Source organism: Spermophilus citellus (genome assembly GCF_964194105.1).
Source record: "Spermophilus citellus genome assembly, chromosome: 1".
NCBI classification, from domain to species: Eukaryota; Metazoa; Chordata; class Mammalia; order Rodentia; family Sciuridae; genus Spermophilus; species Spermophilus citellus.
Genome location: NC_138182.1, coordinates 64070610 through 64142698, shown reverse-complemented (window position 1 = coordinate 64142698; position 72089 = coordinate 64070610). Strand labels below are relative to the sequence as shown.

Below are 72089 nucleotides of genomic sequence, written 5' to 3'. Positions count from 1 at the left end.
CACAAAATTAATAGGAGCCCAGTTAAATATATTTTGAATGTTTACTGCTAAATCTGAACAGGTATTTCAACTGCTTTGTCTAAATTTTCTGCTAACATGGCCAGTTCAGCAGGCTCCAAATTCCATTCCCAATGCATTCAGTTCCTTGACTTTACTATATCTACAAAAAGAACCAATACTTAAGACAAATTGGCTATGTTATTTGGATAGAGTTTGGTATTTTATGAGGTTTTCCTTCTCTAATTATTTTTTAAGTGAGAGCAGCATCTACCTCAACTACATCACTCACATATAACTCCTCCTTACCATTCTAAGTGTTTCTCTTACAGGGACTATTGCAAAGATCTTATTAATAAGTTTAAAATTTCCCATCTCATCCTGTACAATGCAGCAGTTTTTAAAACATTACTAGTATTGTCACTTACTTGGTCACAAACTTTCCAACCTCCTTTCATTCAAATTTCCCCTTCTTTCCTTAGGTCCTGCCCATGGTCTCATTTTAAACTTTTCTTTCATCTAATATCCTTTATAATCATCAAAGAAAACCTCTGCTGTAGTTTTCTGACATCAGATCTTTCCTAATGTATTACTCTCCACCAACCAAGAATCCCAGCCAGCCTGGCCACATCCTATCTTTTCTCCATGAATCTCCTTTGAATTTCAAAATTCCATGATACCTAGAATTTTGAATATCCAGTGGGTTTCTTTAATGACATGTATCAAATTTGCCTGAAATAGAACTTTGTTGTGTTTACATACACCTTACATTCTTCTACTAAATTCTGTTTTCTTTTATAAAAACATGTTACGTCTCTTTACACGTGGCCCTCAGCACATTACCTTCTTTCCAGAATATGTTGAAAACACATTTACCTATTTAATTTGAAGAAATAACGAGGAAGAAAAAACTGCTAAATGTATACAATAACAATAAATAATGCATTCACATTCATCTTTAAAACGTCCTATTTTTTCCTCAATGGATGTCATAAGCCACGTATCCATTTACAGCATTCCATAAAAATTTCAGAACAATGGCAAGTGAAGTGACATAACTATTGATGTGTCTTGACTTCCTGCAAAGCAGAGCAGTAAACGCTTTATTATTCTGTCAATTATTTTCAAATAATGACTATTCTTTTCTTGAACTGGTTTATGTGCACTCTAGCAATTCTAATACAACCTGACACTAAATGGAACTAAATGACAGAATAAACTAATATTAGGAAAGGACACCATGTTTCTGTTGACTTATACAGTGAAACTGGCTCATAAATAAAATGCAAGAGCTGGAATTCATTTTCTACAATGTGATATTTACTGTCATTGCCACTTTACCATGTTAGGGGGAAATTTTTCCATCATATAAAAGTGTATAATGTAAGAGAAATAGTGTGTGTATGTGTGGGTTTCAAAAACACTTGAAAAAACAAAATAACATAACCACTAAAATCTCTTTTTTAAGTATTGCTTACTGGTTATCTTTATTTCTTACATATTAAAATTGTTTGTTTTCTTTCCATTTTTAAGGTGTATATTATGCAGAGTTTCTCAGAATTGTGTATTACCTAAGTTTGAGGCTCTAGTGTAATATATCTGGGATAGAGTCTGGCATTTGATGTTGTTTATATGCTACTTTAATCCACTACAGTAAAATGACAGTTAATGCTAGTGCTACTAACATGAGAACTAAGATAATTAAGAAAGTGAACAGCTAAGAGAAATAAAAAGTTAACCAGATTACAAATTAAACAAACTCAGAAAACCCTAAAACTCTCTCTTGGGATAATATGAAATCTGACAAAATTTGCAGAGAGCCAGAAACTTAATCTACCTCTTCTCATATTTTAGGATAATATCAATATTTCTATTTTTTAAATTAAGTATTCTCTCATTTGTAGGGTGATTATTAACTCTATTTATTATAACTAGGTGGTGAACTTCAAACATAATAATAAGGACGTTTGTTCTGACCATAATGAAGTAGCTGGGACTAGTCATAACCTTTCATCCTAAACAATTAAGAAATTAGACAAAACACATACAACAATAGTTTTCAGTCATGTTCTGCATAATCAGAGTACAGCTAAGTATGTAAAGTGAACTGGATGGATTTGGTGACTTAAAGACAGAGAGACACTGGTTTTTAAAAAGTATATTAACAAAAGTTGCAAGAGTTTCTGGTACAGAAGAGGTGTATACAAAAGAAATTCCAGAAGTCTCCATGGGGAGATGAGCCTTTGTTTAAAAATGACATGTGCATGTATAGAAGATTATTTCATGTACTAACGAAAAGCTGATGGGGAACCTAAAGCTAAAAGTTTCCAGAACTCACCACCTAGAGTCAAAGACTTGAGACATGTCACAGAAGCCACAGAAGGGCCACATCTAGTACTTGTGTTAAATTCTCCTGGATTTAAAGTTATTATAATGCACATACTCTTAAACCAGAAAACGCAACCCTATGAAATAAAATCACTAAATATTAATAAAATACATCATAGAAATGACAAAACTAGCAGATGAATAATTTAGCAATAAAAAGAAAAAACATGGCAATAGAAGAAAAGGTGATATAAAAAGGATAAAATATAAAGAAAATGGATATAATATTTGAAATGAAAAATAATAAATTTGGTTAGCAGCAGGTGCAGTTTAGTGAAGTTCAAGAGATAGTAATAGGCAGAAATAAAAATGAAACAACATCAGAAAAACAGACAAAAAGTAATTAATAGATTTTCAAAACTGTACATGACAGTGTCAGATAATCTAAACAATATGCATCTGATGTTCTAGTTGGAGAGAGATGAAAGAAGACCATTGAAAAAAAAATTAAAATAAATAATGATAAGATAATGTCTAACTGTGATGAAATTAAATCCAGTGATCTAAGACACTCAACCAGTCCCAAAAGAATAAACAAACAAACATAAATCTCACTAATATCCACAATCATGAAGTTGCTGGGAGCCACTGATAATGAGAAGCTCTAAAGAGCAATCATAGAACAATATTGTATTAGGCACAAAGAAATTAATACAAAATAATTGTAGACTTTTCCTTAGAAACCAACCCATAAGGCAATGGAACAATACTTTCAAGTAATGAGAGAATCTAAATGGAGAACAGTGGCATAGACCTGTAATCCCAAAATCCCAGCTCCTGGAGATGCTGGGGAAGTTGATCCGAGTTTGAGGCCCCCTGTGCAACTTGGTGAGACCCTGTATCAAAAATAACCCAAAAACCTTCTGGAGATGTAGCTCAGTGGCATAGTATCCCTGGGTTCAGTCCATAGTACTGAAGAAAAGAAGAACAGAAGGAAAAAAAAAAGAAAGAAAAAGAGAAGAAACAAATAAATCTAAACTGTCAACCTAGATATGTATACTTGGTGAAATTTATTTTAGAATAAAGGGAAAATAAGATATTAGAGTAAATAAAGGCTGAAAAAACTTTTCTGAGCAGAAATTCATTTTAAGAAATGCGTACAGATATTTCTTCCAGAAGAAGAAAAATTATACGAATGACAAAACGTGGACAAATACAACAATTGTTTTTCCTGTTTCTACCTCACTTTAGAATATTTGACTACTTAAAGTATAGATAAAAACAAAACAAAGAAGCAAACGAATTCCCCCCAAAGAGCATTTTGGAGTTAATTACATGTATGCAGAAGTGATGAATAAAAATAACATCGCACAATTGAAAAAGAACATGGAATACCATCACTATTCTCTCTTTTTTATTTTTATTTTTGAAATTGGATTAATTTTTTATTTATGTATGACAGCAGAATACATTACAATTCTTATTACACATATAGAGCACACAATTCCTCATATCTCTGGTTGTATACAAAGTACATTCACACCAACTCGTATCTTCATACATGTACTTTGGTTGACAATGTCCATCACATTCCACCATCATTTCTAACCTCATGTTCCTTCCCTTCCCCTCTCACCACTCTGTCCTATATAGAGTTCATGGATTCCTCCCATGCTCCCTCTCCCTACCCCACTACGAATCAGCCTCCGTATAGCAGACAAAATATTCAGCGTTTGTTTTTTTTGGGATTGGCTAACTTCACTTAGCATTGTCTTCTCTAACTCCATCCATTTACATGCAAATGCCATGATTTTATTCTCTTTAATTGCTGATAATATTCCATTGTGTATATATGCCACATTTTTTTAATTCACTCATTACTGAAGAACATCTAGGTTGATTTCACAGTTTAGCTATTGTGAAGTGTGCTGCTATAAACATTGATGTGGCTGTGTCCCTGTAGTATGTTGTTTTTAGTCCTTTGGGTATAGACCAAGGAGAGGGATAGCTGGGTCAAATGTTGGTTCCATTCCCAATTTTCCAAGAAATCTCCATACTGCTTTCCATATTGGCTGCACTAATTTGCAGTCCCACCAGCAGTGTGTGAGTGAGTGTACTTTTTTCCCCACATCTTCACCAACACTTACTGTTGTTTGTCTTCATAATAGCTGCCATTCTGACTGGAGTGAGATGATATCTTAGAGTAGTTTTGATTTGCATTTCTCTAATTGCTAGAGATAATGAACATTTTCATTCTGACTGGAGTGAGATGATATCTTAGAGTAGTTTTGATTTGCATTTCTCTAATTGCTAGAGATAATGAACATTTTTTTCATATATTTGTTGGTTGATTCTATATCATCTTCTGAGAAGTGTCTGTTCAGGTCCTTGGCCCAATTACTGATTGGGTTATTTGGTTTTTGTTCTTGTTTTTGTTTTTGTTTTGGCACTTAGCTTTTTGAGTTTTTTATATACCCTAGAGGTTAGTGTCTATTTGATGTGTGAGGGGTAAAGATTTGCTCCCAAGATGTAGGCTCACTATTCATCTCACAGATTGCTTATTTTCTGAGAAGAAACTTTATAGTATGAATACATCCCATTTATTGATTCTTGATTTTAATTCTTGTGCCACAGGAGTCTTATTAAGGAAGTTGGAGACTAATCCCACATGATGGACATTAGGGCCTTCTTTTTCTTTTATTAGACACAGGGTCTTTGGTTTTATTTTTAGCTCCTTGATACCATTTGAGTTGAGTTTTGTGCATAATGAGAGACAATGTTTTAATTTCATTTTGTTACAAATGTATTTCCAGCACCATTTGTTAAAGAGGCTATCTTTTCTCCAATGCATGTTTTTGGCACCTTTGTCTAATATATGATAATTGTAATTTTGTGGGTTAGTCTCTGTGTCCTCTATTGTCTCTGTGTCCTCTATTGTCTCTGTGTCCTCTATTCTGTACTATTGGTCTACCAGTCTGTTTTGGTGCTAATCATGCTCTTTTTGTTACTATTGCTCTGTAATATAGTTTAAAGTCTGGTATAGTGATGTCATTTGCTTCACTCTTCTTGCTAAGGATTGATTTAGCAATTCTGGGTCTCTTATTTTTCACATAAATTTCATGACTGCTTTTTTATTTCTATGAAGAATATTATTGGGATATTGATCAGAATTGCATTAAATTGTATGGTTCTTTTTGTAGTATGGTCATTTTGATAATATTAATTCTACGTATCCAAGATCAAGGTAGATATTTTCATCTTCTAAGGTCTTCATTGATTTCTTTCTTTAGGGTTCTATAATTTTCATTATATAGATCTTTCATCTCTTTTGTTGATTACCAAGTTTTTTTAAGGCTATTGTAAATGGGGTAGTTTTCCCTGTTTCCCTTTGTGAGGATTTGTCAATGATATACAGAAATGAATTTGATTTATGGGTGTTGATTTTATATTCTGTTACTTTGCTGAATTCATTTACTAGTTCTAAAAGTTTTCGGGTGGAACTTATAGGGTCTTCTAGGTATAGAATCATATCATCAGCGAATAGTGCCAATTTTGAGTTCTTCTTTTCCTATCTGTATCCCTTTAATTTCTTTCTTCTAAGAGCTCTGGCCAGTGTTTCAAGAACTATGCTAAATAGAAGTGGTGAAAGAGGGCATCCCTGTCTTGTTCCAGTTCTTAGAGGGAATGCCTTCCATTTTTCTCCATTTAGAATGATGTTGGCCTGGGGCTTAGCATAGGTAGCCTCTATGTTCCTGTTATCCCTAATTTTTTAACGTGAAGGCATGCTATATTTTGTCAATGCTTTTTCTGCATCTAGTGAGATAATCATATGATTCTTATCTTTAAGTCTATTGATGTGATGAATTACAATTATTGATTTCTATATGTTGAACCAACCTTGCATCCCTGGGATGAATACCACTTGATCGTGGTGCACGTTCTTTTTGATATGTTTTCGTATTTGATTTGCCAGAATTTTATTGATAATTCTTGCATCAATGTTCATCAGAGATATTGGTCTGAAGTTTTCTTTTTTTGATGTGTCTTTGCCTGGTTGTGGAATCAGAATGATATTGGCCTCATAGAATGAGTTTGGAAGTGCTGCCTCTTTTTCTATTTCCTGAAATAAATTAGAGTATTAGTTCTTCTTTAAAGGTCTTGTAGAACTAGGCTGTGTATTTGTCCAGGCCTGGGCTTTTCTTAGTTAGAGACTTCTGATGGAATCTTCTATTTCATCACTTGACACTGATCTGTTTAAATTGTGTATATCATCCTGATTCAATTTGGGAAAATTATATGATTCTAGAAATTTGTCGATGCCTTTGATATTTTATATTTCATTGGAGTACAAGTTTTCAAAATAATTTCTAATTATCTTCTGTATTTCTGTAGTGTCTGTTGTGATATTTACTTTTTCATCAATTATGTTAGTGATTTGAGTTTTCTCTCTCCTTCTCTTTATTTACATGGCTAAGGGTCCTCAATTTTATTTATTTTTTCGAAGAACCAACTTTTTGTTCTGTCAACTTTTTCAATTATTCCTTTTGTTTCAATTTCATTGATTTTAGTTCTGATTTTAATTTTTTCCCCTGTCTTCTGCTGCTTTTTGTATTGATTTGTTCTTTTTTCTCTAGGGCTTTGAGATGTAATGTTAACTCATTTATATTTTGACTTTTTCTTCTTTTAATGAATGAACTTCATATAATGAACCTTTTTCTTAGAACTGTGTTCATAGTGTCCCAGAGATTTGGATATGTTGTATCTGTGTTCTTATTCACCTCTAAACATGTTTTAATCTCTTCCTTGATGTCTTCTGCAACCCATTGTTCATTCAGTAGCATATATTTAGTCTCCATATTTGGAGTGGATTTTATTTCTTATTTTATCATTGATTTCTAATCTCATTCCATTATGACCAGATAGAATGTAGTATGTCTACTTTTTCATATTTCCTAAGAGTTGCTTCATTGCATAGTATATGGTCTACTTTAGAGAAGGATCCATGTGCTTCTGAGAAGAAAGTGTATTCTCTAGTTGAAGGATGAAATATACTATATATGTCAGTTAAGTCTAAGTAATTTATTGTATTATTGAGGCCTATTGTTTCTTTGTTCAGCTTTTGTTTGGAAGATCTATCCAGTGATGAAAGAGGTGTAGTAAAGTTACTCAAAATTATTGTGTTGTCTATTTGACTCTTGATCTTGAGAAGATTTTGTTTGATGAACATAGATGCCCCATTGTTTGGGGCATATATATTTATAATTGTTAAGTCTTGTTGGTGTATACAGTGCCCTTCTTTATACTTTTTGATTGACTTTAGATAGAAGTCTACTGTTTGATATGAGGATGGAAACCCCTCTTGCTTTCACAGTTCATGTGAGTGGTATGATTTTTCTCAACCCTTGACCTTCAGACTGTGGATGTCTTTTCCTATGAGATGAGTCTCTTGGAGACAGCATATTGTTGGGTCTTTTTTTTTTTTTTTTTTTGATCCAATGTGCTAGTCTATGTCTTTTGATTGGTGAGTTTAGGCCATTAACATTCAGGGTTATTATTTAGACATGATTTGTATTCCCAGCAATTTTTGTTTATTTTTGGTATTTATTGTGACTTGGTTTCTCCTCAGATTAGATTTTCCTTTAGTGTAATACCTCCCTCTTACAATTTTCATCATTGTTTTTTTATTTCCTCTTCATGGAATATTTTGTTGAGGATGTTCTCCAGTCCAGGCTTTCTAGTTGTAAATTCTTTTAACTTTCGTTTACCATGGAAGGTTTTTATTTCATCATCAAATCTAAAACTTAGTTTTGCTGGATATAAGATTCTTGGTTGACATCCATTTCCTTTCAGAGTTTGATATATGTTGTTCCATGATTTCCTGGCTTCAAGAGTCTGGATTGAAAAGTCTGCTGTGATACAAAGACCAATTTGTATCTGATTTGATCTGATTCCTCTCTCTTGCAGCTTTTAAGATTCTATCCTTATTCTGTATGCTAGGCATTTTTGTTATAATGTGCCTTGGTGTAGATCTGTTGTAATTTTGTACATTTGATGTTCTGGAAGCCTCTTGTATTTGGTTTTCCAATTCATTCTTCATGCTTGGGAAATTTTCTGATAATATCTCATTGAAGAGATTGTGCATTTTTTTGGTTTGAAACTCTGTGCCTTCCTCTATCCCAATAACTCTTAGATTTGGTCTTTTGATGCTGTAATTCTTGGATGTTCTGCTCGTAGTTTCTTACTATCTTCACTGTGTGATCAACTTTTTTCCAGATTGTATACTTTATCTTTATTATCTGATGTTTTTTTCTTCCAAGTGATCTAGTCTATTGATTATGCTTTCTATTGAGAGTTTTATTTGGTTTATTGTACCCTTAATTGCAAGGATTCCTGACTGTTTTTTTTTTTTTCAGAGTCTCTATCTCTTTCTTAAAGAATTTTTTTGCTACCTGTATTTGCTCTCTTATCTCTTTGTTGGAATGATCAATTGTTTCCTATATTTTCCAATTTAGGTCATTCTTTAATTCACAGATCATTTTAACTATGAACCTTCTGAACTCCTTCTCTGAAATTTCATCAACTTCACTGCCCATGGATTCTGTTATTATAGTATCCTGATTTGCTTTGGGCACTTTCTTCTTTTGTTTTTTCCTGTTGTCTATGTGTCTTTCTTTCTTGCAGCATTAGATCAATGCTGAGATATTACAGTTTCTACCCTATATTCTTGTAGTACCCATGCAAGGTATGAGGTACCCATTATCTGTACCTCACCTTGATGTTGGGCTTCCAGTCCCTGCTGGTGTCCCTCAATGTATACTACTGCATCTAAAGGTGGTGGAAGCAATATCTGAAGTAACTCAAGTTAATAGTTGGTGTGCCCCAAGATGGGAGCAATGTCTTACAGAAATGAAGCTGAAATGGTGGGCCTCACACTCTATTTGGGATGCTTGCTCTGAGATGCACTGCTTCTAGGCCCTGTCTGTTGTCAAAAAGTTAGGGGCTACTGTGTGGAAAAGGCTTCGGTGAAGACTGCAGTGTCCCAATATGGAAGTGGGTTAGGTTTAATATCCCAGATGTGTGTGTGAGGGGGGCAAAATCAGACCTATCCTGGACCTGGGTTCAGCACAAGTTGGTGTGAATTGATCTTCTGGTAGAAAGAGGCAATCCTGTGCTGGAGGCTGAGCTCTGGTGGGTGTCTGCTGATGGAGGGATAGACCCAGGCCTACTGTGAGCCTGGATCCCCTGCAGGCAGATGTGGGTGGATTTGGGCTGCTTGGCTTAACCTCCCTGTAGTCTGCTGGTCAGAAGGAGCAGTCCTGTGGCGGAGACTGGGCTCAGGCAGGTGCCTGCTGGTGGAGGGATGGACCTGGGCTTACTTTGAGCCTGGGTCCCACACTGGCTGGTTGGGATTGCCCACTATTCTCTTTTCCCCATTACGTGTTAAATAAAATAATACCATGTAAAAATAATTGTGATCAGTTAAACATATATTATATTATACATTTAAGTCACTAAAAATAAAGTTTTGCTAGTAGGTCAACTTGGGATAAATGGGACACAACAATAAATTATTCTGAAGAATAAAGGAAAGGAGGAAGAAAATGGGAAAATTAGGAAATAAGGAATAAGACAGTAGATTTAAACCTAATTAGGTAATTAAACTGAAAGAAAATAGTACACTACCAATAAACATTTCATCTAAAAGGGAGAGATTATTGATTAAATTAAAAAAACATGATGTATTATGTGCTGTTAAAATATTACTTTGAATAAAATTGTAAAATATGATAAAAAATAAGAGCATGTATAATATATACCACAAAGCACTAAACATAAGAATATTTTAAGAGGCTTTTTAAAGATCAAGTAAAACAAATATCATGCATAATAAAGATGGATATCTAATAACAATTAGAGTTTCAATTGTCTAAGCAGGCATAAAATACCAAATTGTTTACTTGCCTAATAACTCATTTTCAAAATACATGAAAACAAATCCAGGGGAATTGAAAGAAAAGACAAATTGGCAATACTCACAGGCCTCATCACTTCACATTTAGTGAATTTTAAAATGAGTAGACAGAAACCAATAAGCATAAAAAGGACCTCAATGGCATTATCAACCAACTTGAACTAATGGGCATTTATAGTAAACCCTGGGCAATAGAAGCAGATCATGTACTTGTTGAGTGCACATGGAATAATATCCAATAAAAATATCATGGTATTGGAATATTTTTCATTTTCTTATATTCAATAATAATATTTTGCTTACTCAGAATGTTTTCTATTTAAGATTTGCCTTCCTGAGAATATGGGGATGAAATGCCTTGCATGTGCAGCACAAAATCTTTCTGTTTATCCATAATGGTCTTTCAAATTTTGTAAATATTTGGAGATAAAAAGGCTAGAAATAAAATACGAAGGAGGGGGGCAGCAACACAGAGTTACCTTCTGTACTTCACTGACTTCTTAAGCCTCATTGACCTGTCTCAATATATAAGCCTGGTTGCCCAATATCACGTAAGGTGCATGTGGTCATCATTGTTTGAGGCATCGACTCCAATTAGTGGTTGTGTTCACACACATCACCACATCCACATACCTAGTACATACCATCACTCAGCTACCTTTTTGTCTTGCACCAGACACACATTAAAAAAACACAGTTTTCAGACCATATTAGCAACATTACTGAAAATTTGACCTTGCTCCTCTTGGTTCTTTAGCTTCTTAGTATGGGCTTTCTACTTTATTTCACTGTATCATTGTACACAAATTAAAATTTTGCTACTCAGTGCATGGCTTTAGAAGCAACACTAGAATCACATGGTAGCTTATAAATATTTTATAATCCCAGAACCCAAATAAATCTTCAGTATGTGACAGTTTGGAAATAGCAACAGGTTAATATAAGTTTCAAAAAATGTGACTTTATGTATATGTGTATGTATTGGTTTAATGGTCAGGATGTTTGTGTCCATCCAAAGTCAGAAGCAAAGATCTTTACTGCAATCATGATGGTGCTAAGGAAGTAGAAATTTGAATGTGATTAGGTCAGGTGGAATTCTCATGTATGAGCAGAATTTGGGGGAAATAAATGATATTTTGTTTAAAAGCCATTCAATTTATTGAGTTTGAGCAGCCTGAATGAACTGGGATAATTGGAGAGCATCTCTGTTTTCATTCACTTTTATATTCTCATTGTTTACTAGATTTCCTTTTTTTAAAAATTAAATTATTTAGTTATTCTAATTTGTTATACATGATGGCAGAATACAATTCATTTCATACTACACATATAGAGCTCAATTTTTCAAGTCACTCATTGTACTTAAAATATTTTCACACCATTTGTGTCTTCATACATGTACATAGAGTAATGATGTCTAACTCATTCCAGCATCATTCCTTCCCCTTCCATGCTAAATATATAATTGTTAATTACTTGCTTAGTTTTGCACTTTTATGTGGAGGAAAGTAATTAAACTTAGCTGAGGATGGGAGGATTATATTTGTTACTAGATGTAAAGTTTTGCAACAAAGCTCGGTAATGAACATATGTTTTCATCCTTGGTGCTGTCTAATGTTTAAATATAAATACCAGAATGTTCATGCATTTTGTGTATGAATAAATGTGCTAGAACTGCTAAGCAATGTTTTATTGTATATGAAAGTTTCATTGACCATGGTCCCATTCTGATTACATTTAATAGTTTGAATTGCTTTATTTTCTTACCTCAAAAATTCCTGTTAAATTTTTGTCAATTTTGGCGTATCATGCTTATTTATCCTTTACATTTTGTTGCCACAAAAATATTCATCTGACATCAGTTAGTAGAAGAGTAAACATAAAATACACTTTTGAGTGAAAAGAAAACAGGCATTTAAGTAGATGGAGACTTTTTTATTGTTAAACTGAAGAATTAATTTTAATATAGAAAGTCAGAAAAAAGAATGTTTTTGAGGATTCTTTCCCTCTTTATTAGTCACAGAAGTTTTGTTTATGTGCTTAGGTTTGTGTTGAACTTATGCATCTTTTACAATTGTTTCCTATTTGTTTGTGTATTTAATTCTCTGACTTGATTAATCCACTTATTTACCCGTAGAATTGTGATTGGATTTTAGTCACATCAAAGGTGACTGAAATCTCCCAAAATAAATTAAGTAACTTGTTGCCAAAATAAATCAGGTTACAATGAGTTGGCTCTAAATATGTCTATTAAAATTAATTTGTACAATTTATTTATTTCCTACCTTATGCATCATCTGTTCCTTAACCATGAGTTTCCAAATAAAAAGCCAAGGAAAAGATCAAAATTATTGCTTTATTTGAAACATTTCTTAATTCATATATTTTAATTTAAATATCACGAAAAAAGTTCTCTCACTCAAATTGTTTGCATGTAGTCCATTTACAAATAAATTTAGTCATTTGTATTTCTGTGTAGACTCTTGAATGTATGCACTAACCTGAATTTTATATTCACCTTCAATCAAGCATCTGTAGTGAATTTGAGGGATGACAGAACACTTTAAAGTATTTGGCACATAATAAGACTTTATTGTTTAATGTCTATCAAAAATAAATCATTAGCTCTAAATGAGAAAATCTACTCCTAAACAAGAAAGTCTTAAGTATGCGTTTTTTGATTTAAATAACTCAGATTTTATTCAATAGAATGCTTTGTAGTTATAATTAAGTAAAAAGGAAAGAAAAATAGCATAGCAAGTATTTTTTGATTTTTCTTTTTTGTCTAACCGCCACAATAAAATGTCTTTAAAGTTAAGCATAATTTACTCTAAGAAATTCAAAGCAGAATATTAGCAGTACCTAATCCTGAAAGGTCTTATACAAAATAAGAACAATATAATTTCTCTAAATCAAGGGATATACTTGAATAGAAAAGTATAGCTGAGATTTTATGTTCTTCAAAAGTAAATAAATGTGTTCCCATTTCTTTCTGATTTTATTACACAAGAGTTCATAAAGTAGTTGTCACCACATCTTTTTCATACTTTCATCTTTCACTTATTTTACTTCAGTATTGTTTCATATACTACATTACCAACAACCCAAATAAAATATTACAACCTCAACTGTGTGGTCCAACACCTAAAATATAGTGTTTTTTTTTTTTAAAAAATAATAATACTTGACTAGAGATGTGGCAGTTTGTAACACTTTAGGCTTACATCTTACTTGAAATGATGGCATATAATGGGAACATTTCTCTGGCTTTTGTAGTCCAAAGGGAAATATGTTGCCAATCAGCAGTAAATAAAATAAGTGCTCTTCTCAAAAGAGTTTGATAAAATAAGTATTAGTATTTCCTATGTTCTGAAAAGGAGGAGGAAAAAGTAAAAAAATAATCATATTTAAATCTATGCAAAACTTTTGTTGTATATTTTCTTCCTGGAGAAATACTGTTTGCAACTTTCAATTAAAATTCAAACTTCATTTATTGTATTTAATCAGACAGTTCAGGAGCATGCTTCATTATTAACAATTTTAAATTTTATGCTTCCATGAATATAAATTTAAAAACAAACTTATCTATTTTTAGAAATTAATTCAAGCAGTTTCTTTTCCAGTGAAGGATGTGATTTTTCACAGTACTCTGTTCTGCTCTTCTATATGTCATATTTGATTTCACTTCTGTTTTCTATTTCCTTGACTGGCTTTACCAGCCCAGTGCTTGATATAGGAGAACAGCCTTGACATTTAAAGCAGAAGAGCTTGAATACCATGAACCTGGCATTCAGAATTACATTTTCCAGTTGAAAATTCCTGACCTAACATCTTTCTAAGCATTAAACCACTTATTTAAAAAATCATATAACAAAGAAATATTTACTTCTTTATTTCCATCCTTTTTTCCTAATAGTATTAACCAAATAATAAAGAATAAACACTCTATTCAAAATGTATAGAATTATTTAAATACAATGTGATTATAAGCAACAAAATATTCTTTTTCAATTTATGCTATCTTTCTGGTTGCAAAGATATCCCTATTTCTCAAGTCATATAAAATTACAATCACATGAATATTTTAAGTTGATTCATTTCTTTAGGAGTATAGTTATTTCAAATAATCATTCAATGTTCTCAAAATTAAAGTAGCTAATGTTTTTGCCAGGATATGATTATACTAGAGAAGATCATTGAGTTCTAGCCATTACAGTTATATTCGCTGTTTACAAACTATTTAAGGATCCGATTTTAAATAATTAATTATATCATATTCAGTAGGTGAAATAAATGTCTTAAAATTGCTGGTGAGAGTTATTTAGTTATTCAGTTTGTTGAGTAATCTATACGTGATTAAATCCTTGCTTTATGTGAAAAACATAAAATTCAATGAAAAGAAAGCAAATGAAGAAACAGTTTATCCCATCTGTCCCCTCTTATTTCCTATACTGCATAAATGTAAGATTTATAAGTCTAATGAAATACAAGTAAAATTTGTGGTTATATTTAAAATTAATTTTAGTACACAAACCAACTACACTAAACATACAAATGCATTTTACTTACATTCTTGAATGCATTCAAATAAAATAAAATACATAGGTTCAAAATCAAAACATGAATTATTTTAAAAATTATACATGCCATCTTTTTTTTTAAAGAGAGAGTGAGAGAGGAGAAAGAGAGGAGAGAGAGAGAGAGAATTTTTAATATTTATTTTTTAGTTCTCGGCAGACACAACATCTTTGTTGGTATGTGGTGCTGAGGATCGAACCCTGGTCACAGGCATGCCAGGCGAGCGCGCTACCGCTTGAGCCACATCCCCAGCCCCTATACATGCCATCTTTACCCCTCACTTAAGGAACATTCTGAGCATTCTGAATCTGTATTTATATAGTACATGTTTTCCTGCTAGTTGGTAACAAATATTTTGTTCTTACTATCTTAAAATATTTAAAGATGTGCTTATATATTAATTTGGATCCTTCATAGAAAATCAACTTCCCAACTTCAGAATTTAAGAATATATAATCATAAAAGTTTTGTAGTCAATAATATCACAATATGAACCAAATCTTACTCCTCTTAGAGGTCTCAAGGCAGTAGAAAGACCACATCATTGCTATTGTGATGTGTCTCCTATACAGTGCCCTGTTGCCAAAACAGTGGTCCTCAAGGTGAGGCCCCTAGGCCAGTTTTATCAATTCTCCTGGTCATTAGTTAGAAGAGCAAATTCTCAGGCCTCACAAGATTATGATGCATGCTAAATCATGAGAACTATTGATCTAGAATATCTTAATAGTTTCTGCCACTGGTCTCCCTGTAAGCGATCTCCACTACAGCAGTGAATATTTCCCTAACCAAGAAATTAACAATCATATCATACTTCTCAGAATCCTGGTTTGTCTTTTCTGACTAGTAAATAATAAAAAAAATTAATGATTTCAACAATTAATTACTTTATTACATTTCTATCATATACCCATACTTGGTTAATTTGTTTTCTTTGTTTATTTTATTGATTCATTTAATTATTTTATTCACTTCATAGATATTACGATTTTTCTTTGTTATACTTCAGAACGCTAGTACAGTTTCATGACAAATAAATATGGTAGTGAGAGCATGATTTTTAACTTACTTTTAATGGAGCTTAAACTCTGACACCCTCCTTTGTACTAGCAGTCTAATCTTAAAGACCTCCCAATTGAATCCAGGCCTTGTTCATGTTAGACAAGCACTCTACCAACTGAGCTATATCTCCAGCCCCCTTAAAGCCTTTAGTAAGGATTTACTTAAATAATTCTTGCTATGCTAGGTAGCACATGCCTGTAATCCCAGAAATTCAATTTGGGAGGCTGAATCAGAGGGATCTCAATTTAGAGACCAGCCTCAGCAATTTAGTGAAACCCCATCACAAAATAAATAAAAAATACTATAAAAAGGTCTGGTAAGGTTGCTCAATGAATGAAACACCTGGATTATATATTCATACTTAAACTCAATACAATACCAGAAAAAAATATCATTAAACTCATTGGTCAGAGAAATGCAGATTAAAGTAAAATCAGATAATAACCATTCAACTGGCAAAAAAAAAAAAACAGACTATATAATATTGATGAGTTATGGATTGTTAGGTGTTTATTATTTAAAAGTAATATGGAAACAATATTAAAATTAAAGATGCTCATATTTTTATTCATCAGTTTTATTTCTGAAATTCATGCTGTTTAAAAAATAATTTATAATTCTATAAAAATATACAAACAATTTATTGTAGCACTGATTTTGTGGCCAAAAAAATGACTTCTGAATAGATAACTATAGACTAGAAAATATTGGATAAAGTGTACCTATCCCATGAATATGTGGCCATTATATAGAATATATTAGAATTATGCTAGGAGACATGGAGTTATTTATACAAGGTACTGCTAAGTGAGAAATAATTCAGTGAAGCATGAAAAATAGGATTCCATCCTTAAATAATCTGATAGGAGAAGTCTTTCTGTGCATGTATTTGTGCATAGTTAAATGGGAAATGAGGTGAGGAACTAGATTACTAAAATTAATTTTTTGAAGAGAATTGTGTTCAGTACAGGTTATACTACAATGATAACAAAATACAGTATTGTGTAGTAGCTTTGTCATTCAAACCTTAAACTAAACTATATTTTAAATCCAAACTCATATGGCCTCCAATAACTTATTCAATCTCTCTGTGCCTCTTTCTCATTATGTATAAATGGGAGTGATGATAATAGTCTCTACGCCCTAAAAATATTTTGATAGTTGAATGTATCAATCAACATATAGTCCCTGACATTTGCCAATACTTATATTGTTCATGTTAAATTATCAAGCACATGTTTTATAAAAGTAATAATAGACTAAATCTTAAAAATTTAGGAGGTAAAACAAGAGTACTTCAATATTGGAATTTACAGAATATATTTGAAAATTTAGGAGCCTTATGCAAAATTATACACAGATTTGTTTTAGTTTGGTATATGGTGTATGTGGGGTGGAGGGAAATTGCCATGTTATCCTTTCATTTCACAGAAAAATATACAATTTTTTAACATGTAAATAAAAAATCGGTTGATATTGCAGGAATCTGCCCAAATATCTAAATGCAGAATATATTCTCCCCCATGGTTAGTTTGACATGAAAAAGATTAAATCACTTAGATTCTTCACTAAAATGCTTTGATGTTTCAATCCCCACTGCCTTACCCCATGTCTGAATAAATAAAAACACCTAAAAGTACATGTAACTTTAATGATCTTGTTGAAATTTATACCCATCTTTCGAAATAAATTCTGCTGCACTCAGTGGCTCTAAAAAGTCAGATGTCTGATCTGGAAATGTTTATATATAATATTTTTTGTTAGAATTTTCTCTGTCCCCTAATTTCTATTCTTTCTTATTGGAATTTTCCTTGAATGGGTTCCCTTTACCCATCCTCTAATATTTTTTTTTTCTCTTCTTTCCTTTTCCCTTTTCTCATTTCCACTCATCCCTTGTTTTCCTCTTTTCTGCTGTCTTTTTCCTCTCCTCATTGTCACTCATTTTGCCTCTCCCTTTTTCATATTCTTAATTTTTATTATTTTTCTGAGATGTTGATATATTTTACTTCCAAAATATTCTATTAAAATATAATTTTAACTTCTTTAATTTAGAAAAACTACTTGTTTTTACAAGTATATCTTGTATAGCTCCTTGGCATTAAAGTGTCGAGTATCTTCTCTCATCTCTCTGAATAGGTACATTGTTTTGGACCTTTGCTCCTCATTTCCAAACACCTCTTCTGTTCCTGCCTTCAGTTTGGATCTTGATCTACAAGGAAGTAATGTTCTGAGGTGGGGCTTTGGGAAGTGAGTGGATCTTGAGGTCTCTGGCATCATGCATGATTCCTTCAGTTATGGATTCATAACTTAATAAGCTATTGGGAAGTGGTGGAAATTCTAGAGGTGGGCCTTGTTGGAGGAATTAGTTAATTGGGGCTGTGCTCTCAACGGGTGCATGTTCTCCCTTGGCCCCTTTTTTGTCTCTCTGCTTCCTGGGCACCATGAGGCGAGCAGCTTTTCTCCACAACATGCTCCTCACTACCAGCTCAAACCTGATGGAGCCAGCCAACTATGAACTGAAAACTCTAAAACCTGAGGGAATTCTCTGCATATTGGTGCACATGTATAACTCCAGTGACATGAGAGTCTAGGATAGGAGCACCACATGTTTGAGGCCTGTGCAGCGACTTAATGAGACTCTATCGCATCTATCACCCCCCCCCCAAAAAAAAGAATAAAAAGAAGGTTGAGGATGTAGCTTAGTGCTGTAGAACCCCTGGGTTCAATTTCCAGTACCACAGGTGGTGGGGGGCAGGGGGACGGGCATGAACCAAAATCAATCTTTTCTCCTTTAAGTTTATTTTCTCAGGTAGTTTTTCACAGACATGGAAAGCAGACTAATATACCTGCGTTTCATTTTGGAGGCTGTCCTCAAAGGTCAGATGATTTCTGACCTTCTACTTAAAGTTTAAGAATGTTGTACTGTATAGCTAATTGAGGCTATTGGTTGTTAGTGAGGAGAAATAACCAGTGATAACTTCACTCTGAGATAAGTAAATGAAATTCTTTCATTGACAGACCATTTACTCAGAAGATATAGAATTCTGGTCAGGGAATTTTACCCAAAGAAGGATCCTTTATATATTCTCTAGTAGCTGAATTAGCCTGGTGACACATCGCTCTGATATTGGAATTGTAATATGGAAACTGGACTTCAATATTAAGTGAATATGATTTATTTGAGCCTCTTTTTTTGTTAAATATCTTAGCTAACAGATATATCTGGGATCCTCAAATTTAACTGACTAGCTCAAAATTTTCAGAAAAAAATGTGAAATTTGCTCTTTAGGTATTTCAGTACCACATGTACCTGTTTTTAATAGGAATTTTTCTTTTCTTTTTTTTTCCTTCTGTGTTTCATAGCTACTCTGTGGGGTCTGGGCATAACATCCCTGCCTAATAATTAGGTTTCTGTTTTCACTATTATTTGCTTTTACTTCCTTTATTTTACATTTATAGTCTCTATTTTTCTTTTTGTTTATTTGATTTGCTATTGAACAGCCACAACTAATGTTTTTTTCTTTGTAATATAATTTATTGAATGAGCATAAATACTTAATTGTATTTAAGCCACCCTGTCCTACTGAATTTTCTAAATGATTTGAGTACCTTACAGATTGTTTTCTCTTATTATAAGCCCTTCATTTATCTTAGGAATAAAATATAATTTCATATTTGAATAACAACATTTCAATCTGTCCTGAATGATAAAACATTTATAAATAGATGGAAATTATACAAGAAATATATGTTTAGAATATTTTAGCCTTGTGCTATGGGTGTCCTATTAAGGAATTTGGAGCCCAACCCCACAATATGTAGATCGGAGCCAACTTTTTCTTCTATCAGACGCAGAGTCTCTGATTTGATATCAAGCTCCTTGATCCATTTTGAGTTAACTTTTGTGCATGGCGAGAGAAAGGGATTCAGTTTCATTTTGTTGCATATGGATTTCCAGTTTTCCCAATACCATTTGTTGAAGATGCTATCCTTCCTCCCTTGCATGCTTTTAGCCCCTTTATCAAATATAAGATAGCTGTAACTTTGTGGATTAGTCTCTGTGTCCTCTATTCTATACCATTGGTCCACCTGCCTGTTTTGGTACCAGTACCATGCTGTTTTTGTCACTATTGCTCTGTAATATAGTTTGAAATCTGGTATCATTATACCACCTGATTCACACTTCCTGTTTAGAATTGCTTTTGCTATTCTGGGTCTTTTATTTTTCCATATGAATTTCATGATTGCTTTATCTGTTTCTACAAGAAATGCCGTTGGGATTTTGATTGGCATTGCATTAAACCTATAGAGAACTTTTGGTAATATAGCCATTTTGATGATGTTAGTTCTGCCTATCCATGAACAGGGTATATGTGGAGAAAAGGGTACACTTTTACATTGCTGGTGGGACTGCAAATTGGTGCGGCCAATTTGGAAAGCAGTTTGGAGATTCCTGGGAAAGATGGGAATGGAACCACAATTTGACCCTGCTATTGCCCTTCTCGGACTATTCCCTGAAGACCTTAAAAGAGCATGCTACAGGGATACTGCCACATCGATGTTCATAGCAGCACAATTCACGATAGCTAGACTGTGGAACCAACCCAGATGCCCTTCAATAGATGAATGGATAAAAAAAATGTGGCATCTATACACAATGGAGTACTATGCAGCAATAAAAATGACAAATCATAGAATTTGCAGGGAAATGGATGGCACTAGAGCAGATTATGCTTAGTGAAGCTAGCCAATCCCTAAAAAACAAATACCAAATGTCTTCTTTGATAAAATGAGAGCAACTATGAACAGAGCAGGGAGGAAGAGTAGGAAGAAAAGAGTAACATTAAACAGAGACATGAGATGGGAGGGAAAGGGAGAGAAAAGGGAAATTGCATGGAAATGAAGGGAGACCCTCATTGCTATACAAAATTACATATAAGAGGTTGTGAGGGGAATGGGAAAATAAACAAGGAGAGAAATGAATTACAGTAGATGGGGTAGAGAGAGAAGATGGGAGGGGAGGGGAGGGGGGATAGTAGGGGATAGGAAAGGTAGCAGAATACAACAATTACTAATAGGGCATTATGTAAAATCGTGGATGTGTAACCGATGTGATTCTGCAATCTGCATTTGGGGTAAAATTGGGGGTTCATAACCCACTTCAATCTAATGTATGAAATATGATATGTCAAGAGCTTTGTAATGTTGTGAACAACCAATAAAAAAAAGAATATGTTTGCCTAATGCAATATCTACTCTCTACTCTGGAAATGTTTATATATAACATTTTTTGTTAGAATTTCCTCTGTCTCCTAATTTCTATTCTTTCTTATTGGAATTTTCCTTGAATGGGCTCCCTTTACCCAACCTCTAATATTTTTTTCTCTTATTTTTTATGTATAATACTTATTTTAGACATAACTATTTCTTTCATAGTACAAAGCAGTGTACTCTTTTTAAACAAATTGAATGGTTGAATAAATTGCAGTGTTCTCTGTAAGTTTCATTTTGTTTATTGGATCATTTATTAAATGATCAAATTAAGATATAGTAATGCAAGTACTGTCATAAATTTTGATGACAGAGATGGTATAGCTCTCATTTGTATGTCCAAGTTTACTTTATCCGAGAAACACTGTAGAGACACATGACCCAATGAAGTTTATTTCCAAGTAAGAGAAGAAGAGAATTCATATGTCAGCTACATTTGTGATTAGATATTTTAAAATAAATGCTACAGTTTGGATCTTAAATGTCCCTCCGAGGCCCTTGTGTTAAAATCTTAGTGCCCATTGGAATACTATTTGTGGGTTGGTAGTGGAAACATCCAAAGGTAGGGCTTACTGGGAGGTTTCCAGATCTTAGGAGGTTTACCCTTAAATGGGATAATGGGATCTCAGCCCCTTCGTCTTACTGTTTTTGTTTTGTCTTGTTTTGCTTCCTGACTATAAGGTAATCCCTTTTGTTGTTCTATCTCATAGTCCTGCCACATTATGTGCCACCACTGGCCAAAGTAACAGGGCCAGCCATGGACTAAAACCACTAAAACGTTGAGCCAAATAAGTCTTTTCTCTTTACAAATTATTATCCTTGTTATTTGTTACAGAGAAAGAATGATGAATAACACAGTGCAGAAAGATAATCTGTATGATGGTAAAGATATTAATCTTTTATATAAATATTCAAAGCAAACTTCTGTAGTCATGTGACATTTGAATAGATTCTAAAGGAAGTGTGAGATTGAGCCATGTGAATATCTAGAGAGAATTCTAGATGGAAATTGACAATGCCCTGTATTAAGTATTTTTGTTGAATTTGTGGCATTACACAGAGGCAAGAGAAATGCAAAGAGTGAGTAAGGGAAGATATAAGGTAAAGAGAGCAGGTTCTAGCTCACGAGATTCCTGAAAGACATAATAAAGACTGTAGAATTTGAGTAAGATTCAAAATTATTAGAAGTTTTTGAGTAGAGAAGTGACATAGTCTGACATATATTTTTGTACAATAATTGTATTATATAGAGAGTACATTTATGGAAAAACTGGGAGTAAATGTACCACTTAATAAATAGATTCAGGAGTCCAGGTAAGAGATGATCACCAAGGAAACCTTTGGTAGTGATGATTACAAAGAACCTGATTAATAGTCATTAGTTATGGAATAAATTCAAAGGCAGATCAATAGGAGTATTTTGTGTAACAGATAAGAAGTTGAGGGCTGGGGATGTGGCTCAAGCGGTAGCGCGCTCGCCTAGCATGCGTGCGGCCCGGGTTCGATCCTCAGCACCACATACCAACAAAGATGTTGTGTCCGCCGAGAACTAATAAATATTAAAAAATTCTCTCTCTCTCTCTCTCTCTCTCTCTCTCTCTCTCTCTCTCTCTCTCTCTCTTCCCCTCTCTCTCTCACTCTGTCTTAAAAAAAAAAGAAGTTGAAGATATTATAACTGATTATAATTGACACTATTACAGAAAAAAATAGACTTACATTTACAGAGTATAGTAGAAGAAAGGAACCTTATAACAAGATTTGCGGGTTGGGGAGAAAGTACATTTCCACTTTTTAAAAAATATTATTCATAAGAGACGTTTTTACATCTAAATATAAATGCAGAATTCTCAGGGGCTATTTAAGCCTGGAGTTGTGAAGTAGAAGCTGATTTATAGGTCATATTATTATGTATGATACTTATTTTAGAAATAATTGTCAATCTTCTATTGTTTAAATGGCTTATGAGTTCATAATATTTTTGTTTTAAAGCTGAGGGTTTTCAAGTTCAAATCTAAATATTATTTGTATATTATGATATCCTGGTAGAACCTTCCTAAAGAAGCTGACAGGATTTAAAAAAGAAAAAAAATCAGACTAAGTGTACTTTTAAAATTTCTATACAAATTGTGAATGTAAAAAAATGTGTACTAATGATTCAGAAATTGAGTAAACAGGGAAAAGTCTATTTATTCTACACTTGTGATTATCTGCCAGTATTATAAATTAAGTGTGTTAAGTAATTTGTATAGTTAACTGAATGATTATTTATGTCCTGAAGTTAGCACATTTCAGTGTTGTTCATAATAACAAACAGAGAAAAATCACAAACTATTTCCTTCCCAAATACTACTTTACTGATGTCAAGATAATTGAATTTATCATATATATTTGTAATTTTTCTTTTTATAGACATTTCAAACTTTCTATATTAATTTTGTGCTCAATATGTAAAAATACATCAATAAATGTTAAGCTTACTGATATCGTTTTCTGATATATAATTACAATATTTTTCTTTTGAACATTGTACTCAATATGTTGAAAACAAAATATGGAGATCTCCAATACCAATAATTTCTTCCTCACCTTGTTAATAACTACAAGCTCACTAAAATCTATATGATCTATATGTCTCCAATTATATACATACCTCTATAGTCAGATAAATATTGTCAAGCCTTTGTTTCCTCATTTTATCAAATTTAGTGTTCTTGGTTAAATTTTATAGACACTGTTGTTAAATTACACTGAATCTATGCTTTGTTTAGCTCCTTGAGAAAAAGGTATAATATATTTAAATATATATAATATATTTAAATCTCTGTTGTATATGAGAAGCTTACAAGAGTTAGACAAATTTTGCTCAGAATTAATTTGACTACATATATCTAGATGTAAAACATTAAGTTAAGAATGTATGCATTTTTTTGTAAACAATACTTTAGCTCCAACATTTATTACTATTTACTTTCAATATATAGTTTACACTCACAAGTAGTATACCTTTGACTCAGCTTTTAAGTATCACATTAAAATATGCATGATTCCTCAATTTTAGACATACATTTTAGCTACATAGATAGCCACAATAAAATCTTTGTTACACATTTTATGTTATGATTTTTATAACAAGTTTCATTCATATATATATATATATATATATATATATATATATATATATATACACACTTACAAAATAATTAAATAATCCTCATTTCTGTGTGTCCATTCAATTCTGTCATGGTTGTTCAGTAATAATTCAAATTTTTATTTATGCATATATACTTATTTCCTTCAGTGTGTAAATATATGCATAGTGAAAAACATGGCCATATTCACACAAGGCAGATGTGTGAGTCAGATTATTCTATGGGGAGGAAAATTTGTTCTAAAGGGTCCCCTTTGAGAGAAATTTTGAATTTCTGAGAAAAAACTAAATGAAGGAAAGATTTCTTTAATTATACTTAGGCATCCCAACAGTCTCTTGTCTTCTAGCACTTGATTGAGGTAAATAGAATTAGCATTTCCAAGTAGAAATGTACCTAGTTGAGTCTGAATGACATAACACTACTTTATTTGCAAAGCAATCAATTAAGTAAATATATGAGATGATAGTTAACTGTGAGGCTAATTTTTTTCAGGAAAAGCAGAGCTATTTAAAGATTCAAGATATAGAAACCATCTTCCCATTCATATTTTAATTGCTAACTGGTTTTATAATAATTAAAGATAAAAATCTCAATAATATAATGTCATAAGATATTTAAATTATCTTTAATTTTGATTGAATATTTCTGTATAATATTCTCATAAATCTTCCTGTGTATACAAATATAGCAAAATCATATCCATTTTTTTCATTTTTTTACTATTCCTGATTTGAATAGTTTCATATATTTATGGTATATTCAAGTCTTTATTAGAAATCTAATATTTAAGCAATCTTCCTTTATATTAATGCCTTAAAGTATTCTATAATTTTTTTGACATTTTTGTTTCTTAAAGTTCTTAGATTTAAAAAAAAATTATTGGCATTAAGTCATTCATATTACATTTTTATATTTCTAATATCTTAAGTGTCCCTAGTGTTTTCAGACCAGATGTCAGTAAGTGTTTTGTTCCCCCTGGTTTTTGAGGCCGAATAAGAACTCATAATTGACTTTCCTTGATCTACTTCAGTCCTCAAGACACATGAAAAATTCCCTACAGCCAAATGATTTAACAAATCTGTCCACTGCTTTATCCATAAGACTCAGTGCAACCACTACCTTGTCTCTGGCAATTAAGTGCTGCTACTAGAATTCTGCTCTTCTGAGAGTTTTTAGTAGCATTTAAATAAATTTACCCTTTTTATGACAATGTATCCCACTGTCAGTTGTTACCAACATTTTCAGAATTGTGTACTCCCTCACCCATATATTTTTCATGTCTTGATAAAAGAGAATATCTTTATGCCTTACTAATATTGAAGTGGCTAAATTTATGTTAACAGTTCTATTTTCCAAAAAGTTTGCATTTATGTGTTAGCATTAGGCAAAATAAAAAAAAAAAAAAACCTCTGATATTTTGACCTTGTTTAATACAGGCTACAAGTAGATTCCAATTTCCAGTAAACCAGTCAAACACATTATTAGAAGCCATCATAGCCATTTATGTCAGAAAACAGTGCAGGTGTATATTCTGATATAACATTGTGGGAAAAGTTTTCAACTTGGTTCTTGAAGATTTCTCCACTGGTTTTCAGATACCATTACAAAAATTAATTAAATGTTTATTAATAGCAGTATTGGCAAATATGTCCAATAAAGTGTCCTTTGAGTCAAAATCATTAATATTATTGAGATTAGTTATATTATTAAATTGATTTGAAGTAGTGACAAAAGATAAGTTTAATTCTCTAGCTATTAGTATCAGTGTGCAAGTATGCTTTGATGTTGGCATAATCTTTTCTTTTAGTTCAAAATTGTCTTTGGATTCTCACCTTACCTGACTATAACTTTCAAATTTCCTTTATTAACATGCTTATCCTTTTGATCTAGACACTGCATTTGACAATTTATATTTTAACAACAAAAATGTTGCGTTCCTCTGGAACACAACTTCTAGTTGCCCACTGATTAAAGGGTATCCTACATATTAATAATTTTTCTCTGAGAAAAAGTATATTGGATTAAAATTGTACATAGTTATTCACTTCTTAAGTCTTATCTAGCACTCAAAAGTAGTTTTCCTCAAAAGCGTGGGTTTGCCATATAACCTTTCATTAATGTCTTCTTAACGTTAAATCTAGTTTGACTGAGGTGGATTTATGTGTCTATGATGTTGAAATGCATCTTGATTAATCATCTTGTACCTATATTATCTATACTAGAAATAATTTTTAGATTGGGTTTACTATGCAGGAAGAGAAAGTCAGAAGTTGTTCAAATACAGCTAAACCTTATTAAATGTCAATATGTGTTAGTTCACATGTGCTGCTATAACAAAATCTGTGATATTTGGTTTGTTATAAAAAAAAACAACAGAAGTTAATTGTCTTACAATTCTGAATGTTGGGAAGTCCAAGATCAAAGTGCTGGCAAGTCCAATTGACTGGTAATAGCTGTTGTCTACTTCCAAGTTGATAGCTTATTGTTTAATACACTGGAGAGCAGTAAGACTGTGTCCTCCTGTGGAAAAATACAAAAGGACAAGACATTGAAATGTTGATTGAAGCCTATTTTATAAAGGTCTAATTCAACTCACAGAAGAAGAGCCTTCATGGTCTAATCATGTCTTAAGGACCACACATAGAAATATCACCACATTGACATTAAGTCTTAGCATCTGAATTTTGAAAGGACAAATTCAAATTATAGCACAATGTTTCCAATTAGTATAGACCACTAAATCCAACATATTGGTGCAAAATGATTAGTGAATGTTTGTAGACACACACACACAAATATATATATATATATATATATGGGTTTTTTTTTTTTTTGGAACCAGGGATTGAACTCAGGGACATTAGACCACTGAGCCCCAGCCCCAGCCTTACTTGTATTTTATTTAGAGAGAGGGTTGCTTTGCACCTTGCTTTTGATGAGGGTGGCTTTGAACTCTCGACTCTCCTGTCTCGTTTTCCCAAGCTGTTGGGATTACAGGCATGCACCACTGTGCCCAGCTTATATATTTTTAAATTGCATTTTGAATTAGTATTTAAAAATGTAGTTAGTTCCAACACTTCAAAAATGCACCCATGTTACAGACAAATACATTGAAATTTAATATCTTTAAAGAAAAAGGAAAGAAGAAAGAAAGAAGGAAAGGAAGGAAGGAAGGAAGGAAGGAAGGAAGGAAGGAAGGAAGGAAGGAAGGAAGGAAGGAAGGAAGGACGGACATGATGTCTTTGAGTAGTACTATGTTTTGGATTTGTGGGTGTACCCCAAAAGCTCCTGTGTTAATGCAGGAATGTTTTGAGGTAAAATGACTGGATGTGTAAAGTTGTAACCTAATTAATTCATCCTACTTTCAATGCACTGACTGGGTCATAATTGTAGGCAAGTAGGTTGTGGCTTAAGGAGGTGGATCACTGGGGGTGTGCCCTGGAAGAGTGCATCTTCCCTGTCACTCCTTCTCTCTCTTCTTTGTGATTAACCATGAGGGGAGTAGCATTCCTTTAGCAAAACCTTCCACCATGATGTGCTACCTAACCTTAAGCACAGAGCAATGGAGCTGTTCATCCATAAACAGAAACTGCTGAAGGCATGAGCCCTAAATAAACATTTCCTTCTGTTTTGCTCAGGAAAATAGTGAGAAAAGCTCACTGAAACAAATAACAACAAAAACAAAATTCATTGTAATTTTAATCATTACTTTGGATGTTATTTAGGATATAATTCCCTTTATCAGATGTAGTTATTTTCTGGGCATGTATAGATCTTGAATTATTTCCTCATATGCATGGAGAAGGCAAGATGAATCTAAATATTATCATAGTAAGAGGCTCTTATATTGATACCAATTCTTGCCTTAAATTTGAATGAGTCTGGGAATAACTGATATTATTTGGTTAGGTTCTTTTCATTTAGATTTCTGTAAACCAAAAGGACAAGTTATGTGTTTCCACACACCCAATTATAATGGTGAAAGAACAATAATTCAATTTGTGCATATGTATTTGCAGCAACTATACCAGGTACAATTGCAAGAACACTTGAAAATCTACATTATATACTCATTGAAACCCTAATGAAAGTAAAGAATATGGTTTATTCAGAAAAAATAAACTCAGTTGAACTTAGGAAAGTCCTAGTCCATCCTAAAAGGTATAGCTCTTAGTGTACTTTTTTAGTTATAGAAAAGGTGCTTTGAATTTGGGCAGCTAATTGCCAGGATATATCTAAAATATGTTAGTCACAGAAGCCAAGGCTCAAATTTACTAAGGAATCCTTTAAATCATATTTCCACCTGTTGTGGTTTGGGTGACTTAGTCCCTGTGTTAAAGACTTGGGATGTGGTGGGAACTTTGTAAGGTGAGTCCTAGGTGAGATCCTTAGGTCATGGGGTGGGATGTGTTCTCATAGGGATTATGTCTTTCTTTATGCTTCCTGTCTTTCTTTTTTTATTTCCTGGCGTATGATATGAGTGATTTCCACATTTGCTTCCTACTATTACATTCCAATGCCCTCACCAGAGGCCCAAGCAATTAGATCGCCCAGTCTTGGATTAGAATGTCCAGAACAACAGGCTAAAGAAAGCTTTTCTCTTTGATAAGTTTGATTGCCTCAACTATTTTATTATAGTAATGTAAATTACTATAACATAGTAGCTAAAACCCTACTATATAATCAGTTAAAGCAAATTACTATAACAAGGTAATGATTAAAATTACAATAAATTTTGTTTTTGTTGTTATTTGTTTCAGTGAGCTTTTCTCACTATTTTCCTGAGCAAAACAACCCTACTATATAATCAGTTAAAGCATGTTAATGATGAGTATATACATTTTCAATAATAAAATATTTTTTTCTAGATTATTTCATCAGTATCTTGGGCAAAGATTAGCACTAGAGTTCCACATATTTCTGGATATTGCTGTGGCATCTAACATAGACCGTATACATGTTAACCCTATTATCTTCAAATTATTTTTTAAAAAGTAGATACACAGCAGTCATTGGTCCTACAGAGCAAGTGTTCCTGATTCTCCCCTGAGAAAGTGAATAGTTTGTTCTATGTCTTGGTTCTTCCTTCTGAGAATTCCTCATTATGTTTTTCTTTCATAATGCTGGCCAAGTTCTCTCAGATCTTATTTCTCTCCTCTGAGACATCCTCTCTTTTCTATAAGAATTGTCCCATATTTGAAGCAGTTAAATACTGTTCTTACCTCATAGAAAGTTAGGAACCCAGAGGACTTTTGATAATTTGAGTAATCTCAATTCTTTTTAGCCCAAACTGAATGTCTTTTGACTGACATAACTTTCATAAATTCTTTGTGGAATTTCTATCTATCAGAAATTTTTTTTACCTTTTGTGATAAAAGCCATTATCAATTTCTGTCCTGGACAGATTAATCTCACTTTGGAATGGCTTGTCACTGTCACTCTGTTTCAGAACAATTCTCATAAGATTCTTTGGGTCTCCATTGTCAGTTATTGTGGTAGTGATTATTTGTCTAGGGATGGGTCTACTAGGCACTGCCATAAATCTTTCAGATTTCTTATATGTGTCTTATAGCTGTGCTCTTAATTTGATCTTTGTCCTTAGGCTTCATATCACTTTGTGAATATTTTATTAGCTGAGAAGACTGGGGATGAGACACAGTTTTATTTTTCAACCTAGTTAAGTCTTGTCTCCTCTATATTGTCTCTAAATTCTGTTTTCAAAGTGAAGGATTCCTTTTTTATCTCATCTTTCCCTTACAGCTATTTATCATCCATTCTTAATGATACCACACTGTCACTTGCAGCATTTAGTTCTGTGATCTCCTTAATCATATCCAAACATTCATCGGTGAATGTATTATTTTCCAGGGTTAACACACTTGACAGTTTGTCTATTTACATTTCAACATGGGCCTGCATAAGCTAAAAAAAAAAAAAAAAAGTATAGCGGAAACTACCAAAAAAGATGAGAAAACAGTTAGTCAATAATTTCCAGAGGCTGAGTAAGCACTGAGGTAGGTAATTCTGATACAGGCTGGAGAATGGGTGACTATTACCTTCTCTGAAAGGCAATGCCACATGTCACAGATATTTTTTTAATGAACCTCTCACTTCAGCTACCAATTCCTGTATGAGTTGTCTATTGCTGAGATATTGACCATCCCAAATCTGAGTGACTTAAAAAAATGGCCATTTATTCAAATTATGGTTCTCCTGTTCCTGTGTTATTCTAGTTTAGATAAAACTCAGCTCATCTGATTTGGCTTGCTCATGTGCTGCAGATGGTTGACAGATCAGTGGGAGTAGCCCATTTCAGACAGCCTCATGTGGAAGGTAGGGATGGGACACAAGAGCAATTCCCTTGTTCTGATCACTGCACAGCAGACCAGTTGAAGGATCTGCATGTAGAAAAGGGTGTCCAAAAGTCTCAAGAGAGAGGAATTTTCAAATTTTTCATGACAATTTATGAGCTTGCTTAAAGTTACTCTCACCACATTCTAATGGCCATAAGAAGTCAAAGATCAGCCAAGGGTAGAGATGTAAGCTGCACACCTTTATCTCTTTGTGAGGAATGGAAGCATCAATCACTGAACAGGTTAAACTACAGGATTGCTACTCTTAATCTGATATTTCCAAAATATTCTTGCAATCTACAACCTGCCAACTCTTCTACTGATACAAGTTATTCCTGATGAGCAGCATCACAGTTTATGATAAAAATCACAAACTCTTTGTTGTTATGTACCAAGAAAATATCTATAGATGTACATTATAAAGGAAGTTTTTAGATGGAAAATAAAACACATAATTGTTTATTGATATTTTAATCTATATGATATAAATTTTAATGAGTTTAATATTTTAAATGAATAGTATATTAAGTAATTCTACATAGCAAAGAACTTTGTGGTACATAACATTTGATAAATGAATGAATATGAATGGATGCATAGGATGATCAGTCATATAAAATTTATTGTTATAATTTGTGTTTTCTATGATCTTTGAGGTGAAAATAAATGCTATAGTATGATTTAGCCAGTATTATCATAGAATAAGGATACTAAAGTAATCTGATAAATTAATGATGACCAGAGAACAGTCCAATAGTTGAGTCAGTGAGCTGATTATCATAAGTTCCTTTTAATAACAGTTGAATATTAATTTATAGGATGTATGGGAATCCACAAGGACATAGTTGTGGGACATGTTTTCTATGTTTTACTCTCTGTTGTTACATAAAACTTCCCTTCTGTCAGAATATGTGTCACATAAGTTGTCATATGGCTTCAGAAATACCTAACAGTCATAATTAGAACATAACACTTTTACTTAGCTTATTGTTATTAATTTGTACAGTGCTGTATGCAAATACTTTCATATATAAGAGAAATGTCTTCCTTAAAATAAGAAAATGAGGTTAAGTGACCAGGTCAATGTACAACACTGTGAGGGTTGGTATAATAAAACACCACCAACTGGGTGCCTTAGAACAACATAAACTCATTGCCTCAGAGTCCTGGATGCCAGAGGTCCACAGTCAAGGTAGTGGGTTCAAGCTCCCTGTGAAGGCTCTAGATGAAGATCTATTCTAGTTCTTTCTGGCCTTTTGGTAGTTTGTTGGCTTATAGTATCAAAGCTTCAGTCTTCATGTAATTACCCCTGTGTACACTTAATGCTGCTCCGGCATAAAAAAAAAAAGTTTATTTTAATACCTTAAATATTATATCGTGATTTATAATAATCTTTATAACAATTAGTTTTCATAAGTCTATATAATCCATCCAAATAAAATTTTCATTTGTATATGAAAAGGTGCATTGTCCCTATGTGTTAATTTTTAATGTACCCATCCTGGAAGAATGTTTTCATTTGTAAATGCATCTATATAAAACAGCATTCAAATATAAATATAACCATTAAAATAGATAACCATCTTTTGGTAAAAACATAAAAAATAATTATATAAGATTTATCATAGTGAAATTTAGAAATTAAATAGAATTGAGGATAACTCTAGCTAAGGCCCTATGGCTTTACGGCTGAAAAAAAACAATATTTGTTAAATATAAGAAGTAACTTTTTAAGTCTCAATGATTGATAAAGATTAACATGATATCAGTTTGTCTTAATGATTGATAGTAGAAATTTTGACATATTGTGGATGTGACTCTCTTATTTTCTACAACATTTCTAATGATAGAGAAATGACAGATTTGAGGTTTGATATAAAAGTTTCTGTATGTGTTCAAATGTTTCCTAAACTGAACATATTGTATTCCTATTAGTATTAACTAAAATTGTATTCCTATTAGTATTAACTAATATTAAAGTGTCACAGCATTAAACAATGATTTTTAAAGAAATATTTGCTGTTACTCATATCTACTGAGATACTTGCAGGATGAAAAAAATGTAGCATCAATTCCTCTTCCAAAAAAGAAGACAAGAAATTTTTGTGAATAAATTATTTTGGTTCTTGTTTCAAATCAACAGAATGCTAATCTCTTTAATATATTGCTAATCTGGAGTAAAAATAGAATACCAAAATATGTCATATACTAAAGCAAAAACTCTTAGATAGATTTAGAAAGTGGCTTATAGGTTTTACTTTTCTCAACATTTCATAGATATAAGATTCCTGAGAATCTATGAAAAGCTTTAAGACTATGTTTTTGAAAATTTACATGGACATTGTACAACACAGTTTTACAAAATGTTATGGATGTCATGTTATGGATGTCCCTCAAGCCTATCTGTAGATCTCTACTAATTTTGTATATCTATGTATATATCTGTACAAACACCATTATGAACCAATCAAATAACTTAATAAGACTTTTGAGAAATCCACAATCCAAGAATTTTTACATATTTTTGCAAGTGATATAGTAGACTATAAAACATAATTTTTTAAATCTACCATACTGTATTATTTAATGTAACGTAGTTGTTCTAAAATTCTTGAAGAGAAATCTACTAAAAATAGATGTAGAAACAATTCTTGGACACTCATTTTTTTCTTTTCTTTCTTTCTTCCTTCCTTTGTTCCTTCCTTCCTTCCTTCCTTCCTTCCTTCCTTCCTTCCTTCCTTCCTTCCTTCCTTCTTTCTAATTTGTTCTAATTAGTTATACATGATAGTAGAAGGCATTTTGACATATCGTACATACATGGAGTATAAGTTCTCATTCTTCTGGTTTTGCAGAAGGTAGAATCACACTGGTCATGTAATCATATATGTATATAATGTAATTGTGTCTGATTTATTCTACTATCCTTCCTACCTGCATACCTCTTCATCTCCCATCATTCCCCTCTGCCTAATCCAAAGTACCTCTATTTCCCCCCCCCTCCCATTGTGAATTAGAATCCACATATCAGAGAAAATATTTGGCCTTTGTTTTTTTGGAATTGGCTTATTTCACTTAGCATGATATTCTCCAGCTCCATCCATTTACCAGAACATGCCATAATTTCATTCTTCTTTAAGGCTGAGTAAAATTCCACCATGCAAATATAGCATGTTCTATTTATCCATTCATCTTTTGGAGGGCATCTAGATTGGTTCCATAGTTTGGCTATTATGAATTGGGTTGTTATAAACATTGATGTGGCTGCATCACTGTAGTATGCTGATTTTAAGTCCTTTGGGTATAAACCGAGGAGTAAGATAGCTGGGGCAAATGGTGGTTCCCTTCTAAGTTTTCTGAGGAATCTCCATACTGCTTAACGTAATGGTTACACCAATTTGCAGTCCCACCAGCAATGTATGAGTGTAACCTTTTCCTCACATCCTCACCGATATTTATTGTTTCTTATATTCTTGATAATTAGCATTCTGACTGGAGTGAGATAAAATCTTAGAATAGTTTTGATTTGCATTTCTCTAATTGTGAGAGATGTTGAACCTTTTTTCTCGTATATTTGTTGATCAATTGAATTTCTTTCCTTTTTTTTTGTGAAGTATCTGTTCAGTTCCTTAGCCTATTTATTGATTGGGCTTTTTTTTTGGGGGGGGGGTTCTTTTTATATTCTGTAGGTTAATGCTTTGAGGTGCATGTGGTAGAAATTTTCTCCCATTCTGTAGGCTTTCTCTTCATGTTGTTGATTGTTTCCTTTGCTGAGAAAAAGCTTTTTAGTTTAAAACCATCTCACTTATTGATTCTTAATTTTACTTATTGCATTTAGGAGTCTTGTTAAGAAAGTCAAGCCAACATGGTGGAAATTTGGGCCTACTTTTTCTTCTATTAGGAGCAGGGTTTTGTTCTAGAGCCTCCTTCTTTAATTGACTTTCATTTTTGTGTAGGGTAAGAGATAGGGTTTAATTTCATTTGGTTACATATGGATGTCCAGCTTTCCAAGTACCAATTGTTTAAGAGACTATCTTTTCTCCAATGAATTATTTTTGACTCCTTTGTCTAGCATGAGATAACTGTATTAATGTTTGTTTCTGTGTCTTCTATTCGGAACCATTGGTCTATGTGTGTGTTTTGGTGCCAATACCATGTCATTTTTGTTACTATGGCTCTGTAGTATAGTTTAAGGTCTGGTAATGTGATGCCTCCTGCTTCACTTTTCTTGCTGAGGATTGCTTTAATTATTCTGGGTCACTTTTTTTTAATGAATTTTATGATCTTTTTTTAATTTTTATGTGAAGAATTTCATTGAGATTTTAATTGGGATTGCATTAAATCTGTATTGAATTTTTAGTAGTATGGACATTTTGAACAATATTATTCACTTTTAATGTAAGCTATGTGGTATACAAGCAAATAGAAAAATTTAAATACAAAATGTATAATCTTCTATTGTAATGGTGACCATTAGTGTTAGAGTAATGACTATCTCAGCAAAAAATAGTGTCTTTCACAAAGAAATATTAGATAAAACTAGTTAAGCAGTGCTTATTCTAATTAGCAAATAAATTCTACTAGGACAGGAATTCAACACAAAATAGAAAAGAACAAAAGCACACTAACTACTTAGTTAAAAAACATATTTCCCCCCAGAGCAAAACAGTAAATTATTAGATTATTATATTTTGATAACATTTGCTCATATTCAGTTTTATGTGATTTGTGTTGAATCAATCACCAAGTAAAAGTATACTACATAAGAAAGCCAATTATACACATGTAGATTTTAAATAATTGTCTGAAAGTTGTAGCATTTCAAAAACTATGACTATAAAGGTAGTTAGTGTAGATTTCTTGACTTTCCCTATTTTTCAGAATCAGTGAATTAGTCACAACTATAATTTAATGATTACAAAGTACAATTTGTCCACTTAAATAATATTTTAAATAAGGAAATAAACATTAGTGTTATTGAAAACACACATTGAATTGAACCATGATTAAAAATTAACTTATGTAGGCTCTGTTACTACTCTGAGTTAATTACCAGTATCATTTCCATAATTATGTACCGTATTCATTTCACAGAGCAAAGCTTGGTATGGAAATAGCATAATTTAGCATACTCGCTTCATTAACTGTAGTGTTGAAAATATGCATGAATAAATTTTAAGGTATATGACTTCTTGGATCACAGTGTCACAAAATGTCTGGGAAGTAAACATTAATATCATAAATTAGTTATTTTAAACAATCTAGAGCTTATGACTTTGCATAAGTCTTCATTTAAATTTAAAACATTTAAATATGTTTAATGCAAATTGCTGTACTTTGAAATCTATGATTATATAGATAAAATTGAGTTTAACTTTATCCTATCCAGGACATACTGATTTAAATATAAACATTATGATCTGTATTTCAAGAAGAAAGCTTACATTTTGATTAGAACAAACTTTTTTAAAGCTTGTAACTGACTTCCCATGTGACATAAGAAGAAATAATTTGATGGATTTAGCGGAGTCTTCATTAATTAACATTATACTTCAGAAACAAACATTTCTTGAGTTGGGGCAATAGAATGCATTACTCCTAGAGGAAAGACAGATGTGCTTTTAGAGAGATCATATTATTTATCCTAACATAATTATATGATGTAGGAATGGATACCATTATTTCATAAATAAAAAAGAAAATCAAGCATCCAGAGGGTTTATTTTTATTTATGAAGGTAACACTGTCTGTGGGTGCTAAACAGAGATATGATCTTCAGCCTTCTGGTTTCAAGTTTATTTTGTTCCAAACATGCACATTTGACATATTCCTGTCATTTATCAGAGCAAGCTAAAAATGTTTTAAGTAAGAAGGAACATTGATGTTCAAAAGTTAATATAAATTAAGAAGTTGGCAGAGACTCAGAGGAAAGGAAAAGATTGTAAATACACAGGGAAACAAAGTTCCATGATCACTACCTCCCTTCCATGACACCAGCTATCCAAGCTCTGCCCTCCAGTTTCTCAAAATAAAATCCATGAAATCTCACAGATTAGACACCAACCCAGTGTCTAGAACCAGTCTAACACATTTCAACTTATAGTAATAAAACCTCATTAATGCAAATATCTTTATTTCCGAATTCTGAATATTTGCTTCAACAATGCAACAAATTCCTGAGTTCCTTGTAGAGAGGGGTCCCTACCCTTTTATAACCAGACTTGGATTCTAGAATGTAATTGAACCCATGAAGTTTAGCTACTATTCTCTACCACCAGTTTTCTCTAATGCTGCCTTTTTTGTGTAAATGTTATGACATTGCTAGTTTGGAATTTTGTTACAAAAGAATAGTCCTATTCTCTACATCCTTCCAGATACATTAACAGTACCTCTCTAACTCACACTGGTCTTCTATTGTCTCCTTCTAGTCAGTATATTTATGAGATAGCATACCTTTCTCACATTCAGCAATGCCGAACTAACCACACCCTCTTGTATACATATAGGAAAGGCAACAACATGCAAATGTTGATTCCATACCTGATTTATTTCTCCTCATGAAAAATTAAGTTTCAATGAAACCAATGTTTAAAAAGGAGAGAAAATAGAACCAATACGATGCAGGAAATAGTAAGCAACAAATTTTAATGCCCACTGAATTTGTTACTTTTATTGAACATAGGTTTTGTGACATAAGGAATTTCATTTCCCCTGACCAATATTTTTATCCATTTTTAATCTATATATTTTCAATAAACACAAGTAGCATCTGTTATGGTTTATACATGAGGTGTCCCCCAAAAGCTCATGTGTGAGACAATGCAAAAGTTCAGAGGTGAAATTATTGGGTTACAAGAGCCTTAATGTAATCAATGCATTCATCAACTTGTATGGATTAACTGGGTGGTAACTGTATGCAGGTAGAGTGTCACTGGACAACATAGGTCACTAGAGCTGTTAGAATCAACTTACAACATGGTTGAGGATTAATAGGAAAAATATTTTTAGCACTACAAGCTTTAAAGCATAAAATGGTCAACTACATATGTCATATGATGCTATAGTTTTCAACCCAAAATATCATTAATACAATTACACATTAATACAATGTATACAGGTGTATAATGTTCTACTTTGCTTGAGCTGCTACATAAGCTGGGCATCATCTACTCAATAGAAATTGATTTCTTAAGAAGTCCAAGTTCAATGTGCTGGCATATTTGGAGACTGATGAGGGTTTAGTCTCTGGCTAAAGATCCTGCCTTTTTTGCCACATTGTCATATGGTGGGAATATAGGGATGTCTCTCAAGCCTCCTCCTTGTGAACAGGATGTTCACAAGAACTTATTCCTCATTATCCATTCACCTACCAAAGGTCTACTTCTTAATACTACCAGGCTGGGAATAAAGATTTCAACAAATGAATTTTGTGGGAATATAAACATTAAGACCATAACATGGGAGAATATTTTATCTTTAATACATTGTTAAAATAATGTCCCAGTGTATGGTACTTCAAACAGATACATATATGACCTATCTGATTTGCAAAGTTCTAAGTTTGTATACTTCTATAATAATATACAGTCCTATTAATAATAAAGTTCTTATACTTCTCTAATCTCATCTATATCAATATCACTGTCAATAGTCATTTCTCAGGATAGTTAGTATTGTATGAAGTCACATAATTTTGTAGTTAAGAAACTTAAATTGTGTGGATAGAGATTAAGAATGGTTTGTTAGCAATATATTATCAAATCATCCAGGGTTAATAGCAAACTTAAACTGATCAGGATCTACAATCTAAATTACTACCCAGAAAAAAAAATAACTGCCTGTCTTCAAGTGAAAATTATTTTATCCATAATTATCTACTATCTTCAGTATGAATCTTTTAATTTTATAAATGACTATATTTTGGACAGATTTCAATAATTTTCTTTTCTTTAGCTTTTTTTTTTTTTTTTGATTCAACACAACTAACTCAAAGCACTAGTTACATATCCCTAAATCAATATGATGGCCTACAATCAAAATAATTTCAATTGTCTTTTTTCATGATAGGTGTTATTAACTCCTCACATCTACTTGAAAAGTCTCAATAATGTAATTGTTATTATGAAGTTTTGAGAAATATAATATCTAAGCTAATTCTTTTCATCTTAAAATTTATTAATTGAAAATGAATAACATAATTCTTAGTATTTGAGGTAGTTATATTTGAACTACAGTTTTAGAATATATTGTTGAAGATATTTTTCCTTATTTTATTAAAGAAAGTAGTGCAAATATTCCTTCTCCAATACTATAGTTAGGCACTCATTTTATTTTGTGATGACTAAATTCATGAGTGTAAGAACTTCCATCCTTATAAAATCAAAAGTGACTTTAAATAATATGAATGGAAGTAAAATAGAGTAGTGGACAGTTGGCTTCCCTCTTCCTCTACTAAAATTTTCATTTTTTTCAGGCTCAGAGTTGAAGATCAGATGTTCTATCATCCTTGAATATCAAAGTATTATTAAAATTCAGGCCAAGGCATGTTTTATTAGCTAGCATTTTACCCTGAGTTAGTATAGATTAGATTGTAACTAGTTTCTGCCCACAGAGTCAAAAGTCAATGAAAAATCAATGAAAGTTTCAACCACTTTTATATTATTCTTGATGAAATTTTCCAGAAATTGAGTGTGTAGCATAGATAAATAGTTGAATTGTGTGTCTAAAGCCAACTAGTTTTAGTACAAAATTTTTGTGTAAGAATTTTAGTGTTTTAAATAGAAAATTGGTACTGCATCTAGTGGATTTTAATGTAAATTCTATGTAAATAAATTTATGAGGGACAAGAACTTAAATTGATATGGGCTATACTTTGCGCTTATCTCTCTGAGAATATAGCCATGAAATAAATTTAGAAGAGATGTTTTCACACTTTAATAACTATTTTATAGCTAATCTTAAGAGCCTTGTTTCATTCCTGAAAGTAAAGTGGCTATTCAGAGAAAACTTGAAATACGTATTTTACAAATGAAGTTCAGAATACTCTGAATAAAACACTCCATACCTCTGCATCACTTTTAATATACCTTCCTAGACAAGTGAACTATAAAGAAACCTATAGAGAAAATCTAATAGGTGAAAGAAAGTTAACACAGAGGTAAGAGAATCTGAGCGATATGGTCACAGAAATAAAAATTTAAGCATTTTTGAAGAAAAAACATTTGAGTCAAAAATGATTGGGATATGTTAAGAAAAAACACAGAGACCATTCTTTCTGAAAGCAGGAGTGGGAAGCCTCTTCATTTAACAAACAAACTTATCTAAAAAACAATGCACAAATTTTCTGTTTTCTGCTAAGCTCTAAGTGGTCCAAAATCGTTACCCCAGGAATTCTATAGTTTATAAATATAATGTGCATATGTATATATTTTTTTTTAATTTTTCTCTCCCCAACTTGGAAAATACCTTTATTTTGTGGCATCAAGTACTATAAAATAAATAATTTACCTTCTTTAACATTAGGATTTGCCTCTCAGGAGGTGTGCCAGTATACAGGATTTTTTAAAAAAATAATAATAATAATTTGTTCTAGTTTGTTAGGCATGACAGTAGAATGCATTTTGGCACATTATACGCAAATGGAGCACAAGTTCTCATTCTTCTGCCTGTCCCCCTCTGGCTAACCCAGCCATTCCACTCCTCAGTTTATACCTAAAGGACTTAAAATCAGCATACTACAGCGACACAGCCACATCAATGTTTATAGCAGCTCAATTCACAATATCTAAACTATGGAACCAACCTAGATGCCCTTCAACAGATGAATGGATAAAGAAAATATGTTACATATACACAATGGAATATTACTCAGCTTTAAAGAATGAAATTATGGCATTTGCAGGTAAATGGTTGGAACTAGAGAATATCGTTAAGTAAAATAAGCCAATCCCCCAAAAACAAAGGCCAAATGTCTTCACTGATAAGTGGATGCTGATCCATAGTGGGGTGAGAGGTAGGGAAAAATGAAGGAACTCTGGATTAGGCAGAAGGGAGTGAGGGGAGGGTGAGATTGTGAGGATGGAAAGGACAGTAGAATGAGACAAACATTACTACTCTATTTTTGTTTCATTTTACCTAATAGTTTCTCTTTTCTAATAGATAATCATTTTTCTTAGGGAAGCTTAGATCTTTATTAAACTAATTAAAATGAAAAGATGAGACAAATATTCAGCTTTGACATTAAAATAGTAATTTCTGAGTCTATAGAATACCATGACCATGAAAACCAGACTTCAACTAAAGAATTAACAATTACAAATACTTCAGCTTTACACATTAAACAGAAAAGCTGATCTATTCAGAGATTATAAAACTTTATTTATATATTTGATACTAGAGATTGAATTCTGGAACACTTTACCACTGAGCTACATCCCTAGTCCTTTTTATTTTAAATTTTGAGATAGGGTCTTGCTAATTTGCTTAGGTTCTTGCTGAGTCTAGCCTCAAATTTGTTACCCTTCTGCCTCAGCTGCCCAAGTCACTGGAATAGAAGCATATGCTATGGTGCCTGACTGGAATTATAGAAATTTATGATAAATAAATTATAAACACAGGTGGATATGTCACTAAGAGAGTTGTTAGAGATATAAAAGAAGGTTGTCATGTCAAAACCTTTCCTTTCTGATTAAAGGGAAAGTAAGACATGATCAGATGGGATAGTACACACTTCTCTGACCTATGTTCAGTGTCTCTAATAAGGATGGAATTGTAAATTAGGAGGAATATGCTCTGTGTTAGAACTATTCACCTGAACAGTGACTTAGACTCAGTGGTTTGCTGTGTAGTCTCAAGGAAGTTGAAAGCCTTTAATAAAAGTCCTACATTTCACTTCATTTCTGTTTCTGAGTGTGAGAAAAAACCTGAAGTATAAAGAGTTTTCTGCTTGTTTAACCTGAGTCCACTGGATGTCTTGCACTTCAGATGGCAGTTCTCATTTTAACTGCTCCCTCCAAGAAAGGGCTGAGTTCTGAGGAAATGAAAAACAGAAATTAAGCACTTGAAAGATGATGCTTGTGGAAGGTGGGAACTTTGAGATCTTCAAGTTGTAAATTAATAGGAGAAGAGGTCAGAAGTGGATAAAGAACTTACAGTGTCCATTATATCACGAAGAGATTCAATGTAGTAAGAGACTCCTTGGAAGGGAAAAAAAATGGGATAAAATATTTAAACATAACGGAGATAATGAGAATCAAAAGGCCAATGTTTGTAGATGTCATGTAAAATCAAAGCATATTATACCCATAAACTTTTACATAAACCATGTCAACAGTGACATTTGTAAAGAGATTACAACAGTCAAAAAATTATATTAAAAGATCAGGATGTAACTTACCCACTAACAAGAGAGATTAAAACAATAGTCCATTTTATCTGTGCCAATGATGTGGTTGATATTCTTAAGTGTCCCCCAAGATCCACATGGTAAAGCCTTATTCCCTAGGGTGGCACTATTGGAAGGAAGTGGGACCTTTAAGATGGTGGCACTGTAACAGGAGGTCTTCAAGTTTTCAGAGCATATCTTGAAAGGGGATTGTGGCACTCTGGTCTGTCCCTTCTTCTCTTTCATTTCCTGGTCATGAGGTGAGTGACTTCATTCCATCAAACAATCCCTCCATGTTGTGCTGCCTTACCAGAGGTCTAAAGCAATGGAGACAGCTGACCCTGAACTGAAATCTCTTAAACTATGAGCAAAAATAAACCTTTTTTCTTAATAAGTTGCTATCTCAGTTTCTTCCTATCGTAACAAATTGTCAGCACAGGTGGTTTTGATGAAATGATTCAAAAACATTATTAAGAACCTATCAAGGACCTAATCATTTTCTTTTTCTTGTATGTCTATTCTGAAAGTGTTGCCATGCTATCTAATAGTAGTAAGATGGCTATTAAATCAACAAGCTTAGTGTTATTATTCAAGGCAGAAAGGAATACAATTAACAAGTCAATCAAATATTTATTCCATAACTATTTCTTTGTTCAGGAAGTTTTTCTTCCCAGACGCTCCAAAGAGAGAGAGAGAGAAAACTTCTTTTTGTTTCATTAGGTGAAAGCAGGAAAGTATGTTAAATAAGTGTTTTGGAAGTACCATTTGACCCAGCAATCCCTCTCCTCGGACTATACCCAAAGGACTTAAAAACAGCATACTACAGGGACATAGCCACATCAATGTTTATAGCAGCACAATTATCAATAGCTAAACTGTGGAGCCAATGTAGATACTTCAGTGGATGAATGGATAAAAAAAATGTGGCATATATACACAATGGAATTTTACTCAGCAACAAAAGAGAATAAAATCATGGCATTTGCAGATAAATGGATTGCATTAGAAGATAATGCTAAGTGAAGTTAGCCATTCCCCAAAAAACAAATGCCAAATGTTTTCTCTGATATAAGGAGGCTGACTCATAGTGGGGTAGGGAGGAGGAGTGTGGGAGGAATAGATGAATTCTAGATAGGGAAAAAGGGTGGGAGGGGAAGGGAGGAGGAAGGGAATTAGCAAGGATGGTGGAATGTGTTGGACATCATTATCCAAAGTACACGTATGAAGACATAAATTGGGTGTCAACCTACTTTATATACAAACAGAGATATGAAAAATTGTGCTCTATATGTGTAATAAGAATTGTAATGCAAAAAAGTACATGTATAAAGACACGAATTGGCATGAACACACTTTATATACAAAGATATGAAAAATTGTGCTCTATATGTGTAAGAAGAATTGTAATGCATTCCACTCTCATGTATTTAAAAAATAAAATCAATTAAATTTTAAAAAAGTGTTCATGAGAATGCAATGAGCATATTTGGTATAAATCTGTCATAATTTGCATTCTGTGTCAAAACATTTTTTCCTACAAAAAAATGGGAATTTTTTTAACCTCAAACAGGGTACAGTTGAGTTTTGGGTAATCCATTAATAGATCTGACACAATGAACATTTCTCCAAGAGGTATGTATATTTGTGAGAAAAGAAACTGTGTTTCCCTTGCACTATGTGCAGACTCCAGTTTGCTTTTAAAACTATAATCCCTTCTATCAGAAAAACAACCTCTACATAATGGAGCATTCTTTTAGGCCTTATGTATTACTCATGATCTCTACCATCATTCTGAGAGAAAGACTTTGTATATGTACCTTCATAGTAGTTTGTATTTTGCTGTCATAAGACTTCTAATTGATTTTTCTGTTTACCTTTTTATGTTATACCAAGTTAAATGGGACAATCACTATTAAATAGGCATTTTTATGTTAAAATTTGAACATTGGAAAATGTCCTATCTTCTAAGAAGAAGGTGCTAACAATTTTATTGTTTTCACCTTGAGAAAAGCTGAGAGTGAGAAGATTTCATCACCTGCAAAAGGTAGAATAAGATAAGGATGAAGGCTTATAGAAAACATGGGAATTCAAGACAGCAGTTCCATTAAAATACTGTATTACATGGAGCATGTCAGAAATGATTGATAAATGGGGAGAGACAAGTAGGAGATGTGCCTGAATAGAACTAAGTGGAAGCTCAAGAGGCATCAAACAATTAAATTGTGTTTGAGGGGATTTATATGGTGGAAACAAACTTCAGTCTTTGTATTTGGAACCATGAATTCTAGCCTTAGGTCTAATAAATATGGATCCTAGAACATGAGTTTTCAAAGTGTGGTCCACAGACACCTGAGATTTTTGTCAGGTGTTTTCAAGGCTTATTGTAAGAAATAAAGAAGTTATTTACTTTGTATCATTATACTGACATTTTCACTCAAAGTGCAAAAGTATTAGGTAAATATTGTCCAGACAATAATCAAAATGTGGTGTCACATACTCATAATGGATTCTTCACAATACATTTGAGGTAAAACACACACACACAAACAAGTGAACAAACAAACTTACATAAGAGTTTCCTAAACTCTGTTAAACTGGGTGTACTATGTGCTATCATTTTAATAATCTTTATGACTCAATTACATATATATATAGGCATATGCAAATATGCATAATACAAATATGCCCCATATTTGCTAGTACCACGACTTTCTTAAGAAAACACATATTTAAAGTTGTTTAAGTTGCAACCTGATCCAATGTTGTTTTTGGATAAAACATTGTGTTTACTTGAAAAATGTATTGACAGACAAGCTACATTTTGTTTTTTGATGTGGGAATTGGCTGAATGAAGTTAACCCATAAGTTAACCCATAAGGGAAAAAAGAAGGAGAAACTGAAGCATTTGTTGTCAATGATGAGTGATTTTCTCTCAAAATCTTTCTAATTAAATTGTCCATTCAGAAACTCTGACTTCCCTGTCTCTTCCTAACAGAACTTTGCCATTGTGATTTCCTAATACTTACAGGTTTTCTGATGAGATTAATGGTATTAAAAATTGTGATCTTATCTATTTTGTAATAAAATGTGTTAATATTTATAAGATTTCTGCACAATTCAGGGAATATATTTTTCAGTACTTCCTAAATGACCAATGCATGATGTTACAAAACTATGTGTAAGTGAGCATTCCACTCAAAGTATAAGATAGATCAAAAGATTTTAACTCAGCAGAGTAAAAAAACATTTTTAGTAAGGATCCAGATACCACATAACAACGAAATTCTTAAAAATTAACTTATTGACTTTTGGCATAGTATTAAAAGCCAGTTGTGCCCAGCTGATGACTGAGCAGTATGGGTATTGAAAGTGAGCCCCTTCTGTCTGAGATGAGACTCCTCAAATAACTAATCTTTTCTCTATTTTTCCTCAATGGTTTAGACAAGGTTTTTCAAAGCTATGTTAATGTCTGCCTCTTTCTTCCAGTTCTTTCTCTCTCCTATTTTACCTGTCTTTTTTTGTCTGTCAAACTCTCCCTGATTGGTGTTGCTCTCTTTGCAGTATGTTTTAAAAATAAATCTCCTCCAACTTGTACCTTGAACTTCTAATTCTATCTGCATATGCTACCTGAGAAACTTATCTTTTACATCATTCAGATACATTCTCATTTCCAAATAAATGTGTATGTAAGGTGGATTTTATTCATGTATGACAACCAAAAAAAGATGTGCTATAAAAATTCAAAATAAATATGTATGAAACTCCAGATATTTGTCTCCTATTAAATCAGATATTGAAATATTTTTCAAAATATTGCCAGGCACAGTGGCTCATGCCTGTAATCCCAGCTGTTCAAGAGGCTAAGGTAGAAGGATCACGAGTTCAAAGCCAGCCTCAGCAACTCAGAAAGACCCTGTCTGTAATAAAATAAAGAAAAAGGGTTGGGTGCTGCAAATGTGTACAGTGAGTCAAAATGCATTCTGCTGTCATATATACTTCATTAAAATAAAAATAAAAATTTATTTTAATTAATTTATTTAAAAATTATTTTAATTTATAAAAATTAAAAATTAAAATTTTTATTTTAATGAAGTATATATGATGTTGATGTAGCTTGGTGGTTAAGCAACCCTGGGTTCAATCCCTGGCACCAAATATTTATATATAACACCACATTTCTTACTAGTTATGGAAATATAGATAATTTTCACAAATATGTTATTCAAAATAACAATGAGTACATTTTTGTTTTAAAATATATTTTATATGCATTTAAATATATTTATGTTTACATTTTTATTAACAAATATTTGCGTCTATTGTGTTTTGTTTCCTATATTCACAAAAGAAAACATTCACTGATTGCAGGGATAAAGGTGTGAAATCTTTGAGCAGAGGACATTTTTCTACCTCACACACAGTATATACAAATAAAAGGATATAAGAAGATTGTGACTTGAATTGGAAGACCATGGTACTGATTGAGCAACGATAGAGAAATGTATAAAATATCATTACAATTGTCTTTAGAGATGAACATAATTGTGTGAGACAATTGTAAATGATGAAACAAAGAAATTATATAATTTTTTTAATTGGTAGAAGTCTTCTTAATCTACCATTTTTTTAATAATTGCAAAATAATGATTTATTTCCTTAAAAATCTTGCCATGGTAAGGCACTGAGCCACTTTGTTAAATATGCATATTTTTCTCCTTTAGAATTAAATAAAACGATCACTAGTTTCAAATGTTGTCAAGACAGAACAATCTATTTCTTTAAATTAGACATTATCTTGCCTGGATTTTTTTTTCAATTTTTCTGTTCCAGAGGGGGAAAAAATTGCCCTGAGGATGGTGGGAGGAGAGACATGAAGAGACAGGGTGATGAAGAAGCATCATTATTTGCCAATAGCCATTTAGTTTTCCAAATATCTGGAATTCATGTCAGTCTATGTCTTTATTTCTCCATGTATGCTTCTAACCATTGATGATCTTGAAAATCATTAAAAATATTTTTGTTTGCATCCACATGGCATTTTAAGAATTTATTTTGGGATCAACACTGCATATCCCTTTTTACTTGAACAAGTTTATCAGCCATTTAAGTCTATACTACATACTTGATGACCATCGCTTCCCTCTGTCTTTTTGGGAGTGTTTGAATAATGGCATCATGTCTGTGAAAGTGGGTTTTGGTACATTTTCACCAGTAAGGATACTGCAATTAGTCAGCAATATGTCTGTATTAATTTCTCATACCCTTTCTATGAATATAATTGCATTAATATCTCAAATTCTAATGGTTATTTCTTACCAAAACAATGGCTGATCTGAATTCACTAGAGACTGAGTTAGAACTGTAAGTAAATAATTTTTATAACTCAGATTTCAGTGTTGTTCCAGTGATACTGTTACTTGTAAATAAAAAAAAAATAACTTTTAAAAGGTCTCCTTATATGATTATTTTCAGGGATTTGTCCAAAAAGACTAAATTAAAGTTTTTCAACCAGTTTTCAACCAGTTCCATCTCCCACAGTAGAGTAAACTGTGTTGAGAAGGTATTATAAGATTACTTCTTATAGCACATGTTCTAATATATTCAATTTATCTACAACTCATATTGAGGTTTTCATTAAATAATTTGTGAAAATAAGTTCCATTCACAAGTACAGAATTATAAATATTCAGGTTATAGAAATATAAATTCTTCTCTAATAATGATAACCTAACTTTATACAGTTTTTTTTCTATTTTTATATTAAATATGCATCGTATGGTTTGGATATGAAGTGTCTCCCAAAGACTCCTGTTAAAGGCTTGGCCTCATGAAGTTATGTTTTGAGATGGAAAATGATAAGATCCTGTAGGTTCTGACCTCATGAATAGATTAATCCATGGATAGCTGGCTGAGGGTCTCCTGGGAGGTGGTAGAGGCTGTGGGAGATGGAACTGGTTGAAAATCATTGGGGGTGTGCCCTTAGGAACTATATCTTATCTCCAGCCCCTTCCTTTCCCTCTTGTCAGTCTTCTGACTGCCATGAGCTAAGCTACTTTCCTCACCTTGTGATATTCTGTCTCACCTTATGCCCAAAGTAATGGAATCATGGACTGAATGAAACATTTGGAACTGTAAGCCAAAATAAGTCTTTCCTCTGTTAAGTTGTTTTTCTTAATTATTTGACTCAGGGACAAAAAGCTGACTAACACAATGTAACTCAATGTATCACTTCCAAAACAGAATATATTATGGAAACAGTCTTAAATGAAATTGAAGTTATGCTTAAAGCTTAATGTTTCATGAGAATGCATGAGGCTTTCTCTCTTATGCAGTACCTCACTAGACAAAACCACTTATTAGACTCCGGGCATACCAGCTATGACAAGTGCTATGTACTTTCTTCAAATGTGAAGAAAGAAAGAAAAATCCCATTCTTTATTTATGGTTATTACCTGCCCTGTTACATATTTTTAAAACAAAACTCATGGTTTGCTTGATTATTTGCAGAGTATTATAAAAAAATAACATTTTCTCTAAATATTTTCTTATTAATAATATTGAAGGCCTGTGAATTTTTATCTATATTTTGAAGATTACAATAAAAGTAGCTAACTTTCAATTGCTGACATATACTCATAAAAAGTATATTTTATGGTTTGGTTTTGAAATCCCTCTCCAAAAGCTCATGTTTTGAAAGCATGATTCCAAATGCAGCAAGATTTGAGGTGGAACTTTCAAGAAATGATTAGGGATCTAAACTTATCGTGGATTAATCCATTGATTGAATTTATTGATAACTAAATGAACGACAGGTTGGTAACAGCAGGCAGGTGGGGCATGGCTAGAGGAAGTATATCACTAGGAATAGGAAGTAGGTCACTAGGAATATGCCCTTGAGGAACATATCTTGCCTCTGGATCTTTGCTCTTCTCTCTTCCTCTTCCCCTCCCTCTCTCTGTTTCCCAGCTGACATGAGCTGACAGCTGTCCTCCACCACACCCTTCTGCCATGATGTTCTGCCTCATCCCAGACCCAGAACAATGGAGTCTGCCAACCAGAGACTGAGACCTCCGAAACTGTAAACACAAATCAATCTTTCCTCCTTTAAGTCATTTGTGTCAGGTATTTTAGTCATAGTGATGAAAAGATGACTAGCAAAGCATACTTTATTTATTCCAAAAATTTAAATTTTAAATATAGTAAAATTTATTATTTAAAATATAGTAATTGAAATTTCTGTGTTCAATCAAGGGATTTTAACATATATTACTCCATATAATGTACAATCTCTTCCATACTAGTCAGTACCTTTGGGGTCACCAAGAGGAGATAATCTCTCTAGAGGGTTGGTTGATAAACCCAGACTAATTCCCTCTTTAGATCAGGAGCCATCTTGTCAAAAGTTATAAAAGTTCATTTCTGTTTTCTGTAAAATATTAGGATTTCTATTTGGCCTGGCCATAATTTGAGGTTTTAAACTTGCTTGGAATGTCTGCCCGTGCCTTGAACTCACCCATGCCTGGCTTTCCCTGACCAGATAACAACCCTCTCTGAAACTTTAGTGGCATCTCATAAATTCTGGTGTTGGGATCTGAATTTACTCCCTAACTTGAAATATTGAGCCATTTAGATCATTAACCTCCCATCTGCTTTTGTATTATGCTTGTCAGAGTTCTCAAGACTTCCCACCCCCATTTTGCAACTTTTTGAGCTATAAATTCTCTTCCTTGGGGAACTAGGGCTGCTGGTCTCTAGCCAGCATTAGGGGAGTCAGCTGCTGATCAGCTTCCTTTAACTTTAATATAAACTTGCTTTAATTTGTTTAAAATTGTAGTTGGTGATCTTTTCTTTGCATCGGGGTTTAACATTGGTCACATGTATTAATCAAACTACCTTATGGAAATTATGTATACTCTATGGGAAGAGAACATAAGATGAAACAGAATTCTATAGGAGTTGATTGTTTTGCACTTTAGTAAAACATACATTACATAAAATTTACCGTTTCAACCATGTTTATTTGTGAAATTGAGAGACATTAAATATATACACATTTTTGTGTCACCATCTCTACTATCCATGTCCAGAACATTAATTCAGACAGAAACTCTGTACCTACTAAGCAAATACTCCCTATTTCCCCACCTCCCTCCGCCTATAGCAACCTCTATTCTTCTTTCTCTCATTATGACTCTGAGTTGATTCTCAAAATGTTCATTTCCCACATTTAAATAGACCAGATGCCTGATGATAGTAGAAAGCATGGAGGATCCATGGAATTCTTTGATTAACAGCTTAAAGCTTTTTAACATTTTCAACAAATTAAACTGTTGTCAGACTGTATATGTTCTGGAAAAATGGGTACAGAACTTAGTTTCAGGAACCATAATGATGTAGCAAGAGTAAATTGATTTTACTTGACTAGTCTTAGCTATAATAGGCAGTATAACACTCAAGATTTTCTATGCTCTCCCTCTTATGCATAATTCCTCCCATGCTTATATTATCTGGCACAAATGAACTTAGAAATAGAGGTGGGCCTGACCAAATCACATGATCTCCTTAGAGGAATAATTTTCTCAGGATTGTAGAAGAAGAGAAAGTCAGAGATTCAAAGCAGAAAAGACAGATTCTACATACTATTGCTGACTTGAAGATGGAGGTGTCCATGAGTCAAAGAATGCAGATGGCCTCTAGTTGTTGAGAGGGGCTTCAATATGAGACAAAATAAAAAATAGAAACTTCAGTTCTAAAGCCACAGGGAAGTTTATGCAGAAGAATATGATCAGAAACACACTTTCTCCTGGAGTGTCTAAACAAAAAATTGGCCTGTCCAAAGCCTTTACCTTGACCTTAGAATACCCTAAGAGAGAACAACAGTTGTGCAAACCCAGACTTATAGAACTACAAGCTAGTCAATGTGTATTAGGTAGTATTTTTATTTGTGGTGGTGTGTTGACAGAAATAGGAAAAGCATACAACAGCATAGACAGAAAAAAATCCCAAAACAACTGTGGCTGGAGGTGTCAAGGGTCATGATCTGGGCAATACAGATTGAAGCAACGTGGTTCCAATTAGTGCCATCACAGAATTGGCCTTTACTCACCTACATGAGTGATCTGGACTGTCCATCCAACAACCTCATTTTTTCTTAAATATTGGTGGTTCCAAACATTATTTCTTTAATCTGCCAGTCTATAGTCTTTCAATTGTCAGACCAGTCAGCTAGGTCACTGGCAAAATTTTAAAAATCAATAAAGAATATATCAGTTTGGCAATGGTAGTATTAGAGACATAAAATAATCTTTAGTTCTGACTAGTGACCAGAAAAACATGATTAGTTTTCCAAAGCTGCCAGTGAGGTTGAACCACAGCTGAATCATAATAACTGACATCAGGTCTTTAACTTAGTCAAACTAGGAGTGAAGCATGCCAGAAATTTAGTGAAGCCTCTATAGATCAGGGTTCCATAGAGCCAGTGACTTTACTTGTGGTAGTAGAATGGGACCTAGGCTTTGTTTTAGTCAACTTGTTTTTTGCTGCTGTGACCAATAAAACAATTTTAGAGGACGAAAAGTTTATTTGGTGCTCATGGTTTCAAAGGTCTCATTCCTAAACCATAGCAAGGTTTCTTCCAAAGGGATAGTTGCTGCCCTTTCAAGAAAATAGGGGTGCAGCTAGGGGTGCTTAGAGGTAGGGCACTTGCCTAGCATAAGCAAGACCAGGACTCACATACTCCATCAATTTCCATTTGGCAAGTGAAGTTTTCTGGACTTTTCCCAACTTTTTATTTCTTTGGTCAGAGTTGACTGATCTCAAAATAGTAATTTCAAGGCTAGAGAGTCAAAAGCTCTTCATGGGTCATATATTCAGTTTCAGTGAAATACCAGTTGCAGCCAATAACTACTTTAACCTGGTAGCTGTGTCTGGGAAGCTAAATGTATGAAATTCTAAGGGGAGCTTACGGGGAACAGGTTTCCTACTTTTGCTAGAGGACGAAATCAGCAGCATAGATCAAAATTGATCAGTTTCTGGGGCACCAGATTTAAAGAGCAAGTTACAACTGACAGGTCAGCTTTTAACACAACCCATTAAGTCGGGCACCAAAGGAAAAAGACTAATTTCTAGGCAGCCAATAAAGGATAAACTTAAATGCCCTATTGAGGCACATACAATCTTCAATATTCAAATAATTCTATATTATGTTAAACTTTCTTTTTTAGTAGTGGATGGTCAGTAATTGCAATAGGAGAATTGTAACCTATTTCCTAAAACACTGTACTTAATTAGCAGGGCCATGCATTTTGTTAGAGTTTATCAGCCTCTCCTGTTGGTGGAGATATGATAGAGTTCGAGCTAAGACTGAGTCTTTTGACATTACCAACTGGACCTCATGTGTTTGGTTTTTGCACTTTATGTTAAATCTCTCATAGCTGCACAATTTATTCCTGGGGTACATTATAGATATGCAGTGGAGGAATTGCAAAGTTAACGTAGTTGATCTTGGTCTTCAAGTGCTAGTGGAATACCAAAAAGGCTTTGGAAATATACTGCACAGAATATATTTGTAATGAATTTCTGTGATGCACCTAGATGTAGTATACTATCTGGAACATCTTGAGTCTATTTGAGCCCAAACTAGATTCAGTTGATAATTTTCTACTATAAATTTCTGTCTCTTGTCAGCCATCACTGGCCATGGAGGGCTGTTATGTTGAGTAAATAGTGCATCTCTTATTATTCCTGCTGCCTTTAATTTCTTAATAGGAACCATGGTTTTCCTTTCATCCTCCAAGATTTTGTACTGTTTTTGCTGGATCACACAGTAAGGAATGGTAATCATCTCTCCTTGTGCAACACAGTCCCTAAATGAGACAATCTGCTTTGATAGTTTACAAACACTTAATATATGCAAAAAATAAGAATGCCAATTATACATTTTCACAGTGACAATTTATTGATTTGGCATCAAAAAAATAGATTCCTAAACCATGGGATGTGTGTGTGTGTGTGTGTGTGTATCTATAGATATACAAAGAAATTCATCTCTTCTCCACAGGTGAGTATGGAATAAGCTGAAGGCAGAGCAGGAGTGTTTCTAACCTGTGGGGAAAGATCAAGGAAGCTTTTTAAATCTTTTGACTTCTTGCCTCAGAGACAGCAGGTCTCCTCTGCAGAATAGCTGATGGTTTCTGCCAGTGCTCACACCTACAGGCACATTTGCCCTCACCTTTTTCAATTCTTGCTTTTAGCCACTTCTGCATATAGCTCTCCATTAGTCACAGCGTATTGCTTCTCAGCTGGGGAGTGGGGAGTGCTGTCCCCTTGTCATGATAACTTCTCTTCATCTTCCCATCCAGCAGAGTGAGCAAAATGGAAGCACCACCTGCTGGTTCTTTTGAATCCTAACCCACACTGTTGGTCTCTAAGCTTTCATTCACAGTGGAGAGACCTTATTTCAGTGGCGTCCTTTGGGATAAGAAACAAGTTGGTTTGGTGTCCTCTCTTCAGGTAAACGTCATGAGGAAAGTCATATCAGAACAGACACCTACTCAGACTTGAGACACAGAGCTACAGTTATCGGGAGCAATTTTTACTGCCTCTGGATGTATTTCAAAACCCACGGGTTTTGTTGATGGATTGGATGTGAAGTGTAAGAACAAGCAGGGAGTGAAAAATAACTCAAAGCTTTTAAAAATCTGCTCTCCTGTATGGATGGAGTTGATTTTTAAACGTTGGAAAAAATGATAAGAGAATTTCATTTGCAGGTAGTTGATCTAAGATTGATTTTCTTTGTGTTTGTTTTTTTTCATTACTCTTCACATTTAAAAAATTTTCCCAAGCTTTATTTAGTTAGAGCTAACTAAAATTACATATATTTACACAATATATCATAATGTTTTAGTTTATGTAAGTCAGAATTGGGCTTTTAAAAATCTATATGATAAACTGAAAATGGTTTAAGGAAGTTGGGGGAAATATATGATAATAAAGTTAGCCATGGAAACCAAATGAGCAAAGGAGGAAGAGAAAATCTGAAGACAGTCAAATAAAGGATAAAGCAGGAACAGAAACCTTGGTTGGTAGATTCTGATAGAACTGAAGAATTATAGGTCATAGCATACCAGAAGGAATCATTCAGAATATGAGACGTTAATCAGGGAGTGATCACAAAGGTGACTTCAGAATAGTTTCAGTAATGAACCTAACCAGAATAATTTTGTTCATTTGTATTCAATTTTTATTGCTGCATTACCAAAAGTTGAATGGTTTATTTATTTATTTATTTATTTATTTATTTATTTATTTATTTATTTATTTTAATGGTTCAGGAGTTTGGGCTTTGCACAGAAGGGTGTTCCGTGTCTCACAGGTCTGCCATCAAGGTATGGGCTGGGCTCTGCCTTCACCTGGAGTCTCAACACGGGAATAATCTACTTCTCAGTTTATTCAGGTCCTGGGCAGAATTCGTATTCTGAAATCACAAGATTAAAGACCTCTCCAGCCAGGCGCAGTGATGCTTCCCTGTAATTCCAGTGGCTGGGGAGGCTGAGACAGGAAGGATTGGAAATTCAAAGGCAGCTCAGCGAGAATCTGTCTAAACAAAATACAGCGAAGAGCTGAGGCTGGGGCGCAGTGGTTGGGCTCCCCTGTGCTCAATCCCAGGGTGTACCAAACAAACAAACAAAAAAACCACCTGGCTGTAAAACTGAAGGCTTTTGCATCCTAGAGACCGCCTGCTTCCGGTTCCGTCACGTGACCCACGCCACTGACAGTTCAACTGTAAGCTTGCTCAGAGCCAGCAAGAAGCTAGAGACAACAGCCTTCAAAGATGGACCCCTTGAGAGTAAATGCAATCATGTGAGTGACCTGCCATCGCCTTTGCTGTATTCTACTGCTTAGGCCCACACTCAGAGAGGAAGATGGTACCTGGTGAATTTCTTTAGGTGTGTTTGATAAAAAGTAGGCTCAAGATTTATTTATTTTAAATTAATCATCAATGGTAGTTAAGTTGATGAGAGGATACCTTCAAACATGTAAGTTTGTGATTGTTTCTTTGAGATCTATAAGTTGATTTTCTTTTTGTTGTTACAGAAATGTTGTATTTCATTTTTACTAACATAGTTGTTCGTCTTTCAACTTATCTTTACACCTGGGATTGTGTAGATAATCTATTGTCATATATAAAATTTAAAATAACGATGCTATCTTTTTATCATGAATCTATGACAAATCTAATATTATCTGTTATTCTTTTCATGTAGAATTTAAGAAACAATGGCCATAAACAAATTTAAATTCTTACACACAGAATTAGGAATAAAAAAGCACTGTGAACATTATGAAAATTTAAGAGTAAACACAAGATCATGAACAAATCCTTCTTGAGTCATTCTTTTTATGAAAACCATCCATAATGGGAATCTCTACTGAATTTTGCATATGTTTTGATAGATGTTATTTCCAGTTTTCTAGAAAACTTGAGTATCCTGAATCTATGCATAGTGGAAATGTATTTAAAATAATATTCAAGTATTGAGCTGAAAATCAATAGCATAACTTAAAATAATTAAAAATCCTCAAACATAATTAATTTTGGAATATTTCTAAATTTTCAGATTTTATTACTAGAAGTTTACTCTGTTGTTCTTTAGGACAAAAAAAAATCCTCTTCCAATGGAGACATTTTAAAATGTTTTGGGTTTTACTTCTGACATTTGTCTATAACATGTAATGAATTAAACATGTAGCACTCAGTCTATATAGTCAAGTGATATATGGAAACAAATGACATTAATCAAATTATATTGACAACTGACTTTTCATAATAGTTAATACTTGTAGATTTATTTTTCTTGCCAAGTACTAGTCACTGTTCCACATCTCTTTCATGTAACAATTACTTTTTTCAGTAAAGCTTTAACTTAAGTTTTGTGATCATGCCCATTTTATACATATAGAAACTAAGATTCTCAGATGTAAAGAAGTATCAAAAAATCAGTCTAATTACTGGCAAGGAAATTTAATATATCTAGCCCAACTCGAAGGCTACATTCTTAACAATATGCAGCACAGAAACACCTGAAATTATCAAGTACAATTTTGTGTCATTTGCTGTCAAGCCAAAAGCTAGTGTTTAGATCGTCAATTGTAGTGAAATTTCTACTTAATAGAACTATATATTTTTAGTACACACATATACACATATAGCCTGTGCATACTTTTTCTTACTATTAGAATGTATTTGAAATCAAGAAAGATAAGAATTAATATATTGTTTTATTAAGTGTATCTGCACATGGGTCCTTATTTAACACCAACTAAGAATGTAATACTGAAGCTCCTCACACCATTCATGTCCTGAATATCTCTAACCTTACTTGTGGTTCTGTGGGGACAAGGGCATGGAGTACTGCATACATGGCATATGTTAAGGGCATCTGAGTGGCAGGCCACTCCTCTTGTGCTAGGCATGTGAACAGCAGGCTGCTTACCCTGGAGGGACAGCCCTGGGCTTGAGGCCATGTGTTTCAGTCCCTCTGCTTGTCCACAGCCTGCTCCTCAATTGGTTGCTGCAAGGACAGTCAGTTAACAGAAATTGCATTGGTGGCTGCCTGTCTGCTTAGCTACTACCTGAGTGTGTATACATGGTAATTGCACAATAAAATCAGACCTGCTTCCTGCTTGGTCTCCAGAGGTCTTGATTAGCGACGCCACAGCCACACTCTCCTCTACCCTGTTCCATGGACCTCCTCATGGACAAGAGAGCGAGCTCATGCATGGGTCTAAGAGACGAAAAATATTTCAGTGTATGATTCCAAGATTTTTTTCTAAAATTGATCAACTAAGCAAAATGAAACATTTACATATGACCATATAAAATATAAAACCTCTTGGTAACTTATTATTTAAATTTCATTATTGTTACTAGGTATAACACAACATTTGAGAGAAATAACAGGAATTCATCTGGAAGGTCACTGGAAAATGTAGAAAATCACAGGATATTTAGAGGATATCTAAAGCTGAAATGATATTGCTTTATTTTCAGAAAACAAAAAGGAACTGAATATATCACATTCAAAAAGTATATTTGTGCATATAAATATATGTGCATATTAAATAAAATATATGCAGACACGTATTGTCTAAACCAAAATCTCCATATATTCTATCACCTGAAAATTGCTTTTCTCCAAAAAGTATCCAGCATTTATAACCTTGACTTTCTTACAAACTGAAAAATTGCAGAACTTTCTTCATATATATTCAACAACTGTCCAGAGTTCAATAGATTCATGTGACCCAAGAAAGAAGTGAGGCTAATAAAACTGGAAACTCATGGAGTTTTAAAAGGTGATGACCATGGAAATAGAACTGCACTGTTTCAAAATGACAGGGTAGTGTAAATCTGTGCTAGTAGCTTCTGGATGTAGACCTGTCACAGATAAAACTGTGGATCTGAAAAGACTACATGGTAAGAGTTTCGTAAAAATAAATAAATAAATAAGGTGTATGAAAAAGAATTCCTATTCCCAGTCAACTAAAGTTAAGATGTTATTTTTTTTGTTCTTTTTAAATCATTAAAAGAAAGATGATCACTTCATTTTATAATAACTTCTTTTGGTGTTTAATTAAATTTGACATTCAATTATTGGTTTGTATCTAAGTTAATTTTATGTTATATGTATTTCAGGTAGAGGGATATATCTCTTTATGTATTCATTCATACATTCATTTTAAAAGTAAGTTAGGTTTGAATACTTGATTTTCTTTTTCACATTATGTTTCACATCTCTGTAGTCATCAGCTGGCTTATACAAAAAAAATGATTTTATTATTCATAGATTAATTTTCAAAATAGTCAAATAGCAAATTTTATTAAAATCTGTCATTGCATAGCTGCTTTTATACCTAAGAAAGAAAAATGAAAGAAAGAAACTTCAGCACATTATGTTGAAGGGCAAAACTAGAATGTGAAATTAGTTTTATGTTATAAAAAGTAATGTTTTATAATATACCATTTAGGTTATTTTAATTTTAATAAGATATTCAAAAGGCACAAATACTATGTGTTTGATTTTGATTTATGTGAAATAATGTATATTAGTTTTCTGTTTCCACCATAGCAAATTACAGTAAGCTTAATGAGTGTAAATGTATTTTCTTATAGTTCTGGAGCTAGACATTCAAACAAGATTTCACTGATAGGAAACTACTGACTCTATTGAAATCTTAGAGTAAATCCATTTCCTGGCCTTTTCCAATTTCTAGAGTTGTATTCCTTTAATTCTTAAAGTTTACAGTCTTTCCTACATCTTTAAGGCCAGTAGCATAACATCTTCAAGTTTTTTTCTGCTTCTCTCTCACAGGGATCATTGGGATTACTTCTGGACAACCTAGAACACATGATCTAGGATAATCTCCCCATGTAAGGATCCTTTACCAATCTCCTTCACCATGTTCCTATTGCTGTATAAAATATTCAAGGGTCAGGAGACATAAAACATGGAATGTAAGTTGCTCTAATTCAATCCCCAGGACTTCCCATTTTCCTCCCCTCCTCCCTCCAGTTTTTTTTCTCTCTGTTCTACTGATGTTTTTGATAATTACTCATAGTTTTTTTTTGTTTATTTTGTTTTTTAGTTAGTGTCTGGTGGGTATACATGATGTTGAGATTTTCTCTGATATACTCACATAGGTACACAGGAAAGTTAGGTCAAATTAATTCTACTCTTCTTCCCTTATTACTTTCCTCCTCCCTCCCCACTCAGTTCCTCTCATCTAGTCCTGGATCTTTCTTTCATTTTGTTGTAATCCCACCACCACTCCCCACTTCTCTTTATTCCCTTATTTTGGACCAGTGGGTCTATAATATAATTAGTTTCTAATTTACAAGGTCTAAATATCTTTAAAATAAATACTTGGAAAAGCAAATGATATTTTCATATAGACAATGAATCAATATTTGGCATATTAAATTTCTTTTAAATTTTCATAGGACTTTTACTTTACTAAGTATTTATATAAAACACTTGACTCCAACAAATTAACACAATTCAACACAGTAGTGAAGATCATAGGAAAGAGAACAAGCTCGATATGCATTTATTTTTATACTACGATCATCTTTATACCTAATGAGTGAAAAATAGATCACCACACAAAAAACAATTTTTAATATGCAGGCTTTATATTAATTATTAAAAAGCCATTATCAGAACTTTGCATAATTGATAATTAAGCCAAGTACAGAAATCCTATTTACTAGCATGCTGATATGACATACTATAGGTGATAACACTACAAAAGTAACTATTAGAAATAAACAAAAGAGGAAATGCCACAAAATAAAACTTACTGAAATAATAGAAATGCATATCCTTCAAAATGAAGCATATACTTACTTAATAATTTAATATTTTGAATAGCTACTGTGTATAAATAAGCAGTTTAATTCGTTTATTTGTTTCATCCATTATTGAATAGTCAGCATTCTCACATTAAAAGCTTGTGATGTATTAATGTAGTAAAGAAATTATAATACAAATGTCAATCATTTGAAAAATGTAAATTCTAAATTGTAATAATAAAGAAATTATAATATAAATACCATCTTATTTGAAAAATGTAAATTATAAATTATAGTATTAGCATAATTGGCAAAATAAAAATGCTTTGACATCTAAAACACATTCATAATGAATTTTATTTCCTTCCCAGGATACTTTTTGTGAAATAATCATCATTAAAACGCAGTCTAATTATACAGTATAGAAACCCAAAGTTAGTTATTTTATGATAATGTGTATTTATAAATAGCATATTCTATGTCTTGCAAAAGCATATATTATCTAGATATAGCAGTAAATTGTAATTTTTCTGAGGACATAAATCTCTAGCTTCCATGATGTTTTGATAAAGAAGATATTGAGTCAGGACTTGAATTACTCTGAAGTGATATAAAGTGATCAAATTCACTCAGATTTTGTCACAAAAATCAATATTTATTAAAAAATTCTGGGAAGTATTTCTGCTTAATTTTACTGTTAGGATCTCAAAATGGATGAATCTCTATGGGATTCTAATAGAGAACATGTTTTCATCAGAGTAAAAAATTGCATAATAGTTTGTAAGATTTAAGAAAAAGCAAGTACAACCTATTTTAAAATTCCATTATACTAGCAATTCAATTTTAATAATTTTTTTCTTAGCAGCAGAGGGTATTGAAAATTTTATTCACAATAAAGTAAATGCTGAACTATATATGCAGTTTATTTCAACAAGGATATAATGTACCATTCATCTTAATTCAAATTAAAATTGATAGTGATGACTTTGGATACATCATTTTTGTATTTACTAGCAAAATCAACAGCCTTGCACAGTACTTATTTAAAGAAAAATATAAAATTATCTTCCAATATATGGTCAAAACAAATTCTAAAAGACCCTAGGCAGACCTTCAGGGATAGAAGTGTCAGAAATACAATAAAAAAACTACAGTTTAATGTCAAAATGAAACAAAATCATTCACTAATTGATTCAATGAATATTTATTGAGATCTATTCAATGGTTTAAGGAAATTCACCCCCTGATCACAAGTGAAAAAAGAGTAAAGCATATGTTGTGGGCAAGAAATTAATCAATGTAAGGGACAATAGTTCTTCTGATTGTATTATAAAATGAGAAGTATTTTTTTCAGTGTGGATTATATGAGTTCAGGTGTATGTTTATATATTGGACTGTACATATGGGAGTGATATGTACATATGCAGGGCTGTGGATCTGGATGTGAGTATAGCTCCATGAACATGTGTTTGGATACACATAAAGATGTAGGTGATGTGGAATTATAATATTTGGGTGTTCAAGGACTTGACAAAATTAGTGGGAGTGTGCATGTGAGTATGTGCAGATGTATATATACTGGTAAGTGTGTGTGCATGTTAGTGCTATATTTTTCTCAGTGCTTCTCAACCAAGGGAAATTTTAACCCTCAAAGAATATTTGTCAATATCTGAATGGAGTTTTGGTTGTCATAACTGAAGGGAAGTTGTGGAACTTTTTTTTTTTTTTTGATACTGCTCAAAAATATGTAGTGTAATGCTGCACAACAATTTAGCCTGCACAGATCAGATAGATAGTGATGTCTTTGGTACATCATTCTAGTATTTACTAGCACAATCAACATTCTTGAATACCAATAGCTGATCAAAGAAACATTGGTGTGTGTGAGTGCATGTGTGTGTGTATCTGTGTGTGTGTGTGTATGTGCATGTGATTTTTACAGAGATGTTAGAAAACTTCCAAGGAGGAAGCAAATCAACACCTTTTCTGAGATTTTATGCTTCATGTCATGAACAATACCCTAGGCCATCTCATGTTCTTTTGCATCATTTCTCTCCAGCATCCCCAAGAAGGTTGTTGTCTCTTTTGCCTGACAAGCCATCTATGAAAAAAACATTGCTTAGCAACTCCTTATTATGAGTATGATGTATAAATTTGTTTTCAAGACCATGGGTCAATATATCCCAACAAAATTTCCTTTAGGACAGAGAACTTCTTTTTAAGCTAAATTGAAATACACCCAGCGGACATTGTTACCAAAAAATTAAGTCATATATATTTAAGAATTCTGACATGTGTAAGATTGATTCTATATAGAAATAGTTGATTTATTATTATTATTGGTTTATTAATATATAGCAAATTTGACATTTTATGCTTATAATCTCTAATATTATATGTAGTATATTATACACATCAAGAGTAAAATTGTTTCCTATTTTAAATTTCACTTTATTTTAATTGACATGTTAATTTCACAATTTATGGAGTACAGTGTGATGTTTTCGTGTACATAAACATAATATAATGATCAAATCAGGATAATTAGCGCATTCATTACCTCAAACATTTATCATTTCTTTCTGATAATATTCAAAATTATTTGTTCTAGTTATCCTGAAATATATAATATATTATGGTTCATGAAAAACTGTCTGATATTGAAAGTACTACCATTCATTTCTTATAACTCTTTGTTTCTAGGAAAATTCTCCCTTTCAATCACATCATAAGAGGTTCTCTAGGTAGATGGTTTAATGCCACCCCTTTCTTTATTGTATCTATTTTCTCACTTTCTGTATTTTCAGTCTCATCCTGATAGAAGAAAGGCTGAAGATGATATCTTCAATTTATTACTGCATTTGTCTGCAGGCAGTTTTCTGATTGAAATGACACCAAATCCACTGGGAAGTAGAAACTATGGATTTGATGAGGATGCAGCCCACACATCTCTGATTAAACCTTTGACTCTGTTACTACAGCTGTCAAAATAAACTGATGTGAAGTATGAAAAAAAAGAGAGTTTCCATTTTTAACTGCCTTTGCACTCTTATAACTCTCTCAAAATATTTTCTGTTCATTATATAAAAGAAGCATATTTTCTCTGCTGTAAACCTGTACAATGCATACTATATGGAGATTGCATACATGTCAGAGGTAATGTTATTTATTATCCCAAAGACAATCTCATGTAGAAGATTTTTTCTGACAACCTCCATGTAGTTTATTTTTAATACATATATTTGCAATAGCTCTATATTCTTGAAATTTTCTGAAATGGTAATGCACAATATCACAATTGATATTTCACTATTATTATTGCACATTAATTCATATACATGAATAACAAGATATGTGTATATGTAAATACATATAAATATACAGTATAAAAATAATCAAATTCTCCCTGTTTTTTTTTTAACAATACTAGTTATGTACTTCAGGGGTTTCATAGAAAGATGAAACAATTCACTTTATTTTCCTTTTGTCTGCAGTCTTTAATGGTATTCAAGTGGAAATGTAGCTATTGTGGTTGTTTTCCATAGATGCTTTAACAAAATTATTATTGTCTATAATAAGTCAGCTGATATAAATTTGAAAAAAATCAATGCACTGGGTTTGCATGCTTGGCTTTTTGTCTTCTTTAATTAAATGTCACAGTTTTATTCTCTTTCTTAAAAACATCTTGAAATTGCTTTAAAAAATAAGAGAAAAAATGGACAGAAAAATCAAACTCAGCTTTTGCCTTGGAGCTCATCTTAAATGCATTATTATTTGTCTAGATTTTTTTTTGTTTTGATAAGCAAAACAACCTAAATGATACCATAGTCATTTATCTCTTGAGGCTACCTACAATCTCTACATTTCTGTTTCCTTGATGAGTAAACACATTCACTGGAAGGAATGACACATTGATATTTTAATTCAGTTTAAATAGATTAGACAATGTAGTTATCAATTGTCAATCACATATTTATGGAGGTAAAAAAAAAGAGTCGTGTTCCTTCTACAAAAATTTGTGGAACTAAGGTGGTTTCCTGATAGCAAAGTGTGATATCAATATGGGATAACGATCATCCCATTGAACAGTGATAGCATCCTGGATTATGCAAATGGGTACTAAATAATGTCAGGTAAAAATGGTTTTCAGGCAGCATTAGCAGATAAAATATTAGAGAATTGTGTGGTTACTACATTATTCACAAATGCTTTTCAAGCAATGAGATAGAGTGTTAATGTCATTAATGCTTTATATGAAGAAGTATGATTAAAAAATTTTAGTTTTCTTTTTCCTTATTCTTATTTTCCAGGTCTTTTTAACAAGATTTTTCAGTGAAAGAATATAAAAAACTACGATTTCCCCAAATATAAAATGAAACTGAACTAGTATACATAGAAAACTGCTTACTAAGAAACTGCCTTTTAACTGCCTTTGACTCTTATAACTCTCTCAAAATATTTTCTGTTCATTATGTAAAAGAAAGATATTTTAAAGTGATTAAAATAAAAATTTAATTTTAAAGTGAAACTACACATATCTAAATAAGACATTTTGCCATTAATAATATATTTATATTAACATTTAAATAAAAGCATTATTAAAAGCAGCTTAATATCATTTAGACTATGGTTAAATATTTAATGGGAACAGCATAAGTTAAAGAAAGCATGAGGGTACAAAATGATGAAGGTCAGTTTTGCGTATTTGGGGGACATAGAATAAATTTAAAGTAATTAAACATTTTAATTATACATAATTGCTACTATAAAGTCATTAGTAGTTACTTTAATAAAATGTATATCCATTAATTATTATATAAAATTTTATTTTTAAAAATTGCTTAAATATCTAAATCTGCTAGTGCAAATAATGATAGTGGTTTAAACTATGCATTTTTATTCACTTTGAAATGTTTCAAGATATATATTGTCTCAACTATGTATCAGAAATAGAAGAATAACTAGACAAATATATCTTAAAAGCTTGCATTTTTATAGAATAACCTTGGGCATGTCTCTTTGTTTTTAGCCTCCATTTATTAATCTATCAATTATAGAAAGGGATACTGACATAGCATGATTTTTGTGATCACAAAATGACACGTTCTATTTTAAAACAATATTAGAGATTTTAATATGTTAAAGTTTCAACTAGCATTTACTAAATGCAAGCTATGTATCAGAAACTATGTTATATACTGGACAACAAAGAGGACAACTAAAAATAGTGTGTTTTATCTGACACATGCATAGTCATAAATTCAATATTCTAAGTATTAAACAAATAGCAATTGAATAAATCATTACCCAATCAAATTCCATTGAATGGAAAAAAATCAATGCAATATTATGATACCTTAAAATTTTTAGTATCAAACCTTTAAATTATCCTAAATTGTTAACATTTCTGTTCATTTTCTTTCTTCAGCCTGAAGAATGTATTGCAGTATATTTGCTACATAAAAAAGTCTGAGTTGACAGGTTTGTTTTTTGTTGTTTATTTCCTTTCAGCACCTAAAGCTGCTGTTCTACTTTATCAAGTCCTCCACTGTTTTGAGGAGTCAGTTATTTTTGTAAGCAATTGACAATTCTCTGGCTCATTTATGAATATTCTCTAAATTCTTTATTTGCAGATGTCTGATCATTATGTGACTAAATATGGTTTTCTTTGTATTAATCCTACTTGAGACTCTCTGAGCTTCAAGTGTCTGTGAGTTTACTTTTTCAATAGATTGTAAAACTCATAGCCATATATAAATAATATTTTCCACTCAGTTATTTTTTTGTGTAGGTTATATGTATCTGCCTTGTCTCTGAGCATGCAAGTGTGTAAGTGTGTTTGTCTAGGTGCATTTGATATTTCCATGGCTGCTGAGGCTCTGTTTACATTTTCCATATTTTTATTGAAGTGTCTATGTATTTACTGATTCTTTCTTTTCTAGTCATCTCCTTTTGATGGTAAGCCTAGTCAAAAAAAATATTTTTATTTCAGTAATTAAAGTTTTCAGTTTCATTCATTTCTATTTTTATAGTTTCTATTTTTATGTTGATATTTTTTAGCTTTGCATTTACTATGAATATTTTTCTCTATAAGAGTAGTGATAATAGCTGTTAATTTACTTATTTAAACATCTGAGTCAACATAAGTTCATTTTTCATTGGTTGTCTTTACTCTTGAAAATGTGATGTTTTCCCATTTGGATGTTGAATAATTTTTATTTTTATTATTTTACTTTGGATATTGTGTGGTTATTGTGAGGTTATGTTTGCAATTTCTGAATTTTGTTAGTATCCATTCCTTCAATGAGTCTACCATTCTTCCTTCATTGTTTTCCTCTTGTTTTATTAGGTAATCAGATCTGTAGTACTGGAACTGCTAATATTCTCATTTATCCATAAACAGGCTTCTTAGGGTTCAAACATTTTTGGATTAGGTATCTGAAAGACTCTTTCTTTGGCTATGTCCTTTATTTTCAGTGGTCTGGTTGACTTCAATTCTATCCTCTTGCTGTTCTTTGCAGCAATACTGTTATTTTATTTTTTTTCTTTTTTTAGTGGTGGTGGTGGTACTGAGGATTAGAACTAAGGACCTTGCACACCCAAGGCAAGCATTCTACCAACTGAGCTATACCCCCAGCCCTATTTGTTTGCTTTTAAATTGAAATCTTAACCACATGGCATGGTCAAAACTATAGCCTGCCCTCAGCTAGAAGTCATGGAAAGAGGAACATTAAACACTATTGCCTTATTCCAAACATTAATTCCTTCCATAAATCACATGTAGTTTTTTTCTCTAGTGTTATCAAACAATTTTTTTCATTGTGTTAATAACTTATGGTATTATCTGTAGAAAGGTTTGGCTGATAGTATGTTCTGCAGATAAAATGAAATTGGAAGGGTGTTAGCATCAAGATTACAAACATAACTTTTTTTTTCTTTCCAAAGAAGATAAAATAAAATCTATAATGTTACTCTGAAAACAAAATGAATGCTTTTTATCTGTTACTGAAAATATATTTGTTCTTTCTCTCAACAAAGCACAGATTGGAAAATCAGATACACTTATAATTTTTTACTAATAATTCTCCTGAAATGCACACATAGTATGATAATTATCACTACAAAATAACCCAATCTTTGAACCACATGCTTCTTTGGCCATGATAAACTATACCCCTGGAAATGTTCTTGAGTTTTATTTTTAAAATAAATTTTTGAAGTATAAAACACAATAGGAAAGGACAAACCCTGAATATAAAAATACGAAGACATGTACAGTATTCTTGACTGTGAGATTTCAATAAAATCTAGGCCCATCAGTATAGGTATTTCAGAGGCTTCCTTATGCAACCCAGGAGGGACTTCTACATTCTTATCCAATGATAATGACTGTCCTGACTTCCAGTGACAAATCAGTTTTTTTTTTTTTTTGTGGAGACATTTTGGAGATTTTGTGCAAATGGAATTAGAATATTTGTCTTCATGTGTGCCTGTACTTGTGCACCCAATATCTTTGTAAAGTTACTCTGTTTTATTGCCACATTGATCTCTGTTGCAAGCATACTGTTCAACTTACTTATTGACTGTACTATTGAATATTTGTGTTGTTTCCTTTGTATGGCTTTTAACTTTATTGATGTGAATAATCTTAGCTGTTATTTGGTGCATTTGTACAAAAATGCAGGATCCCAAATTGTGCTTATATTCAGTTTTATTAGATGATGATAAACATCTTTAAAAGTGGTATTGTTATTTTCCTCCATAAACAGTGTGCAAGAGTTTCAGTTGCTCCAACTGCTTACAGTATTTGCTATTATTTATCTTTCATAGTCATTTTTTCAGGAGTATAGTAGATATTTTGTTATGTTTCTATGATAGCTACTAAGTACATTTTTATGCATTGATTTGGCACTTGGAGATCCTCTTTTGTGAATTACCTGTTTAGGTTGCTTATTATTTTATAATTGTAATATCATTTTCTTTTATATATTTTTGAATGGATTCATATATTTTTGCCAATATATTTTCTGCTATTCTGTAGTATGCTTTCTAGTCTCTTAAGAGTGTCTATTTTTAAAAATTTCGTCTTTTTTTTGTAGTACTGAACTTTGCAAAACTCACTGGTCTAAATTGACTACACTGTGCCTTCCTGCCTTAGCCTCTCAAGTAGATGAAAAGATAGGTGTGTACAATTGCACCTCACCAGAATTCTTAGTTTTATGGAATTGAATTTCTGCTATAGTAAGTGCTTTCATGGTCATTTGAAACCTACTACAAATATAGAAGCTATATGACTATGTTATAGTTTAGAAATTTAAGGTTTGCCTTTAATTTTTAAATTCTCAGTGTGTCTGGAACAAATTTGTTATTGTTTATAATGCAAATTCCATTTTCTTAAATTTTTTTTCTTTATTGTGTAAAATAAGTGTTTTTTTTGTTGTTTTTTGTTATTTTCCTACTCCAAATTAAGTAATTTTTAAATTGTGAAGGGTTGTTGTTTCCTTGAAGGTAATGTGACTTTTCCTCTAATTTTAAGATTTCCATTTGTATATGGTTTGTAGCATTTTGTTTCTTCTGTGAGTGTGTGTGTGTGTGTGTGTGTGTGTGTGTGTGTGTGTTGATGGGGACTGAACCCACCCAGGGATTTGTACATGTGAGACAAGCACTCTACCAAATGACCTATATCCCCAGCCCCTTGTTTCTGCTTTTTGAGGTAGTTAGGTATGAATTTTCTTTTCATTTATCCTACTTTTGATTCATAACAATTCTTAAAATCTTTGACTTGATATACTGATTTTTTATTATGTCTGGAAAATTCTCAATGCTTATCAATGCTCTTCATGTATTGTTTTCTGTCAAGTTCTTTTTCTTATCTTTGTTTGCTAAATACATAAATGGGGTATTATAGCTGAGTCTCATCTATCCCAAAAGAAGTCCCTTTCCTTTACTTTATTTGTTTAATTTTTTTAAAGATTTATTATAATTTTTTACTATTTTTCTCTTTGAGGTCTCATCTAGAAATTACAAGTTTTTTCTTTCATAATTCTGTCCAGCTTTTTCTTCTTTTTTTGCCCATATAATAAAATCACACTTGGACTATATACATAATTTTATTAAAATTCATGTCTAGTTCATCTAAATCCAATTCATTTTTGTTAAAGGCATATCTCTTCTTAATGCTTGGTCCAAATTGAGTCATTGGTGGGCATTATAGATTAATAAATATAAGGATGGCATAGTGTAGTGAATGATGTTACCTTTTCAGAGGTTGATTTACTTTTTTCATAGAATGTAGCTCTGTTCTGAACCAATTAGAGCATGAACAGATTTGAATCTTGTCCTCCAGCCTCTTGTGGAGGGCTGGTCCCTTACAGGTTTATCCTGTTATCATGTGTAGCAGTTCACGGTTATCATCACATGGTAATCTGTTTTTGTGTCAGGTGACTCCATCCAGGACCTTAAGCTCAATGTTATTCTTCCAGCCGCCCCATGCAGTTACAGGTGGCTCCACTAAACTCAGGTTCTCAGTTTCTGCTTTGTAATTGGCAAATGCTCCAAGGTAACAAGTGGTACCATTTGATATCACTTTCCTGTATTCCCTTTCTCTCTGAATTGTGGCCACTGAGATTTTGTCCTTCCTAGCTAGCTAGCTCTTAAAAGCTTTTCTCATTTTTGAAATGTGTGTCCAGCTCTTGTACTCCACTGCAGACTAGGACTTAAATTATTTCACCTTTTCTATAACTGAAAGTCTCCCTGCAGAGATTCCCTACTACAATTGATCCACTGAAGGAGTGACATTTGGTAGTTCATGAAGTTCACAAACCCCTTCACAAATAAGAAGGTTTCACAATTAGATTTGGTCATACTCAAAAGATATATCTGAAATACATGTGCACCTCAAATATCTAGAAATATTATTTTCTGTTTCAAATTGTTTTTGTTATAATGCAATGATGCTTTGCCACATTATATTACACTGTAGTAATCCATAACTTTATGATTCATTGAGATAAACTAGAGATATTTTAGAGGATATATATATATATATATATATATATATATATATATATATATGACTTGCTTACAAAAGATAATTACACATTATTTTTCTTTGGAGCAGGGAGGGGTCATGGGAATTAAACTCAGGGCACTCAGCCACTAAGCCACATCCCCAGCCCCATTTTTTATTTTATTTAGAGACAGGGTCTGAGTTGCTTAGTGCCTTGCTTTTGCTGAGGCTGGCTTTGAATTCAAGATCCTCCTGCCTCAGCCTCCCAAGACGCTGGGATTACAGGCATGTGCCACTGAACTTGGCACACATACTTTATATTATTTTATAACATATAAAGATAAAACTAAATATTATGAGACATATTAAGTACTGAACATGAAAGGAAAACTGTCAAACAAAACATTCTATCTACCATTGTAAACTACCTTATTTAATATCAATCAGTTAAAAAGAGAATTAAACACAAAGCTCTATGTTTGTATTATTTTCAACTGCTATGACCAGTTGTATTTCGTAATTTCTAATTATCAAATATATTTTTATACATTATATTTGCTTTTCCATTATTTCTTCCTTTAATTGGATTAAATACTTTCTTTATAAGTTATATTTTGAAAGTAATACATTCCTGATTTTGGAGGAAATGTTTTCAGTTTTTCTCTATTTATTATGATGTTGGTCTTGGGTTTGTCATATATAGCCTGTACAGTGTTGAGATAAGTTTCTTTTCTCCCTAGTTTCTCTCAACATTTTTAGCATGAAACAATGCCAGATTTTGTCCAATTCTTTTTTCATACCTCTACTTATGTCATAAATTATATTTATTGATGTGTATACATTGAAAAAACCTTGCATCCCTGTGATGAAACCCACTTGATCATGGTTTACTATCTTCTTAATATGGTTTTGAAAGCAGTTTTTAAGTGGATTTTTGCATCTGTGTTCATCAAGATGCTTTCTTTATGTGTTCTTAAAATCAAGATCTAGACCAAGATGTCCAGTATCACTACTTCTAATCAACAAACATCTTGAAATTCTGTCCAGAGAAATCAGAAAAGGGTAAGAAATTAAAGGGATACAAACAGGAAAAGAACAAGTCAAATTATCTCTGTAAGCAGATTATATGATCCTATATTTATAAAACTAAAAAAAAAAACCAAAGACTTCTAGAGCTTATAAATAAATCTGGCAAAGTATTTTGATGCAAGATCAAGATCAACATTCACAAACATTCACAAATCAATTTCTCAACATTCACAAACATTCACAAATCAATTTCTCTGCTATAGTCCAATAATTATTTTACTGAAGAAGGAATCAGGAAAACTACCCCATGCAAAATAACTTTAAAAAATCAGGAATAAATCCACTCAATTTGGTGAAAGACCTCTAAATGAAACCTATAGAAAATTGAAGAAATAAATTGGAAAAGACCTTAGAAGATGGAAAAAAGTTCCCATTCTTTTATAGGCACAATTAATATTGTGCTTTACATATTCAGTGCAATTCACATCAAAATACCAATGACATATACTTTCACAGAAGTAGAAAAAAATAGTCCTATAATTCATTTGGAAGAATAAGAGACGCAGAATAGCCAAACCAATCCTGAGTAAGAAGAGCAATGCTGGAGGATTTGTAATACTGATTCTAAAATTATATTACAGAGCTATAATAAAAAAGAAAACAGCATGGTATTAGCATCAAAATAGGCAGGAAGTCCAATGGTATAGAACAGAAGACACAGAGAAACTCACATACTTACTGACAAATGTACCAAAAATATAGGCTGGAGAAAAAAAAAAAAAAAAAACAACTGTCTCTCACCCTGCACAAAAGTTAAGTCAAAGTTTATCAAAGACTTGAGTATTAGACTACAAATTGCAGATGCTGGGAGGAAACATACTGGCAGTACTCTGGCATTGGCACCAAATTCCTTAAGATTTCTAAAGTATAAGAAATAAAATCAAGAATCAATAAGTGGGACTCATTAAATTAAAAATTTCTGCACAGCAAAGAAAGCAGTGACCTTTGCCAGCAAATGAATGGATCTGGAGACTATCGTGCTAAGTGAAGTAAGCCAGTCCCCAAAAACCAAAGGTCAAATGTTTACTCAGACATGTCAAAGCTAATCCATAATAAGGGGGTGGGGTTGAAGAAGAAGTTCAATAGATTAGACAGTAAGGAATGGAGGGAAGGCAAAGGGGATAGAAAAAGGAAAAAAGTGGATTGAATCCTCTGGAGCCTCTGGGATTAAAGTTGTGTGCCACTGTGCCTGGCACTAAATAGGTATTTTTACAAATCAACTTTTGCACTTTTGGAGTGGGGCTAATTTTTTATGTCTTTTAGAAATAATTGTGTAGAAAATTTAAAACCAGTGTAAGTTGGATCATCTGGGCATATTTAAAATTTTCATATTATTAGTGGAAAGGAGACAAACATTTTAAAAAACAAAAATATTAAGTGTTCCTGATGTGTATCATTCATGTTAATTGTAATGCCTACAGAGAAAGATTGCAATTTATATAAATACTGTATGCTATTACTTAGTTTGATGACTGATCCAGAATGTTCTTGAAAATGTTTAAGCAGAAGTTGTTGTGAAATGTTTGAGCAGTTAAAAAGTTTCAGAGCCTC

At 32.6% G+C, this 72089-nt stretch overlaps 2 long non-coding RNA genes across 5 annotated transcripts; both read right to left on the bottom strand.

Moving 5' to 3' along the window:
- Positions 1 to 37346: 37346 nt before the first annotated feature.
- Positions 37347 to 45406, bottom strand: LOC308648638. The gene is made up of 2 exons (XR_014021894.1): positions 41856 to 45406; positions 37347 to 41733 (listed from the first exon to the last, which is right to left on the bottom strand). It is a non-coding gene; the product is annotated as an uncharacterized lncRNA (long non-coding RNA).
- Positions 45407 to 51330: 5924 nt separating this feature from the next.
- LOC308648631 lies at positions 51331 to 71245 on the bottom strand. Of its 4 annotated transcripts, XR_014021892.1 has the most exons (5): positions 71218 to 71245; positions 61422 to 61541; positions 56762 to 56873; positions 53318 to 54562; positions 51331 to 53190 (listed from the first exon to the last, which is right to left on the bottom strand). It is a non-coding gene; the product is annotated as an uncharacterized lncRNA (long non-coding RNA). The 4 variants fall into 4 exon arrangements; XR_014021889.1 differs by having other exon boundaries at positions 51331 to 54562; positions 71210 to 71245; XR_014021890.1 differs by having other exon boundaries at positions 51331 to 54562; positions 71214 to 71245.
- Positions 71246 to 72089: the final 844 nt, after the last annotated feature.